General features: G+C 56.4%; 2 protein-coding genes across 2 annotated transcripts in view; one reads left to right on the forward strand and one right to left on the reverse strand.

Moving 5' to 3' along the window:
* Positions 1 to 30,772: 30,772 nt before the first annotated feature.
* MUC4 (mucin 4, cell surface associated) lies at positions 30,773 to 56,112 on the forward strand. The gene is made up of 24 exons (XM_037013208.2): positions 30,773 to 31,214; positions 31,540 to 31,689; positions 32,371 to 32,504; positions 33,359 to 33,523; positions 34,301 to 34,456; positions 35,444 to 35,574; positions 37,075 to 37,163; positions 38,964 to 39,143; positions 39,336 to 39,461; positions 40,088 to 40,207; positions 40,576 to 40,787; positions 41,230 to 41,320; positions 41,725 to 41,892; positions 42,419 to 42,520; positions 42,900 to 43,133; positions 44,212 to 44,349; positions 47,601 to 47,782; positions 49,387 to 49,546; positions 50,402 to 50,581; positions 50,974 to 51,047; positions 52,185 to 52,249; positions 52,327 to 52,565; positions 54,456 to 54,618; positions 55,528 to 56,112. The coding sequence occupies exons 2-24, from the start codon at positions 31,542 to 31,544 to the stop codon at positions 55,721 to 55,723; spliced, it is 3,453 nt and encodes a 1,150-aa protein (XP_036869103.2). The 5' UTR covers positions 30,773 to 31,214; positions 31,540 to 31,541; the 3' UTR covers positions 55,724 to 56,112.
* A 14,174-nt stretch (positions 56,113 to 70,286) lies between these two features.
* Positions 70,287 to 71,343, reverse strand: part of MUC20 (mucin 20, cell surface associated) — a 7,562-nt gene continuing 6,505 nt past the window's right edge. The window contains exon 4 of the mRNA XM_017674822.3: positions 70,287 to 70,678. Within this exon, the coding sequence (XP_017530311.2) occupies positions 70,610 to 70,678 (69 nt within the window). The 3' untranslated portion in view covers positions 70,287 to 70,609. The remainder of the gene's footprint in view (positions 70,679 to 71,343) is intronic.

Raw genomic sequence — 71,343 nt, forward strand, 5'->3', positions numbered from 1 at the left:
TCGGTCGAGTCCAGTCACCTCGCGGGTCGCCGGGACAACCGGACCAGGGGGTGCATCGACAACAGCGTCTCCCAGCACCTCTGCTCCGGAGGCTTCGTCTCCTCAGCACCCCCAGACGCAGGGCCCGGAGACCACCAGGCATCCTGGCACAAGCAGCACCGCGGCGGCCAGCGCGTCCGCTCCTTCGCCTAGCGCCAGCGGACTCACTCCCACGGAGGGCACGTCATCACGGGAGACACCCACCCCCGGGACGGTGAGCGCGCCAGCCCCTTCCCGTGCTGCCCACGCATCTCCAGAGACGTCAGCTGCGCGGACGTCACCCACCTCAACGGGTCGGACTTCAGCCCCTTCACGTGGAAGCACCGCGCCTCCCGTGACCTCTCAGGAGCTCACGACACCGATCTCCACACCCACCACCGGGGAACACACCGGGGACACATCCCTACCCGGAGCCTCTAGTTTCGCGCCGGTCTCCTCACAAGCCTCAAGGACAAGCGTACTCGTTGGCTCCACAGCACCGCCCTCCAGCCCCTCTCCTCGGCACACAGCAACCCCCTCCCAGCACCCGCCGAGTCCGAGCGCGGGGCCCACCGGGCAGAGCCCCGGCAGCGCCACGGCAGCGGTGAGCACGTCAACTCCTTCCTCGTCCCCAGGCGGACCGACTCCGACAGGGGGGGCCTCTTCGCAGGCGTCGCCCACCTCTGGGCAGAGCAGCACTCCGCCCCCGGCCAGCGGGGGCCACACGTCTCCAGGGAGGTCGGAAACGTCCGCGTCGCCAACCCCAACAGAGGCGACGTCAGCCCCCTCACGCGCAAGCAGCACGCCTCCGCCGACCGCAGGCGTGCTCACCACACCAATTTCGACGGGCAGCACCGCAGCACACAGCGGGGACACGTCAACCCCGGTCACGACTCGGTCGAGTCCAGTCACCTCGCGGGTCGCCGGGACAACCGGACCAGGGGGTGCATCGACAACAGCGTCTCCCAGCACCTCTGCTCCGGAGGCTTCGTCTCCTCAGCACCCCCAGACGCAGGGCCCGGAGACCACCAGGCATCCTGGCACAAGCAGCACCGCGGCGGCCAGCGCGTCCGCTCCTTCGCCTAGCGCCAGCGGACTCACTCCCACGGAGGGCACGTCATCACGGGAGACACCCACCCCCGGGACGGTGAGCGCGCCAGCCCCTTCCCGTGCTGCCCACGCATCTCCAGAGACGTCAGCTGCGCGGACGTCACCCACCTCAACGGGTCGGACTTCAGCCCCTTCACGTGGAAGCACCGCGCCTCCCGTGACCTCTCAGGAGCTCACGACACCGATCTCCACACCCACCACCGGGGAACACACCGGGGACACATCCCTACCCGGAGCCTCTAGTTTCGCGCCGGTCTCCTCACAAGCCTCAAGGACAAGCGTACTCGTTGGCTCCACAGCACCGCCCTCCAGCCCCTCTCCTCGGCACACAGCAACCCCCTCCCAGCACCCGCCGAGTCCGAGCGCGGGGCCCACCGGGCAGAGCCCCGGCAGCGCCACGGCAGCGGTGAGCACGTCAACTCCTTCCTCGTCCCCAGGCGGACCGACTCCGACAGGGGGGGCCTCTTCGCAGGCGTCGCCCACCTCTGGGCAGAGCAGCACTCCGCCCCCGGCCAGCGGGGGCCACACGTCTCCAGGGAGGTCGGAAACGTCCGCGTCGCCAACCCCAACAGAGGCGACGTCAGCCCCCTCACGCGCAAGCAGCACGCCTCCGCCGACCGCAGGCGTGCTCACCACACCAATTTCGACGGGCAGCACCGCAGCACACAGCGGGGACACGTCAACCCCGGTCACGACTCGGTCGAGTCCAGTCACCTCGCGGGTCGCCGGGACAACCGGACCAGGGGGTGCATCGACAACAGCGTCTCCCAGCACCTCTGCTCCGGAGGCTTCGTCTCCTCAGCACCCCCAGACGCAGGGCCCGGAGACCACCAGGCATCCTGGCACAAGCAGCACCGCGGCGGCCAGCGCGTCCGCTCCTTCGCCTAGCGCCAGCGGACTCACTCCCACGGAGGGCACGTCATCACGGGAGACACCCACCCCCGGGACGGTGAGCGCGCCAGCCCCTTCCCGTGCTGCCCACGCATCTCCAGAGACGTCAGCTGCGCGGACGTCACCCACCTCAACGGGTCGGACTTCAGCCCCTTCACGTGGAAGCACCGCGCCTCCCGTGACCTCTCAGGAGCTCACGACACCGATCTCCACACCCACCACCGGGGAACACACCGGGGACACATCCCTACCCGGAGCCTCTAGTTTCGCGCCGGTCTCCTCACAAGCCTCAAGGACAAGCGTACTCGTTGGCTCCACAGCACCGCCCTCCAGCCCCTCTCCTCGGCACACAGCAACCCCCTCCCAGCACCCGCCGAGTCCGAGCGCGGGGCCCACCGGGCAGAGCCCCGGCAGCGCCACGGCAGCGGTGAGCACGTCAACTCCTTCCTCGTCCCCAGGCGGACCGACTCCGACAGGGGGGGCCTCTTCGCAGGCGTCGCCCACCTCTGGGCAGAGCAGCACTCCGCCCCCGGCCAGCGGGGGCCACACGTCTCCAGGGAGGTCGGAAACGTCCGCGTCGCCAACCCCAACAGAGGCGACGTCAGCCCCCTCACGCGCAAGCAGCACGCCTCCGCCGACCGCAGGCGTGCTCACCACACCAATTTCGACGGGCAGCACCGCAGCACACAGCGGGGACACGTCAACCCCGGTCACGACTCGGTCGAGTCCAGTCACCTCGCGGGTCGCCGGGACAACCGGACCAGGGGGTGCATCGACAACAGCGTCTCCCAGCACCTCTGCTCCGGAGGCTTCGTCTCCTCAGCACCCCCAGACGCAGGGCCCGGAGACCACCAGGCATCCTGGCACAAGCAGCACCGCGGCGGCCAGCGCGTCCGCTCCTTCGCCTAGCGCCAGCGGACTCACTCCCACGGAGGGCACGTCATCACGGGAGACACCCACCCCCGGGACGGTGAGCGCGCCAGCCCCTTCCCGTGCTGCCCACGCATCTCCAGAGACGTCAGCTGCGCGGACGTCACCCACCTCAACGGGTCGGACTTCAGCCCCTTCACGTGGAAGCACCGCGCCTCCCGTGACCTCTCAGGAGCTCACGACACCGATCTCCACACCCACCACCGGGGAACACACCGGGGACACATCCCTACCCGGAGCCTCTAGTTTCACGCCGGTCTCCTCACAAGCCTCAAGGACAAGCGTACTCGTTGGCTCCACAGCACCGCCCTCCAGCCCCTCTCCTCGGCACACAGCAACCCCCTCCCAGCACCCGCCGAGTCCGAGCGCGGGGCCCACCGGGCAGAGCCCCGGCAGCGCCACGGCAGCGGTGAGCACGTCAACTCCTTCCTCGTCCCCAGGCGGACCGACTCCGACAGGGGGGGCCTCTTCGCAGGCGTCGCCCACCTCTGGGCAGAGCAGCACTCCGCCCCCGGCCAGCGGGGGCCACACGTCTCCAGGGAGGTCGGAAACGTCCGCGTCGCCAACCCCAACAGAGGCGACGTCAGCCCCCTCACGCGCAAGCAGCACGCCTCCGCCGACCGCAGGCGTGCTCACCACACCAATTTCGACGGGCAGCACCGCAGCACACAGCGGGGACACGTCAACCCCGGTCACGACTCGGTCGAGTCCAGTCACCTCGCGGGTCGCCGGGACAACCGGACCAGGGGGTGCATCGACAACAGCGTCTCCCAGCACCTCTGCTCCGGAGGCTTCGTCTCCTCAGCACCCCCAGACGCAGGGCCCGGAGACCACCAGGCATCCTGGCACAAGCAGCACCGCGGCGGCCAGCGCGTCCGCTCCTTCGCCTAGCGCCAGCGGACTCACTCCCACGGAGGGCACGTCATCACGGGAGACACCCACCCCCGGGACGGTGAGCGCGCCAGCCCCTTCCCGTGCTGCCCACGCATCTCCAGAGACGTCAGCTGCGCGGACGTCACCCACCTCAACGGGTCGGACTTCAGCCCCTTCACGTGGAAGCACCGCGCCTCCCGTGACCTCTCAGGAGCTCACGACACCGATCTCCACACCCACCACCGGGGAACACACCGGGGACACATCCCTACCCGGAGCCTCTAGTTTCACGCCGGTCTCCTCACAAGCCTCAAGGACAAGCGTACTCGTTGGCTCCACAGCACCGCCCTCCAGCCCCTCTCCTCGGCACACAGCAACCCCCTCCCAGCACCCGCCGAGTCCGAGCGCGGGGCCCACCGGGCAGAGCCCCGGCAGCGCCACGGCAGCGGTGAGCACGTCAACTCCTTCCTCGTCCCCAGGCGGACCGACTCCGACAGGGGGGGCCTCTTCGCAGGCGTCGCCCACCTCTGGGCAGAGCAGCACTCCGCCCCCGGCCAGCGGGGGCCACACGTCTCCAGGGAGGTCGGAAACGTCCGCGTCGCCAACCCCAACAGAGGCGACGTCAGCCCCCTCACGCGCAAGCAGCACGCCTCCGCCGACCGCAGGCGTGCTCACCACACCAATTTCGACGGGCAGCACCGCAGCACACAGCGGGGACACGTCAACCCCGGTCACGACTCGGTCGAGTCCAGTCACCTCGCGGGTCGCCGGGACAACCGGACCAGGGGGTGCATCGACAACAGCGTCTCCCAGCACCTCTGCTCCGGAGGCTTCGTCTCCTCAGCACCCCCAGACGCAGGGCCCGGAGACCACCAGGCATCCTGGCACAAGCAGCACCGCGGCGGCCAGCGCGTCCGCTCCTTCGCCTAGCGCCAGCGGACTCACTCCCACGGAGGGCACGTCATCACGGGAGACACCCACCCCCGGGACGGTGAGCGCGCCAGCCCCTTCCCGTGCTGCCCACGCATCTCCAGAGACGTCAGCTGCGCGGACGTCACCCACCTCAACGGGTCGGACTTCAGCCCCTTCACGTGGAAGCACCGCGCCTCCCGTGACCTCTCAGGAGCTCACGACACCGATCTCCACACCCACCACCGGGGAACACACCGGGGACACATCCCTACCCGGAGCCTCTAGTTTCACGCCGGTCTCCTCACAAGCCTCAAGGACAAGCGTACTCGTTGGCTCCACAGCACCGCCCTCCAGCCCCTCTCCTCGGCACACAGCAACCCCCTCCCAGCACCCGCCGAGTCCGAGCGCGGGGCCCACCGGGCAGAGCCCCGGCAGCGCCACGGCAGCGGTGAGCACGTCAACTCCTTCCTCGTCCCCAGGCGGACCGACTCCGACAGGGGGGGCCTCTTCGCAGGCGTCGCCCACCTCTGGGCAGAGCAGCACTCCGCCCCCGGCCAGCGGGGGCCACACGTCTCCAGGGAGGTCGGAAACGTCCGCGTCGCCAACCCCAACAGAGGCGACGTCAGCCCCCTCACGCGCAAGCAGCACGCCTCCGCCGACCGCAGGCGTGCTCACCACACCAATTTCGACGGGCAGCACCGCAGCACACAGCGGGGACACGTCAACCCCGGTCACGACTCGGTCGAGTCCAGTCACCTCGCGGGTCGCCGGGACAACCGGACCAGGGGGTGCATCGACAACAGCGTCTCCCAGCACCTCTGCTCCGGAGGCTTCGTCTCCTCAGCACCCCCAGACGCAGGGCCCGGAGACCACCAGGCATCCTGGCACAAGCAGCACCGCGGCGGCCAGCGCGTCCGCTCCTTCGCCTAGCGCCAGCGGACTCACTCCCACGGAGGGCACGTCATCACGGGAGACACCCACCCCCGGGACGGTGAGCGCGCCAGCCCCTTCCCGTGCTGCCCACGCATCTCCAGAGACGTCAGCTGCGCGGACGTCACCCACCTCAACGGGTCGGACTTCAGCCCCTTCACGTGGAAGCACCGCGCCTCCCGTGACCTCTCAGGAGCTCACGACACCGATCTCCACACCCACCACCGGGGAACACACCGGGGACACATCCCTACCCGGAGCCTCTAGTTTCACGCCGGTCTCCTCACAAGCCTCAAGGACAAGCGTACTCGTTGGCTCCACAGCACCGCCCTCCAGCCCCTCTCCTCGGCACACAGCAACCCCCTCCCAGCACCCGCCGAGTCCGAGCGCGGGGCCCACCGGGCAGAGCCCCGGCAGCGCCACGGCAGCGGTGAGCACGTCAACTCCTTCCTCGTCCCCAGGCGGACCGACTCCGACAGGGGGGGCCTCTTCGCAGGCGTCGCCCACCTCTGGGCAGAGCAGCACTCCGCCCCCGGCCAGCGGGGGCCACACGTCTCCAGGGAGGTCGGAAACGTCCGCGTCGCCAACCCCAACAGAGGCGACGTCAGCCCCCTCACGCGCAAGCAGCACGCCTCCGCCGACCGCAGGCGTGCTCACCACACCAATTTCGACGGGCAGCACCGCAGCACACAGCGGGGACACGTCAACCCCGGTCACGACTCGGTCGAGTCCAGTCACCTCGCGGGTCGCCGGGACAACCGGACCAGGGGGTGCATCGACAACAGCGTCTCCCAGCACCTCTGCTCCGGAGGCTTCGTCTCCTCAGCACCCCCAGACGCAGGGCCCGGAGACCACCAGGCATCCTGGCACAAGCAGCACCGCGGCGGCCAGCGCGTCCGCTCCTTCGCCTAGCGCCAGCGGACTCACTCCCACGGAGGGCACGTCATCACGGGAGACACCCACCCCCGGGACGGTGAGCGCGCCAGCCCCTTCCCGTGCTGCCCACGCATCTCCAGAGACGTCAGCTGCGCGGACGTCACCCACCTCAACGGGTCGGACTTCAGCCCCTTCACGTGGAAGCACCGCGCCTCCCGTGACCTCTCAGGAGCTCACGACACCGATCTCCACACCCACCACCGGGGAACACACCGGGGACACATCCCTACCCGGAGCCTCTAGTTTCACGCCGGTCTCCTCACAAGCCTCAAGGACAAGCGTACTCGTTGGCTCCACAGCACCGCCCTCCAGCCCCTCTCCTCGGCACACAGCAACCCCCTCCCAGCACCCGCCGAGTCCGAGCGCGGGGCCCACCGGGCAGAGCCCCGGCAGCGCCACGGCAGCGGTGAGCACGTCAACTCCTTCCTCGTCCCCAGGCGGACCGACTCCGACAGGGGGGGCCTCTTCGCAGGCGTCGCCCACCTCTGGGCAGAGCAGCACTCCGCCCCCGGCCAGCGGGGGCCACACGTCTCCAGGGAGGTCGGAAACGTCCGCGTCGCCAACCCCAACAGAGGCGACGTCAGCCCCCTCACGCGCAAGCAGCACGCCTCCGCCGACCGCAGGCGTGCTCACCACACCAATTTCGACGGGCAGCACCGCAGCACACAGCGGGGACACGTCAACCCCGGTCACGACTCGGTCGAGTCCAGTCACCTCGCGGGTCGCCGGGACAACCGGACCAGGGGGTGCATCGACAACAGCGTCTCCCAGCACCTCTGCTCCGGAGGCTTCGTCTCCTCAGCACCCCCAGACGCAGGGCCCGGAGACCACCAGGCATCCTGGCACAAGCAGCACCGCGGCGGCCAGCGCGTCCGCTCCTTCGCCTAGCGCCAGCGGACTCACTCCCACGGAGGGCACGTCATCACGGGAGACACCCACCCCCGGGACGGTGAGCGCGCCAGCCCCTTCCCGTGCTGCCCACGCATCTCCAGAGACGTCAGCTGCGCGGACGTCACCCACCTCAACGGGTCGGACTTCAGCCCCTTCACGTGGAAGCACCGCGCCTCCCGTGACCTCTCAGGAGCTCACGACACCGATCTCCACACCCACCACCGGGGAACACACCGGGGACACATCCCTACCCGGAGCCTCTAGTTTCACGCCGGTCTCCTCACAAGCCTCAAGGACAAGCGTACTCGTTGGCTCCACAGCACCGCCCTCCAGCCCCTCTCCTCGGCACACAGCAACCCCCTCCCAGCACCCGCCGAGTCCGAGCGCGGGGCCCACCGGGCAGAGCCCCGGCAGCGCCACGGCAGCGGTGAGCACGTCAACTCCTTCCTCGTCCCCAGGCGGACCGACTCCGACAGGGGGGGCCTCTTCGCAGGCGTCGCCCACCTCTGGGCAGAGCAGCACTCCGCCCCCGGCCAGCGGGGGCCACACGTCTCCAGGGAGGTCGGAAACGTCCGCGTCGCCAACCCCAACAGAGGCGACGTCAGCCCCCTCACGCGCAAGCAGCACGCCTCCGCCGACCGCAGGCGTGCTCACCACACCAATTTCGACGGGCAGCACCGCAGCACACAGCGGGGACACGTCAACCCCGGTCACGACTCGGTCGAGTCCAGTCACCTCGCGGGTCGCCGGGACAACCGGACCAGGGGGTGCATCGACAACAGCGTCTCCCAGCACCTCTGCTCCGGAGGCTTCGTCTCCTCAGCACCCCCAGACGCAGGGCCCGGAGACCACCAGGCATCCTGGCACAAGCAGCACCGCGGCGGCCAGCGCGTCCGCTCCTTCGCCTAGCGCCAGCGGACTCACTCCCACGGAGGGCACGTCATCACGGGAGACACCCACCCCCGGGACGGTGAGCGCGCCAGCCCCTTCCCGTGCTGCCCACGCATCTCCAGAGACGTCAGCTGCGCGGACGTCACCCACCTCAACGGGTCGGACTTCAGCCCCTTCACGTGGAAGCACCGCGCCTCCCGTGACCTCTCAGGAGCTCACGACACCGATCTCCACACCCACCACCGGGGAACACACCGGGGACACATCCCTACCCGGAGCCTCTAGTTTCGCGCCGGTCTCCTCACAAGCCTCAAGGACAAGCGTACTCGTTGGCTCCACAGCACCGCCCTCCAGCCCCTCTCCTCGGCACACAGCAACCCCCTCCCAGCACCCGCCGAGTCCGAGCGCGGGGCCCACCGGGCAGAGCCCCGGCAGCGCCACGGCAGCGGTGAGCACGTCAACTCCTTCCTCGTCCCCAGGCGGACCGACTCCGACAGGGGGGGCCTCTTCGCAGGCGTCGCCCACCTCTGGGCAGAGCAGCACTCCGCCCCCGGCCAGCGGGGGCCACACGTCTCCAGGGAGGTCGGAAACGTCCGCGTCGCCAACCCCAACAGAGGCGACGTCAGCCCCCTCACGCGCAAGCAGCACGCCTCCGCCGACCGCAGGCGTGCTCACCACACCAATTTCGACGGGCAGCACCGCAGCACACAGCGGGGACACGTCAACCCCGGTCACGACTCGGTCGAGTCCAGTCACCTCGCGGGTCGCCGGGACAACCGGACCAGGGGGTGCATCGACAACAGCGTCTCCCAGCACCTCTGCTCCGGAGGCTTCGTCTCCTCAGCACCCCCAGACGCAGGGCCCGGAGACCACCAGGCATCCTGGCACAAGCAGCACCGCGGCGGCCAGCGCGTCCGCTCCTTCGCCTAGCGCCAGCGGACTCACTCCCACGGAGGGCACGTCATCACGGGAGACACCCACCCCCGGGACGGTGAGCGCGCCAGCCCCTTCCCGTGCTGCCCACGCATCTCCAGAGACGTCAGCTGCGCGGACGTCACCCACCTCAACGGGTCGGACTTCAGCCCCTTCACGTGGAAGCACCGCGCCTCCCGTGACCTCTCAGGAGCTCACGACACCGATCTCCACACCCACCACCGGGGAACACACCGGGGACACATCCCTACCCGGAGCCTCTAGTTTCGCGCCGGTCTCCTCACAAGCCTCAAGGACAAGCGTACTCGTTGGCTCCACAGCACCGCCCTCCAGCCCCTCTCCTCGGCACACAGCAACCCCCTCCCAGCACCCGCCGAGTCCGAGCGCGGGGCCCACCGGGCAGAGCCCCGGCAGCGCCACGGCAGCGGTGAGCACGTCAACTCCTTCCTCGTCCCCAGGCGGACCGACTCCGACAGGGGGGGCCTCTTCGCAGGCGTCGCCCACCTCTGGGCAGAGCAGCACTCCGCCCCCGGCCAGCGGGGGCCACACGTCTCCAGGGAGGTCGGAAACGTCCGCGTCGCCAACCCCAACAGAGGCGACGTCAGCCCCCTCACGCGCAAGCAGCACGCCTCCGCCGACCGCAGGCGTGCTCACCACACCAATTTCGACGGGCAGCACCGCAGCACACAGCGGGGACACGTCAACCCCGGTCACGACTCGGTCGAGTCCAGTCACCTCGCGGGTCGCCGGGACAACCGGACCAGGGGGTGCATCGACAACAGCGTCTCCCAGCACCTCTGCTCCGGAGGCTTCGTCTCCTCAGCACCCCCAGACGCAGGGCCCGGAGACCACCAGGCATCCTGGCACAAGCAGCACCGCGGCGGCCAGCGCGTCCGCTCCTTCGCCTAGCGCCAGCGGACTCACTCCCACGGAGGGCACGTCATCACGGGAGACACCCACCCCCGGGACGGTGAGCGCGCCAGCCCCTTCCCGTGCTGCCCACGCATCTCCAGAGACGTCAGCTGCGCGGACGTCACCCACCTCAACGGGTCGGACTTCAGCCCCTTCACGTGGAAGCACCGCGCCTCCCGTGACCTCTCAGGAGCTCACGACACCGATCTCCACACCCACCACCGGGGAACACACCGGGGACACATCCCTACCCGGAGCCTCTAGTTTCGCGCCGGTCTCCTCACAAGCCTCAAGGACAAGCGTACTCGTTGGCTCCACAGCACCGCCCTCCAGCCCCTCTCCTCGGCACACAGCAACCCCCTCCCAGCACCCGCCGAGTCCGAGCGCGGGGCCCACCGGGCAGAGCCCCGGCAGCGCCACGGCAGCGGTGAGCACGTCAACTCCTTCCTCGTCCCCAGGCGGACCGACTCCGACAGGGGGGGCCTCTTCGCAGGCGTCGCCCACCTCTGGGCAGAGCAGCACTCCGCCCCCGGCCAGCGGGGGCCACACGTCTCCAGGGAGGTCGGAAACGTCCGCGTCGCCAACCCCAACAGAGGCGACGTCAGCCCCCTCACGCGCAAGCAGCACGCCTCCGCCGACCGCAGGCGTGCTCACCACACCAATTTCGACGGGCAGCACCGCAGCACACAGCGGGGACACGTCAACCCCGGTCACGACTCGGTCGAGTCCAGTCACCTCGCGGGTCGCCGGGACAACCGGACCAGGGGGTGCATCGACAACAGCGTCTCCCAGCACCTCTGCTCCGGAGGCTTCGTCTCCTCAGCACCCCCAGACGCAGGGCCCGGAGACCACCAGGCATCCTGGCACAAGCAGCACCGCGGCGGCCAGCGCGTCCGCTCCTTCGCCTAGCGCCAGCGGACTCACTCCCACGGAGGGCACGTCATCACGGGAGACACCCACCCCCGGGACGGTGAGCGCGCCAGCCCCTTCCCGTGCTGCCCACGCATCTCCAGAGACGTCAGCTGCGCGGACGTCACCCACCTCAACGGGTCGGACTTCAGCCCCTTCACGTGGAAGCACCGCGCCTCCCGTGACCTCTCAGGAGCTCACGACACCGATCTCCACACCCACCACCGGGGAACACACCGGGGACACATCCCTACCCGGAGCCTCTAGTTTCACGCCGGTCTCCTCACAAGCCTCAAGGACAAGCGTACTCGTTGGCTCCACAGCACCGCCCTCCAGCCCCTCTCCTCGGCACACAGCAACCCCCTCCCAGCACCCGCCGAGTCCGAGCGCGGGGCCCACCGGGCAGAGCCCCGGCAGCGCCACGGCAGCGGTGAGCACGTCAACTCCTTCCTCGTCCCCAGGCGGACCGACTCCGACAGGGGGGGCCTCTTCGCAGGCGTCGCCCACCTCTGGGCAGAGCAGCACTCCGCCCCCGGCCAGCGGGGGCCACACGTCTCCAGGGAGGTCGGAAACGTCCGCGTCGCCAACCCCAACAGAGGCGACGTCAGCCCCCTCACGCGCAAGCAGCACGCCTCCGCCGACCGCAGGCGTGCTCACCACACCAATTTCGACGGGCAGCACCGCAGCACACAGCGGGGACACGTCAACCCCGGTCACGACTCGGTCGAGTCCAGTCACCTCGCGGGTCGCCGGGACAACCGGACCAGGGGGTGCATCGACAACAGCGTCTCCCAGCACCTCTGCTCCGGAGGCTTCGTCTCCTCAGCACCCCCAGACGCAGGGCCCGGAGACCACCAGGCATCCTGGCACAAGCAGCACCGCGGCGGCCAGCGCGTCCGCTCCTTCGCCTAGCGCCAGCGGACTCACTCCCACGGAGGGCACGTCATCACGGGAGACACCCACCCCCGGGACGGTGAGCGCGCCAGCCCCTTCCCGTGCTGCCCACGCATCTCCAGAGACGTCAGCTGCGCGGACGTCACCCACCTCAACGGGTCGGACTTCAGCCCCTTCACGTGGAAGCACCGCGCCTCCCGTGACCTCTCAGGAGCTCACGACACCGATCTCCACACCCACCACCGGGGAACACACCGGGGACACATCCCTACCCGGAGCCTCTAGTTTCACGCCGGTCTCCTCACAAGCCTCAAGGACAAGCGTACTCGTTGGCTCCACAGCACCGCCCTCCAGCCCCTCTCCTCGGCACACAGCAACCCCCTCCCAGCACCCGCCGAGTCCGAGCGCGGGGCCCACCGGGCAGAGCCCCGGCAGCGCCACGGCAGCGGTGAGCACGTCAACTCCTTCCTCGTCCCCAGGCGGACCGACTCCGACAGGGGGGGCCTCTTCGCAGGCGTCGCCCACCTCTGGGCAGAGCAGCACTCCGCCCCCGGCCAGCGGGGGCCACACGTCTCCAGGGAGGTCGGAAACGTCCGCGTCGCCAACCCCAACAGAGGCGACGTCAGCCCCCTCACGCGCAAGCAGCACGCCTCCGCCGACCGCAGGCGTGCTCACCACACCAATTTCGACGGGCAGCACCGCAGCACACAGCGGGGACACGTCAACCCCGGTCACGACTCGGTCGAGTCCAGTCACCTCGCGGGTCGCCGGGACAACCGGACCAGGGGGTGCATCGACAACAGCGTCTCCCAGCACCTCTGCTCCGGAGGCTTCGTCTCCTCAGCACCCCCAGACGCAGGGCCCGGAGACCACCAGGCATCCTGGCACAAGCAGCACCGCGGCGGCCAGCGCGTCCGCTCCTTCGCCTAGCGCCAGCGGACTCACTCCCACGGAGGGCACGTCATCACGGGAGACACCCACCCCCGGGACGGTGAGCGCGCCAGCCCCTTCCCGTGCTGCCCACGCATCTCCAGAGACGTCAGCTGCGCGGACGTCACCCACCTCAACGGGTCGGACTTCAGCCCCTTCACGTGGAAGCACCGCGCCTCCCGTGACCTCTCAGGAGCTCACGACACCGATCTCCACACCCACCACCGGGGAACACACCGGGGACACATCCCTACCCGGAGCCTCTAGTTTCACGCCGGTCTCCTCACAAGCCTCAAGGACAAGCGTACTCGTTGGCTCCACAGCACCGCCCTCCAGCCCCTCTCCTCGGCACACAGCAACCCCCTCCCAGCACCCGCCGAGTCCGAGCGCGGGGCCCACCGGGCAGAGCCCCGGCAGCGCCACGGCAGCGGTGAGCACGTCAACTCCTTCCTCGTCCCCAGGCGGACCGACTCCGACAGGGGGGGCCTCTTCGCAGGCGTCGCCCACCTCTGGGCAGAGCAGCACTCCGCCCCCGGCCAGCGGGGGCCACACGTCTCCAGGGAGGTCGGAAACGTCCGCGTCGCCAACCCCAACAGAGGCGACGTCAGCCCCCTCACGCGCAAGCAGCACGCCTCCGCCGACCGCAGGCGTGCTCACCACACCAATTTCGACGGGCAGCACCGCAGCACACAGCGGGGACACGTCAACCCCGGTCACGACTCGGTCGAGTCCAGTCACCTCGCGGGTCGCCGGGACAACCGGACCAGGGGGTGCATCGACAACAGCGTCTCCCAGCACCTCTGCTCCGGAGGCTTCGTCTCCTCAGCACCCCCAGACGCAGGGCCCGGAGACCACCAGGCATCCTGGCACAAGCAGCACCGCGGCGGCCAGCGCGTCCGCTCCTTCGCCTAGCGCCAGCGGACTCACTCCCACGGAGGGCACGTCATCACGGGAGACACCCACCCCCGGGACGGTGAGCGCGCCAGCCCCTTCCCGTGCTGCCCACGCATCTCCAGAGACGTCAGCTGCGCGGACGTCACCCACCTCAACGGGTCGGACTTCAGCCCCTTCACGTGGAAGCACCGCGCCTCCCGTGACCTCTCAGGAGCTCACGACACCGATCTCCACACCCACCACCGGGGAACACACCGGGGACACATCCCTACCCGGAGCCTCTAGTTTCACGCCGGTCTCCTCACAAGCCTCAAGGACAAGCGTACTCGTTGGCTCCACAGCACCGCCCTCCAGCCCCTCTCCTCGGCACACAGCAACCCCCTCCCAGCACCCGCCGAGTCCGAGCGCGGGGCCCACCGGGCAGAGCCCCGGCAGCGCCACGGCAGCGGTGAGCACGTCAACTCCTTCCTCGTCCCCAGGCGGACCGACTCCGACAGGGGGGGCCTCTTCGCAGGCGTCGCCCACCTCTGGGCAGAGCAGCACTCCGCCCCCGGCCAGCGGGGGCCACACGTCTCCAGGGAGGTCGGAAACGTCCGCGTCGCCAACCCCAACAGAGGCGACGTCAGCCCCCTCACGCGCAAGCAGCACGCCTCCGCCGACCGCAGGCGTGCTCACCACACCAATTTCGACGGGCAGCACCGCAGCACACAGCGGGGACACGTCAACCCCGGTCACGACTCGGTCGAGTCCAGTCACCTCGCGGGTCGCCGGGACAACCGGACCAGGGGGTGCATCGACAACAGCGTCTCCCAGCACCTCTGCTCCGGAGGCTTCGTCTCCTCAGCACCCCCAGACGCAGGGCCCGGAGACCACCAGGCATCCTGGCACAAGCAGCACCGCGGCGGCCAGCGCGTCCGCTCCTTCGCCTAGCGCCAGCGGACTCACTCCCACGGAGGGCACGTCATCACGGGAGACACCCACCCCCGGGACGGTGAGCGCGCCAGCCCCTTCCCGTGCTGCCCACGCATCTCCAGAGACGTCAGCTGCGCGGACGTCACCCACCTCAACGGGTCGGACTTCAGCCCCTTCACGTGGAAGCACCGCGCCTCCCGTGACCTCTCAGGAGCTCACGACACCGATCTCCACACCCACCACCGGGGAACACACCGGGGACACATCCCTACCCGGAGCCTCTAGTTTCACGCCGGTCTCCTCACAAGCCTCAAGGACAAGCGTACTCGTTGGCTCCACAGCACCGCCCTCCAGCCCCTCTCCTCGGCACACAGCAACCCCCTCCCAGCACCCGCCGAGTCCGAGCGCGGGGCCCACCGGGCAGAGCCCCGGCAGCGCCACGGCAGCGGTGAGCACGTCAACTCCTTCCTCGTCCCCAGGCGGACCGACTCCGACAGGGGGGGCCTCTTCGCAGGCGTCGCCCACCTCTGGGCAGAGCAGCACTCCGCCCCCGGCCAGCGGGGGCCACACGTCTCCAGGGAGGTCGGAAACGTCCGCGTCGCCAACCCCAACAGAGGCGACGTCAGCCCCCTCACGCGCAAGCAGCACGCCTCCGCCGACCGCAGGCGTGCTCACCACACCAATTTCGACGGGCAGCACCGCAGCACACAGCGGGGACACGTCAACCCCGGTCACGACTCGGTCGAGTCCAGTCACCTCGCGGGTCGCCGGGACAACCGGACCAGGGGGTGCATCGACAACAGCGTCTCCCAGCACCTCTGCTCCGGAGGCTTCGTCTCCTCAGCACCCCCAGACGCAGGGCCCGGAGACCACCAGGCATCCTGGCACAAGCAGCACCGCGGCGGCCAGCGCGTCCGCTCCTTCGCCTAGCGCCAGCGGACTCACTCCCACGGAGGGCACGTCATCACGGGAGACACCCACCCCCGGGACGGTGAGCGCGCCAGCCCCTTCCCGTGCTGCCCACGCATCTCCAGAGACGTCAGCTGCGCGGACGTCACCCACCTCAACGGGTCGGACTTCAGCCCCTTCACGTGGAAGCACCGCGCCTCCCGTGACCTCTCAGGAGCTCACGACACCGATCTCCACACCCACCACCGGGGAACACACCGGGGACACATCCCTACCCGGAGCCTCTAGTTTCACGCCGGTCTCCTCACAAGCCTCAAGGACAAGCGTACTCGTTGGCTCCACAGCACCGCCCTCCAGCCCCTCTCCTCGGCACACAGCAACCCCCTCCCAGCACCCGCCGAGTCCGAGCGCGGGGCCCACCGGGCAGAGCCCCGGCAGCGCCACGGCAGCGGTGAGCACGTCAACTCCTTCCTCGTCCCCAGGCGGACCGACTCCGACAGGGGGGGCCTCTTCGCAGGCGTCGCCCACCTCTGGGCAGAGCAGCACTCCGCCCCCGGCCAGCGGGGGCCACACGTCTCCAGGGAGGTCGGAAACGTCCGCGTCGCCAACCCCAACAGAGGCGACGTCAGCCCCCTCACGCGCAAGCAGCACGCCTCCGCCGACCGCAGGCGTGCTCACCACACCAATTTCGACGGGCAGCACCGCAGCACACAGCGGGGACACGTCAACCCCGGTCACGACTCGGTCGAGTCCAGTCACCTCGCGGGTCGCCGGGACAACCGGACCAGGGGGTGCATCGACAACAGCGTCTCCCAGCACCTCTGCTCCGGAGGCTTCGTCTCCTCAGCACCCCCAGACGCAGGGCCCGGAGACCACCAGGCATCCTGGCACAAGCAGCACCGCGGCGGCCAGCGCGTCCGCTCCTTCGCCTAGCGCCAGCGGACTCACTCCCACGGAGGGCACGTCATCACGGGAGACACCCACCCCCGGGACGGTGAGCGCGCCAGCCCCTTCCCGTGCTGCCCACGCATCTCCAGAGACGTCAGCTGCGCGGACGTCACCCACCTCAACGGGTCGGACTTCAGCCCCTTCACGTGGAAGCACCGCGCCTCCCGTGACCTCTCAGGAGCTCACGACACCGATCTCCACACCCACCACCGGGGAACACACCGGGGACACATCCCTACCCGGAGCCTCTAGTTTCACGCCGGTCTCCTCACAAGCCTCAAGGACAAGCGTACTCGTTGGCTCCACAGCACCGCCCTCCAGCCCCTCTCCTCGGCACACAGCAACCCCCTCCCAGCACCCGCCGAGTCCGAGCGCGGGGCCCACCGGGCAGAGCCCCGGCAGCGCCACGGCAGCGGTGAGCACGTCAACTCCTTCCTCGTCCCCAGGCGGACCGACTCCGACAGGGGGGGCCTCTTCGCAGGCGTCGCCCACCTCTGGGCAGAGCAGCACTCCGCCCCCGGCCAGCGGGGGCCACACGTCTCCAGGGAGGTCGGAAACGTCCGCGTCGCCAACCCCAACAGAGGCGACGTCAGCCCCCTCACGCGCAAGCAGCACGCCTCCGCCGACCGCAGGCGTGCTCACCACACCAATTTCGACGGGCAGCACCGCAGCACACAGCGGGGACACGTCAACCCCGGTCACGACTCGGTCGAGTCCAGTCACCTCGCGGGTCGCCGGGACAACCGGACCAGGGGGTGCATCGACAACAGCGTCTCCCAGCACCTCTGCTCCGGAGGCTTCGTCTCCTCAGCACCCCCAGACGCAGGGCCCGGAGACCACCAGGCATCCTGGCACAAGCAGCACCGCGGCGGCCAGCGCGTCCGCTCCTTCGCCTAGCGCCAGCGGACTCACTCCCACGGAGGGCACGTCATCACGGGAGACACCCACCCCCGGGACGGTGAGCGCGCCAGCCCCTTCCCGTGCTGCCCACGCATCTCCAGAGACGTCAGCTGCGCGGACGTCACCCACCTCAACGGGTCGGACTTCAGCCCCTTCACGTGGAAGCACCGCGCCTCCCGTGACCTCTCAGGAGCTCACGACACCGATCTCCACACCCACCACCGGGGAACACACCGGGGACACATCCCTACCCGGAGCCTCTAGTTTCACGCCGGTCTCCTCACAAGCCTCAAGGACAAGCGTACTCGTTGGCTCCACAGCACCGCCCTCCAGCCCCTCTCCTCGGCACACAGCAACCCCCTCCCAGCACCCGCCGAGTCCGAGCGCGGGGCCCACCGGGCAGAGCCCCGGCAGCGCCACGGCAGCGGTGAGCACGTCAACTCCTTCCTCGTCCCCAGGCGGACCGACTCCGACAGGGGGGGCCTCTTCGCAGGCGTCGCCCACCTCTGGGCAGAGCAGCACTCCGCCCCCGGCCAGCGGGGGCCACACGTCTCCAGGGAGGTCGGAAACGTCCGCGTCGCCAACCCCAACAGAGGCGACGTCAGCCCCCTCACGCGCAAGCAGCACGCCTCCGCCGACCGCAGGCGTGCTCACCACACCAATTTCGACGGGCAGCACCGCAGCACACAGCGGGGACACGTCAACCCCGGTCACGACTCGGTCGAGTCCAGTCACCTCGCGGGTCGCCGGGACAACCGGACCAGGGGGTGCATCGACAACAGCGTCTCCCAGCACCTCTGCTCCGGAGGCTTCGTCTCCTCAGCACCCCCAGACGCAGGGCCCGGAGACCACCAGGCATCCTGGCACAAGCAGCACCGCGGCGGCCAGCGCGTCCGCTCCTTCGCCTAGCGCCAGCGGACTCACTCCCACGGAGGGCACGTCATCACGGGAGACACCCACCCCCGGGACGGTGAGCGCGCCAGCCCCTTCCCGTGCTGCCCACGCATCTCCAGAGACGTCAGCTGCGCGGACGTCACCCACCTCAACGGGTCGGACTTCAGCCCCTTCACGTGGAAGCACCGCGCCTCCCGTGACCTCTCAGGAGCTCACGACACCGATCTCCACACCCACCACCGGGGAACACACCGGGGACACATCCCTACCCGGAGCCTCTAGTTTCACGCCGGTCTCCTCACAAGCCTCAAGGACAAGCGTACTCGTTGGCTCCACAGCACCGCCCTCCAGCCCCTCTCCTCGGCACACAGCAACCCCCTCCCAGCACCCGCCGAGTCCGAGCGCGGGGCCCACCGGGCAGAGCCCCGGCAGCGCCACGGCAGCGGTGAGCACGTCAACTCCTTCCTCGTCCCCAGGCGGACCGACTCCGACAGGGGGGGCCTCTTCGCAGGCGTCGCCCACCTCTGGGCAGAGCAGCACTCCGCCCCCGGCCAGCGGGGGCCACACGTCTCCAGGGAGGTCGGAAACGTCCGCGTCGCCAACCCCAACAGAGGCGACGTCAGCCCCCTCACGCGCAAGCAGCACGCCTCCGCCGACCGCAGGCGTGCTCACCACACCAATTTCGACGGGCAGCACCGCAGCACACAGCGGGGACACGTCAACCCCGGTCACGACTCGGTCGAGTCCAGTCACCTCGCGGGTCGCCGGGACAACCGGACCAGGGGGTGCATCGACAACAGCGTCTCCCAGCACCTCTGCTCCGGAGGCTTCGTCTCCTCAGCACCCCCAGACGCAGGGCCCGGAGACCACCAGGCATCCTGGCACAAGCAGCACCGCGGCGGCCAGCGCGTCCGCTCCTTCGCCTAGCGCCAGCGGACTCACTCCCACGGAGGGCACGTCATCACGGGAGACACCCACCCCCGGGACGGTGAGCGCGCCAGCCCCTTCCCGTGCTGCCCACGCATCTCCAGAGACGTCAGCTGCGCGGACGTCACCCACCTCAACGGGTCGGACTTCAGCCCCTTCACGTGGAAGCACCGCGCCTCCCGTGACCTCTCAGGAGCTCACGACACCGATCTCCACACCCACCACCGGGGAACACACCGGGGACACATCCCTACCCGGAGCCTCTAGTTTCACGCCGGTCTCCTCACAAGCCTCAAGGACAAGCGTACTCGTTGGCTCCACAGCACCGCCCTCCAGCCCCTCTCCTCGGCACACAGCAACCCCCTCCCAGCACCCGCCGAGTCCGAGCGCGGGGCCCACCGGGCAGAGCCCCGGCAGCGCCACGGCAGCGGTGAGCACGTCAACTCCTTCCTCGTCCCCAGGCGGACCGACTCCGACAGGGGGGGCCTCTTCGCAGGCGTCGCCCACCTCTGGGCAGAGCAGCACTCCGCCCCCGGCCAGCGGGGGCCACACGTCTCCAGGGAGGTCGGAAACGTCCGCGTCGCCAACCCCAACAGAGGCGACGTCAGCCCCCTCACGCGCAAGCAGCACGCCTCCGCCGACCGCAGGCGTGCTCACCACACCAATTTCGACGGGCAGCACCGCAGCACACAGCGGGGACACGTCAACCCCGGTCACGACTCGGTCGAGTCCAGTCACCTCGCGGGTCGCCGGGACAACCGGACCAGGGGGTGCATCGACAACAGCGTCTCCCAGCACCTCTGCTCCGGAGGCTTCGTCTCCTCAGCACCCCCAGACGCAGGGCCCGGAGACCACCAGGCATCCTGGCACAAGCAGCACCGCGGCGGCCAGCGCGTCCGCTCCTTCGCCTAGCGCCAGCGGACTCACTCCCACGGAGGGCACGTCATCACGGGAGACACCCACCCCCGGGACGGTGAGCGCGCCAGCCCCTTCCCGTGCTGCCCACGCATCTCCAGAGACGTCAGCTGCGCGGACGTCACCCACCTCAACGGGTCGGACTTCAGCCCCTTCACGTGGAAGCACCGCGCCTCCCGTGACCTCTCAGGAGCTCACGACACCGATCTCCACACCCACCACCGGGGAACACACCGGGGACACATCCCTACCCGGAGCCTCTAGTTTCACGCCGGTCTCCTCACAAGCCTCAAGGACAAGCGTACTCGTTGGCTCCACAGCACCGCCCTCCAGCCCCTCTCCTCGGCACACAGCAACCCCCTCCCAGCACCCGCCGAGTCCGAGCGCGGGGCCCACCGGGCAGAGCCCCGGCAGCGCCACGGCAGCGGTGAGCACGTCAACTCCTTCCTCGTCCCCAGGCGGACCGACTCCGACAGGGGGGGCCTCTTCGCAGGCGTCGCCCACCTCTGGGCAGAGCAGCACTCCGCCCCCGGCCAGCGGGGGCCACACGTCTCCAGGGAGGTCGGAAACGTCCGCGTCGCCAACCCCAACAGAGGCGACGTCAGCCCCCTCACGCGCAAGCAGCACGCCTCCGCCGACCGCAGGCGTGCTCACCACACCAATTTCGACGGGCAGCACCGCAGCACACAGCGGGGACACGTCAACCCCGGTCACGACTCGGTCGAGTCCAGTCACCTCGCGGGTCGCCGGGACAACCGGACCAGGGGGTGCATCGACAACAGCGTCTCCCAGCACCTCTGCTCCGGAGGCTTCGTCTCCTCAGCACCCCCAGACGCAGGGCCCGGAGACCACCAGGCATCCTGGCACAAGCAGCACCGCGGCGGCCAGCGCGTCCGCTCCTTCGCCTAGCGCCAGCGGACTCACTCCCACGGAGGGCACGTCATCACGGGAGACACCCACCCCCGGGACGGTGAGCGCGCCAGCCCCTTCCCGTGCTGCCCACGCATCTCCAGAGACGTCAGCTGCGCGGACGTCACCCACCTCAACGGGTCGGACTTCAGCCCCTTCACGTGGAAGCACCGCGCCTCCCGTGACCTCTCAGGAGCTCACGACACCGATCTCCACACCCACCACCGGGGAACACACCGGGGACACATCCCTACCCGGAGCCTCTAGTTTCACGCCGGTCTCCTCACAAGCCTCAAGGACAAGCGTACTCGTTGGCTCCACAGCACCGCCCTCCAGCCCCTCTCCTCGGCACACAGCAACCCCCTCCCAGCACCCGCCGAGTCCGAGCGCGGGGCCCACCGGGCAGAGCCCCGGCAGCGCCACGGCAGCGGTGAGCACGTCAACTCCTTCCTCGTCCCCAGGCGGACCGACTCCGACAGGGGGGGCCTCTTCGCAGGCGTCGCCCACCTCTGGGCAGAGCAGCACTCCGCCCCCGGCCAGCGGGGGCCACACGTCTCCAGGGAGGTCGGAAACGTCCGCGTCGCCAACCCCAACAGAGGCGACGTCAGCCCCCTCACGCGCAAGCAGCACGCCTCCGCCGACCGCAGGCGTGCTCACCACACCAATTTCGACGGGCAGCACCGCAGCACACAGCGGGGACACGTCAACCCCGGTCACGACTCGGTCGAGTCCAGTCACCTCGCGGGTCGCCGGGACAACCGGACCAGGGGGTGCATCGACAACAGCGTCTCCCAGCACCTCTGCTCCGGAGGCTTCGTCTCCTCAGCACCCCCAGACGCAGGGCCCGGAGACCACCAGGCATCCTGGCACAAGCAGCACCGCGGCGGCCAGCGCGTCCGCTCCTTCGCCTAGCGCCAGCGGACTCACTCCCACGGAGGGCACGTCATCACGGGAGACACCCACCCCCGGGACGGTGAGCGCGCCAGCCCCTTCCCGTGCTGCCCACGCATCTCCAGAGACGTCAGCTGCGCGGACGTCACCCACCTCAACGGGTCGGACTTCAGCCCCTTCACGTGGAAGCACCGCGCCTCCCGTGACCTCTCAGGAGCTCACGACACCGATCTCCACACCCACCACCGGGGAACACACCGGGGACACATCCCTACCCGGAGCCTCTAGTTTCACGCCGGTCTCCTCACAAGCCTCAAGGACAAGCGTACTCGTTGGCTCCACAGCACCGCCCTCCAGCCCCTCTCCTCGGCACACAGCAACCCCCTCCCAGCACCCGCCGAGTCCGAGCGCGGGGCCCACCGGGCAGAGCCCCGGCAGCGCCACGGCAGCGGTGAGCACGTCAACTCCTTCCTCGTCCCCAGGCGGACCGACTCCGACAGGGGGGGCCTCTTCGCAGGCGTCGCCCACCTCTGGGCAGAGCAGCACTCCGCCCCCGGCCAGCGGGGGCCACACGTCTCCAGGGAGGTCGGAAACGTCCGCGTCGCCAACCCCAACAGAGGCGACGTCAGCCCCCTCACGCGCAAGCAGCACGCCTCCGCCGACCGCAGGCGTGCTCACCACACCAATTTCGACGGGCAGCACCGCAGCACACAGCGGGGACACGTCAACCCCGGTCACGACTCGGTCGAGTCCAGTCACCTCGCGGGTCGCCGGGACAACCGGACCAGGGGGTGCATCGACAACAGCGTCTCCCAGCACCTCTGCTCCGGAGGCTTCGTCTCCTCAGCACCCCCAGACGCAGGGCCCGGAGACCACCAGGCATCCTGGCACAAGCAGCACCGCGGCGGCCAGCGCGTCCGCTCCTTCGCCTAGCGCCAGCGGACTCACTCCCACGGAGGGCACGTCATCACGGGAGACACCCACCCCCGGGACGGTGAGCGCGCCAGCCCCTTCCCGTGCTGCCCACGCATCTCCAGAGACGTCAGCTGCGCGGACGTCACCCACCTCAACGGGTCGGACTTCAGCCCCTTCACGTGGAAGCACCGCGCCTCCCGTGACCTCTCAGGAGCTCACGACACCGATCTCCACACCCACCACCGGGGAACACACCGGGGACACATCCCTACCCGGAGCCTCTAGTTTCACGCCGGTCTCCTCACAAGCCTCAAGGACAAGCGTACTCGTTGGCTCCACAGCACCGCCCTCCAGCCCCTCTCCTCGGCACACAGCAACCCCCTCCCAGCACCCGCCGAGTCCGAGCGCGGGGCCCACCGGGCAGAGCCCCGGCAGCGCCACGGCAGCGGTGAGCACGTCAACTCCTTCCTCGTCCCCAGGCGGACCGACTCCGACAGGGGGGGCCTCTTCGCAGGCGTCGCCCACCTCTGGGCAGAGCAGCACTCCGCCCCCGGCCAGCGGGGGCCACACGTCTCCAGGGAGGTCGGAAACGTCCGCGTCGCCAACCCCAACAGAGGCGACGTCAGCCCCCTCACGCGCAAGCAGCACGCCTCCGCCGACCGCAGGCGTGCTCACCACACCAATTTCGACGGGCAGCACCGCAGCACACAGCGGGGACACGTCAACCCCGGTCACGACTCGGTCGAGTCCAGTCACCTCGCGGGTCGCCGGGACAACCGGACCAGGGGGTGCATCGACAACAGCGTCTCCCAGCACCTCTGCTCCGGAGGCTTCGTCTCCTCAGCACCCCCAGACGCAGGGCCCGGAGACCACCAGGCATCCTGGCACAAGCAGCACCGCGGCGGCCAGCGCGTCCGCTCCTTCGCCTAGCGCCAGCGGACTCACTCCCACGGAGGGCACGTCATCACGGGAGACACCCACCCCCGGGACGGTGAGCGCGCCAGCCCCTTCCCGTGCTGCCCACGCATCTCCAGAGACGTCAGCTGCGCGGACGTCACCCACCTCAACGGGTCGGACTTCAGCCCCTTCACGTGGAAGCACCGCGCCTCCCGTGACCTCTCAGGAGCTCACGACACCGATCTCCACACCCACCACCGGGGAACACACCGGGGACACATCCCTACCCGGAGCCTCTAGTTTCACGCCGGTCTCCTCACAAGCCTCAAGGACAAGCGTACTCGTTGGCTCCACAGCACCGCCCTCCAGCCCCTCTCCTCGGCACACAGCAACCCCCTCCCAGCACCCGCCGAGTCCGAGCGCGGGGCCCACCGGGCAGAGCCCCGGCAGCGCCACGGCAGCGGTGAGCACGTCAACTCCTTCCTCGTCCCCAGGCGGACCGACTCCGACAGGGGGGGCCTCTTCGCAGGCGTCGCCCACCTCTGGGCAGAGCAGCACTCCGCCCCCGGCCAGCGGGGGCCACACGTCTCCAGGGAGGTCGGAAACGTCCGCGTCGCCAACCCCAACAGAGGCGACGTCAGCCCCCTCACGCGCAAGCAGCACGCCTCCGCCGACCGCAGGCGTGCTCACCACACCAATTTCGACGGGCAGCACCGCAGCACACAGCGGGGACACGTCAACCCCGGTCACGACTCGGTCGAGTCCAGTCACCTCGCGGGTCGCCGGGACAACCGGACCAGGGGGTGCATCGACAACAGCGTCTCCCAGCACCTCTGCTCCGGAGGCTTCGTCTCCTCAGCACCCCCAGACGCAGGGCCCGGAGACCACCAGGCATCCTGGCACAAGCAGCACCGCGGCGGCCAGCGCGTCCGCTCCTTCGCCTAGCGCCAGCGGACTCACTCCCACGGAGGGCACGTCATCACGGGAGACACCCACCCCCGGGACGGTGAGCGCGCCAGCCCCTTCCCGTGCTGCCCACGCATCTCCAGAGACGTCAGCTGCGCGGACGTCACCCACCTCAACGGGTCGGACTTCAGCCCCTTCACGTGGAAGCACCGCGCCTCCCGTGACCTCTCAGGAGCTCACGACACCGATCTCCACACCCACCACCGGGGAACACACCGGGGACACATCCCTACCCGGAGCCTCTAGTTTCACGCCGGTCTCCTCACAAGCCTCAAGGACAAGCGTACTCGTTGGCTCCACAGCACCGCCCTCCAGCCCCTCTCCTCGGCACACAGCAACCCCCTCCCAGCACCCGCCGAGTCCGAGCGCGGGGCCCACCGGGCAGAGCCCCGGCAGCGCCACGGCAGCGGTGAGCACGTCAACTCCTTCCTCGTCCCCAGGCGGACCGACTCCGACAGGGGGGGCCTCTTCGCAGGCGTCGCCCACCTCTGGGCAGAGCAGCACTCCGCCCCCGGCCAGCGGGGGCCACACGTCTCCAGGGAGGTCGGAAACGTCCGCGTCGCCAACCCCAACAGAGGCGACGTCAGCCCCCTCACGCGCAAGCAGCACGCCTCCGCCGACCGCAGGCGTGCTCACCACACCAATTTCGACGGGCAGCACCGCAGCACACAGCGGGGACACGTCAACCCCGGTCACGACTCGGTCGAGTCCAGTCACCTCGCGGGTCGCCGGGACAACCGGACCAGGGGGTGCATCGACAACAGCGTCTCCCAGCACCTCTGCTCCGGAGGCTTCGTCTCCTCAGCACCCCCAGACGCAGGGCCCGGAGACCACCAGGCATCCTGGCACAAGCAGCACCGCGGCGGCCAGCGCGTCCGCTCCTTCGCCTAGCGCCAGCGGACTCACTCCCACGGAGGGCACGTCATCACGGGAGACACCCACCCCCGGGACGGTGAGCGCGCCAGCCCCTTCCCGTGCTGCCCACGCATCTCCAGAGACGTCAGCTGCGCGGACGTCACCCACCTCAACGGGTCGGACTTCAGCCCCTTCACGTGGAAGCACCGCGCCTCCCGTGACCTCTCAGGAGCTCACGACACCGATCTCCACACCCACCACCGGGGAACACACCGGGGACACATCCCTACCCGGAGCCTCTAGTTTCACGCCGGTCTCCTCACAAGCCTCAAGGACAAGCGTACTCGTTGGCTCCACAGCACCGCCCTCCAGCCCCTCTCCTCGGCACACAGCAACCCCCTCCCAGCACCCGCCGAGTCCGAGCGCGGGGCCCACCGGGCAGAGCCCCGGCAGCGCCACGGCAGCGGTGAGCACGTCAACTCCTTCCTCGTCCCCAGGCGGACCGACTCCGACAGGGGGGGCCTCTTCGCAGGCGTCGCCCACCTCTGGGCAGAGCAGCACTCCGCCCCCGGCCAGCGGGGGCCACACGTCTCCAGGGAGGTCGGAAACGTCCGCGTCGCCAACCCCAACAGAGGCGACGTCAGCCCCCTCACGCGCAAGCAGCACGCCTCCGCCGACCGCAGGCGTGCTCACCACACCAATTTCGACGGGCAGCACCGCAGCACACAGCGGGGACACGTCAACCCCGGTCACGACTCGGTCGAGTCCAGTCACCTCGCGGGTCGCCGGGACAACCGGACCAGGGGGTGCATCGACAACAGCGTCTCCCAGCACCTCTGCTCCGGAGGCTTCGTCTCCTCAGCACCCCCAGACGCAGGGCCCGGAGACCACCAGGCATCCTGGCACAAGCAGCACCGCGGCGGCCAGCGCGTCCGCTCCTTCGCCTAGCGCCAGCGGACTCACTCCCACGGAGGGCACGTCATCACGGGAGACACCCACCCCCGGGACGGTGAGCGCGCCAGCCCCTTCCCGTGCTGCCCACGCATCTCCAGAGACGTCAGCTGCGCGGACGTCACCCACCTCAACGGGTCGGACTTCAGCCCCTTCACGTGGAAGCACCGCGCCTCCCGTGACCTCTCAGGAGCTCACGACACCGATCTCCACACCCACCACCGGGGAACACACCGGGGACACATCCCTACCCGGAGCCTCTAGTTTCACGCCGGTCTCCTCACAAGCCTCAAGGACAAGCGTACTCGTTGGCTCCACAGCACCGCCCTCCAGCCCCTCTCCTCGGCACACAGCAACCCCCTCCCAGCACCCGCCGAGTCCGAGCGCGGGGCCCACCGGGCAGAGCCCCGGCAGCGCCACGGCAGCGGTGAGCACGTCAACTCCTTCCTCGTCCCCAGGCGGACCGACTCCGACAGGGGGGGCCTCTTCGCAGGCGTCGCCCACCTCTGGGCAGAGCAGCACTCCGCCCCCGGCCAGCGGGGGCCACACGTCTCCAGGGAGGTCGGAAACGTCCGCGTCGCCAACCCCAACAGAGGCGACGTCAGCCCCCTCACGCGCAAGCAGCACGCCTCCGCCGACCGCAGGCGTGCTCACCACACCAATTTCGACGGGCAGCACCGCAGCACACAGCGGGGACACGTCAACCCCGGTCACGACTCGGTCGAGTCCAGTCACCTCGCGGGTCGCCGGGACAACCGGACCAGGGGGTGCATCGACAACAGCGTCTCCCAGCACCTCTGCTCCGGAGGCTTCGTCTCCTCAGCACCCCCAGACGCAGGGCCCGGAGACCACCAGGCATCCTGGCACAAGCAGCACCGCGGCGGCCAGCGCGTCCGCTCCTTCGCCTAGCGCCAGCGGACTCACTCCCACGGAGGGCACGTCATCACGGGAGACACCCACCCCCGGGACGGTGAGCGCGCCAGCCCCTTCCCGTGCTGCCCACGCATCTCCAGAGACGTCAGCTGCGCGGACGTCACCCACCTCAACGGGTCGGACTTCAGCCCCTTCACGTGGAAGCACCGCGCCTCCCGTGACCTCTCAGGAGCTCACGACACCGATCTCCACACCCACCACCGGGGAACACACCGGGGACACATCCCTACCCGGAGCCTCTAGTTTCACGCCGGTCTCCTCACAAGCCTCAAGGACAAGCGTACTCGTTGGCTCCACAGCACCGCCCTCCAGCCCCTCTCCTCGGCACACAGCAACCCCCTCCCAGCACCCGCCGAGTCCGAGCGCGGGGCCCACCGGGCAGAGCCCCGGCAGCGCCACGGCAGCGGTGAGCACGTCAACTCCTTCCTCGTCCCCAGGCGGACCGACTCCGACAGGGGGGGCCTCTTCGCAGGCGTCGCCCACCTCTGGGCAGAGCAGCACTCCGCCCCCGGCCAGCGGGGGCCACACGTCTCCAGGGAGGTCGGAAACGTCCGCGTCGCCAACCCCAACAGAGGCGACGTCAGCCCCCTCACGCGCAAGCAGCACGCCTCCGCCGACCGCAGGCGTGCTCACCACACCAATTTCGACGGGCAGCACCGCAGCACACAGCGGGGACACGTCAACCCCGGTCACGACTCGGTCGAGTCCAGTCACCTCGCGGGTCGCCGGGACAACCGGACCAGGGGGTGCATCGACAACAGCGTCTCCCAGCACCTCTGCTCCGGAGGCTTCGTCTCCTCAGCACCCCCAGACGCAGGGCCCGGAGACCACCAGGCATCCTGGCACAAGCAGCACCGCGGCGGCCAGCGCGTCCGCTCCTTCGCCTAGCGCCAGCGGACTCACTCCCACGGAGGGCACGTCATCACGGGAGACACCCACCCCCGGGACGGTGAGCGCGCCAGCCCCTTCCCGTGCTGCCCACGCATCTCCAGAGACGTCAGCTGCGCGGACGTCACCCACCTCAACGGGTCGGACTTCAGCCCCTTCACGTGGAAGCACCGCGCCTCCCGTGACCTCTCAGGAGCTCACGACACCGATCTCCACACCCACCACCGGGGAACACACCGGGGACACATCCCTACCCGGAGCCTCTAGTTTCACGCCGGTCTCCTCACAAGCCTCAAGGACAAGCGTACTCGTTGGCTCCACAGCACCGCCCTCCAGCCCCTCTCCTCGGCACACAGCAACCCCCTCCCAGCACCCGCCGAGTCCGAGCGCGGGGCCCACCGGGCAGAGCCCCGGCAGCGCCACGGCAGCGGTGAGCACGTCAACTCCTTCCTCGTCCCCAGGCGGACCGACTCCGACAGGGGGGGCCTCTTCGCAGGCGTCGCCCACCTCTGGGCAGAGCAGCACTCCGTCCCCGGCCAGCGGGGGCCACACGTCTCCAGGGAGGTCGGAAACGTCCGCGTCGCCAACCCCAACAGAGGCGACGTCAGCCCCCTCACGCGCAAGCAGCACGCCTCCGCCGACCGCAGGCGTGCTCACCACACCAATTTCGACGGGCAGCACCGCAGCACACAGCGGGGACACGTCAACCCCGGTCACGACTCGGTCGAGTCCAGTCACCTCGCGGGTCGCCGGGACAACCGGACCAGGGGGTGCATCGACAACAGCGTCTCCCAGCACCTCTGCTCCGGAGGCTTCGTCTCCTCAGCACCCCCAGACGCAGGGCCCGGAGACCACCAGGCATCCTGGCACAAGCAGCACCGCGGCGGCCAGCGCATCCGCTCCTTCGCCTAGCGCCAGCGGACTCACTCCCACGGAGGGCACGTCGTCACGGGAGACACCCACCCCCGGGACGGTGAGCGCGCCAGCCCCTTCCCGTGCTGCCCACGCATCTCCAGAGACGTCAGCTGCGCGGACGTCACCCACCTCAACGGGTCGGACTTCAGCCCCTTCACGTGGAAGCACCGCGCCTCCCGTGACCTCTCAGGAGCTCACGACACCGATCTCCACACCCACCACCGGGGAACACACCGGGGACACATCCCTACCCGGAGCCTCTAGTTTCACGCCGGTCTCCTCACAAGCCTCAAGGACAAGCGTACTCGTTGGCTCCACAGCACCGCCCTCCAGCCCCTCTCCTCGGCACACAGCAACCCCCTCCCAGCACCCGCCGAGTCCGAGCGCGGGGCCCACCGGGCAGAGCCCCGGCAGCGCCACGGCAGCGGTGAGCACGTCAACTCCTTCCTCGTCCCCAGGCGGACCGACTCCGACAGGGGGGGCCTCTTCGCAGGCGTCGCCCACCTCTGGGCAGAGCAGCACTCCGCCCCCGGCCAGCGGGGGCCACACGTCTCCAGGGAGGTCGGAAACGTCCGCGTCGCCAACCCCAACAGAGGCGACGTCAGCCCCCTCACGCGCAAGCAGCACGCCTCCGCCGACCGCAGGCGTGCTCACCACACCAATTTCGACGGGCAGCACCGCAGCACACAGCGGGGACACGTCAACCCCGGTCACGACTCGGTCGAGTCCAGTCACCTCGCGGGTCGCCGGGACAACCGGACCAGGGGGTGCATCGACAACAGCGTCTCCCAGCACCTCTGCTCCGGAGGCTTCGTCTCCTCAGCACCCCCAGACGCAGGGCCCGGAGACCACCAGGCATCCTGGCACAAGCAGCACCGCGGCGGCCAGCGCATCCGCTCCTTCGCCTAGCGCCAGCGGACTCACTCCCACGGAGGGCACGTCGTCACGGGAGACACCCACCCCCGGGACGGTGAGCGCGCCAGCCCCTTCCCGTGCTGCCCACGCATCTCCAGAGACGTCAGCTGCGCGGACGTCACCCACCTCAACGGGTCGGACTTCAGCCCCTTCACGTGGAAGCACCGCGCCTCCCGTGACCTCTCAGGAGCTCACGACACCGATCTCCACACCCACCACCGGGGAACACACCGGGGACACATCCCTACCCGGAGCCTCTAGTTTCACGCCGGTCTCCTCACAAGCCTCACGGACAAGCGTACTCGTTGGCTCCACAGCACCGCCCTCCAGCCCCTCTCCTCGGCACACAGCAACCCCCTCCCAGCACCCGCCGAGTCCGAGCGCGGGGCCCACCGGGCAGAGCCCCGGCAGCGCCACGGCAGCGGTGAGCACGTCAACTCCTTCCTCGTCCCCAGGCGGACCGACTCCGACAGGGGGGGCCTCTTCGCAGGCGTCGCCCACCTCTGGGCAGAGCAGCACTCCGTCCCCGGCCAGCGGGGGCCACACGTCTCCAGGGAGGTCGGAAACGTCCGCGTCGCCAACCCCAACAGAGGCGACGTCCGCCCCCTCACGCGCAAGCAGCACGCCTCCGCCGACCGCAGGCGTGCTCACCACACCAATTTCGACGGGCAGCTCCGCAGCTACAACTTCTTCATTCCAACCAAGTGGACAGGTTCCCTCAGTGAGTTCTCCTCAGTATACATCCACAACTGGTGAAGCTGTACCCTCCACCCCCTCACCTTCCTGTGTCAGCCACACAACTCAAACTATTGTAGTCTCCACATCAGGAACCCCAGGAGGAAAGTCCACATCCCTTGTTACCAGCACTTTCACAGCACCTAGAACCTCTTTGAGCTCCACTTGGACTACTGGGCCATCAGGTAGGTGGTGCCTCTAGCATCTCAGTCTGTAATAGTGGCCCTTTTGGCTCCATTGAACCTATAGGAGATGACAGTGAGTTACCATTACCAGGCTAGTCTTGAGATCAGGCCAAGAGAATGAAGTGAGTAGGGCAGTGGTGTGTAACATATTTTCCATTCCCTCTTCCACAGCAGACAACTGCTTATCTGTAGGGAATGGTCTGGGTATAACTAGAAGATGGAGAGGAGGGTTTCCAGCTCTCTCTCCATATCCTAAAATCTGTGACTCTCTTTAACTGCCACTGCCTACGAGACTCACTTCAGTCTTCTCTCCCGGAATGCCCAGGAATGATTACAACCTCAGGGAGAGCCAGTCAGAGAAGCACAGCAACATTTCTACCCTCAACACCCTCCCAGACCCTTAAACCATCTGCTCCCAGCACAGCCGAGGGCTCCCACTCCACAGTTGCCCCAGTCCTGACCACATCTGAGAAAGGTAAGTAATGCCATAGAGCTGGGGCCTATCCAGTCCTGAATGGGGGGGATTGGGATCTGAGGTCATCATTTTGGCAGTTAAATTGGATCTACCCATGAGGGGCCTCCTGTTAGGGGCACCAGTTCTGTGCATGTCTCCATTTCCCAGTATGGGCCATTGGAAGTGCAGCTGCTCCCCATACGCCCACCCTGAGGTTGATGTATCCAAATGCCTTGTCAGCCTGCTTGTTTATGGTCTATGCTCTCCGGGGTCAGAAGGGCCTTACAGGCCTCATCTCCAATGAGATGGCATCAGAGTTGGATGCTAATGGCTGGCTTTTTACCTGACACTGGGCTAGGTGGTAGAGACGGAAGCAATGATTAAGGTGCTGTTTAGCAAGAGACAGATCTGCTGCCTCAGCAAGCACAATTGGAGGAATCAGCCCAGGGTATTAGGTATACACAGTAGAAGTCTGCTAGGTACTTTAACAGCAGGGCCTGTTTCTCTTCAAACTGGGGAAGGATGAAAGTATGAGTTTAAGAGGTAAAATGAGGAGATGGGTTAAATGCAGGTGGAGATGGGGAGAAAGGAGTCCTTGATGGCTGGTGGAGGTGAGCCTGGGGAAGCTCTCTGGGGATCCTTGTCAGTCCTAATCGTGTCAGGGCCTGTGAGAACCTCCTGCTTGTCTTTGTATTGGCACAGGTATTTCCCTCTTCCCCTATGGACCGAGTGCTGGAGACCAGGAGTTTGTCAGAAGGACTGTAGACTTCACCTCACCACTCTTCAAGCCCCAGATTGGCTTCCCTTTCGGCTCCTCTCTCCGGGATTTCCTCTATGTGAGTCCCTGGCTACAACCCAAAGGGCAGGACCCGTGACCTGCATTCCCTGGGCCCTGTTTCTCTCTCCAGGGCTTAGAGATGCCCTGTGACCATGACCGTGACCAAGAGGAAAGGGAAATGGAAGCAACATTTGTTAGGCACCTAATGTGCCCCACCGCAGGCTCAGCATGCATTCACAGTCCTTGATATCAGGGCACTGGCCAGGGAAGAAAGGCGCCAGGCAAGACCCCCCACCATGTGAACAAAAGCATCTCTGCCTTAGGAAGGAGGTTCCACTGCCCAGGAAAATCTCTGCTGTTCCCACAGGTCCTTTTTATGAGCAGGAAGCTCTACTTAGGAAATCTGTTTAAGGCTGATTACAGTTTCTATAATTACTTCCTGGTTCCCTGGTCCAAGCACCCCATGTCTCCTGGAAGACAGCTGGAATGGCAGTTATTGCCCCTGTGGCTCGGTGAGGGGGGGCTGAGTCAGGACACATTATGAAATGGCAACACAGAGATGGGGTGAGGGTATGAGTCCTTCTAGCCTCACCTGGTGTGGTGCAGGCTTCAGGATGCGGCCAAGGGGATTGGTCTATAGACAAGTCTGCCACGGAAGCAGGACAACATCTATTGCCTTAGGAAGGACTTGGGGCATGAGGAATGTCCCAAGGGTGAAGAGTATTTGTGTGAGAACTTTGTCAAGAGGGCTCTCCCAGCGGGCAGGGGGATGGATGAGATGACCTTCCAGAGGTTGTTGATATTATAAAGTTCTACTCAAAGAATACCTTGGGGGACACACTTCTGAGGAGCTGGCCTGAGGCCAGGACATTCCCTCCTTGAATGATAACCTGAAGAACCTTTGTGCTTAAGTTCACAGATAATGGCCAGATCATTTTCCCGGAGTCAGAGTACCAGATTTTTGCCTACCCCAACCCTTTCCTTAGAGGCTTCACAGGCTGGGACGCTGTGGCCCTGGTGGCTCCATTCTGGGATGACGCCGATTTCTCCAGCTGCCGGGGAACCGTATTTTACCAGGTGGGCCCTTTGAAGCCCCGTGTTCAGGATCCCCTAACAGCCAGCCAGGAGAGACAAAGGACTGTGTGGAGGCATAGCAAATGTTTCTCCTGTCAGGGCCTGGGATCAGTCTGAGCAGGGATTGATGCTTCAAGATGAGGGCAGGAAGGAAGCAGATCAGGACAAGTACACAGACTCAGCAGTATCCTGACACTACAGGAGAAGACCTGCAGGTGACAGGAATAGTGCTGGCAGTCCACCACTTGATTTGAGAACAAGGTTGGAGGAGGGTCTATCCTAACAAGCTAGGGACAAGCAGGGCCTCTGTGTGTGCTCCTGGATTGGGTTAATGATTCTAGTCAGCGACATTACGTAATGAAAACTACTCCAGGCAAATGTACATTTTGCCCCTGCCCTGGGCAATGCACTGTAGAAGGTCCAAAGATGGAGAAACACACACTTGTGCTTCAGGAGCCCCAGACACAAGGAGGTACAAATGGGCACTGGTGATCACACTGTCCTAGTCAGTTTGTGCTCAGAGATACATGAGTTCAAGTCTAGAAGACTCAGATTTCTGGGCCTTGACTCTCCAATCCACATACCTCTAGCTTCCCTGCAACCTGAATTTGAATTGATCTTAAGGTTCAAAGAGCTGTGAAAATAAAGGCCTGGGAGTGGGAAGGACGGGAGACCTGGTAGACTACAGTGAGCAGGACCACCAGGCAGGAAGTGGGGCTCCTGCAGGAGTGCAGGGCTGGGACCCTCATTTCCTTGTACTTATTTGCCTTCTGTTCCTAGGAATATGAGACACTCTTTGGTGAATACAACCCACTAATCTGGCAGGTGGAGTCTTGGATTAAAAAGTTAACAAACACCTGGAACTACAAAGCAAGGTGGACCCTAAAGGTCACATGGGTCAATGCCACTGCCTATCCTGCCCAGTGGACCTTAGGGGTGAGTGTACCAGTGGATAGCTCCCTGAAAACCATCTGGAAGTTAGACATCCTGGAACCTTAGACAGAGGTCACCCACCTAAAATCCTCTCTTAGTCAAGGACAGATTGGTGATGATAGCATTCCTGGCCCCTCTTTCCTGGGCACTCACCTTGTTCCAGCCTCAGCCCTTTACTTACACAGCCTCAGAGCAGCCCAGATCACTGGGTATGAAGAAGCTAAAATATAGGAAACAGAATTTTTATATGTCAAAAATGGCTGGTTATTTGCAATTTTATAGGGCTCAACCTGACATTAAAATCCATATTTTAGACATGAGGAAGATGATGGTCACAGAGGTTAAGCAACGTGTTCAAGGTCATCCAGATGACAAATGACAAAGCCAGGCCTGGAACCGAGGTTGTCCTGACTTTAACTCAGGCTCTCAACCGTGGCCACGTGGTGGGAGTGGGCACACTACACCATCTCACAGCTCGGACCAGCACAGAGTCCTTCCTGTGTCTGGGCTGAAGTCACTCATTTCTTCACTGGTTCAACAAGCTCAGTGATTACCTGCTTTGTACAAGCACAGAGCTTGGCTGCTGCTTTCAGAGAACCTCCAGTCTCAGTTTCGTGGTCCTTCACACTACTCAGGTTAGGGGACATTTGGACAATGTCCTTAAATACCCCCTCAGGAAGCTAGTTAGGCCTCTCCTAGCTCTCCGGCAAGCTTCCTCATACAAACTCTTCTAAGTGGGTCTCACGCAGAACTCCTTGTTGTCCATCAAAGGAAAGAAGTCACAAAGAAGGCAAATCTGCCATGCTTGGTGCTTTGACACACAGGGTGAAAACTGCCTTTCGCAATCCTAAACTTGTCGGCATTTTAAGCCCGTGCCTTTGTTCTGGGTAGGCCAGGAAAGGGGAGCGTGTGGTGCAGCAAGGGTGTGGGGCAGGGACGAGACCCCAAAGCTCTCACAGGTATCCCTGTTTGTCTCCAACCAACCCCTAGACCAACACCTACCAAGCCATTCTCTCCACGGACGGGAGCAGGTCGTACACCATGTTTCTCTATGAAAGCGGCGGTATGCGATGGGATGTGACCCAGCACCCATACAACTCAGCCCTCATGGGTTTCTCCAGGTAGGATGAGGAGGGGCTGGCAGCACCAGCAGACAGGAGGATGTGGGGCAGAGCAGGGTTTTCTCTGCACACCTGCTCCCTCCCCCAGGACCCGGCACAAGTCCTTGTTGATGCTTCTGACTCACACTGACTGCTGACGCCAGTTTCCACTTCTTGCTGTTTCAGATGAAAAGATGCCTATTCACGCTGCCATTCTTTTTCCTATGCCAGCAGTGCCTATGCACTGGAATAATTCCCAGAGCCATGGCTTCTCAGATTTCTACTGACAGTGACTGACCTCACCTGACCTCTCAAATAGCACCTTCATAACAGCCAACATTTATCACACCAAGTACTTAATATGTATTATTTCACTTGATTACGAAGGAGATATATTTATTAGCTGTTTGACAGATATGGAAACTGAGGTACAAATAGATAATCAATTGCCCAAAGTCACAGAGCTGGGAAGTGGTAAAATAGGAATTTGAGCCCAGACATCTGAGGCTGAAATCTGCCTTCCTGACTTCTGATGAGCTGAGGACTAACCCCTCACCTGGGGGCACCAATAGCTTGTGTGGGGTCTGTGGGAAAATAGTGAATGTGGGGCAGGGCTATGGATGGGGAGGTGGGTCCCTGTGGGTGGAGGTGACTCAGACTGACACAACAGTTCTCAGCCCCTGTTTTTCAGCTGCTGGTTGTGAAGGCCACATGCAATTTATTACTGGTAATTGTTGCAAATGGTTTTCTCTTAGAGTGTACTCAGGAGTGCCCCTATAATTACACGGCTTTCACTTGCTTTTTGAAGTGCTGTGAAGGAGAAAGGAGTGGAATTATCCAAGTAACTAGGAATTTCCCACCACCCTGAATGTGCCCAGGGCAGGTGCCCCACCTGTGCCATCACAGCAGTGCTCTGAACCCCACCACCCAGGGGTTGCTGCAGGTCCTCGCTCAGTCCTGAGGGGCTTACAGATGTACTGCGTTTCATCCTCATGATACTGTGAGGTAGATGCTCCTGTTGTCTCTTTTACACAGAGGTGAAAACTGAGAATCCGAGGTTAAATTTCCTGTGGTTACCAAGCTACTGAGTGCTGGGATCAGGAGCTGACTCCCTGACTATTTAACTCCAGAGATGGGCTCTTAACCATCACACATACTGTCCCCTACACAGCCCCATCTCCAGTTTCTAGGAAGCCAGCCAGAAGTGGGCTGGAACTCTGTTGTTTTTACACCTCTGTCTCATGACCAGTTTCTTGCAGTTAATGGTCAGATCTGGAATGAATTAGAGTCCCCCACCCCCACCCTGTCCATCTCTTCCTCTCTCTGCTTAGTGCTGGGAGACAGTGATTCTGGCTGGCTGACTGGCCAACTGACTGAGTAATTGACCAGCTAACAACTAACGACTAGCTGCACTGAGTGAGTGACTTGCTGCCCCACGGACTAAAAGAACAGATAGCTTGCCAACCGAGAGGAAAGACCCCATGTGTGACACTGGCCCACGATTCTTTCTGTTGTCTGCAGTGGAGATGGGTATTCGGAAAACAGCCCACTGACATCGCAGCCAGTGTGGAAGAAGTATCGTCCAGACCAGTTCCTGGAACCCAACTCAGGTAAAAGTGCCCCCTGATCACACTTGAGCTGGGCTCTTCTGGCCTCCCATGTGTGTGCCATGACAGGTCAGAGGGGCAGCTCCACAGCCTCTCCACCATCCAGGTAAACCCAGCACAACCCAACCTCCCAGGGGTGTAATGGGGACTCGGCCCTGCCCAGGGAGCTGCTGGCACCTTCTGAGCCCTGACGTAGTGCAGCCTCAGCTGGGGCCACATCTCCTCCCTGGCATGAGCCAAACCCAAGAGGTCTCTCACTGGGGGCCCAGGTCCTAAACACGAGGGCAGGGGTGTGGCAGGAGGTGGGATATGAATGGGCATTTAGAATAATACTCCTAGTGTCCTGTGCCAGAGCTGGAAGGAGGACCCGGGTGAGCTCCCATAAGGGAATCTGCCAAGAGGAAGCCCTGAGGTCTGACTGCCACTGAGTCATCAATCACTGAGCACCTGCTGTGTGCTGGGCACTGTGCAGAAGGCAGAAATATGAAAGAAGTAAAAAGACTGTGTTTGCCCTCAGAATGCTCTCACTCTGGTAAGAAGGCTGGTCCTTTAGTATCACCAGTACTCCAGTACACCAGTACACGAGTACTGTCCAGAGGCCCCAGAAGGAAAGGAATTATAGTTTCCAAAATGTGAATAGAACAAAGGACATTTTAGAAAAGACATCAGCCATGTAAATTTTGAAGCATAAATCCAGTTCTGTCTGTGTGGTAAGAACTTTTGGTAATCAGGAGCTAAGTCAAACCATGGGTGCCATCTAGTGGACAGAGCTCCCCTGTCCGACAGGGGCCCTTCTGTCAGGATGCATCCATCACTTGTGACCTGGGGGCACAATGCACAATGCGTGTGTGTGTGTGTGTGTGTGTGTGTGTGTGTGTGTGTGTGTTGGGGTGAGAATCTGATATGTTTCCCCCGATATAGGCCATTGTGGAGAAGATACATGAATAATCATAAACAATGATTCTTTCTAAAGCCTTAATGGCTTATAGTTATCTTGATAGTTTCTTCTTTTATGTGGGGACAGAGTCAAAATCTAATACATCTGTCCCCTTGTTTCTTGCTCGCTGGACTCTGGAGCCCCCTCTCACTGCCAGCTGCTGGGCTGGGCAGTACCTAACTTACAATCAAGTAAGGGTCTATTCAAAGTTCATAAGCCCTATCAAAGTTTCTTCTCCCCGTTACTTCTCCCTTCCAAGGATGGCGTCTGGGCAGAGTGGAAGCTTCCTTAGTCTTGTGGGGTTGGAGCGAGCCCCTGCTTCTCATGCCACCTTCTCTGTGGCTCCCCAGCTGGCCTCTGGGCATCGGTCTCTGTCCTGGCCATTCTGGCCACTGACATATCTGTACTTGGGGAGAGACAGGGTCAAGGATGAAAGTCCCACGTTGGAGCAGTGGCTGGTGGCTGGTGACATTACTCACTGAGGTGCAGCGTACATGAGGAGGAACTGGTTTGGGAGGATTGTAAAGTTCTGGAGCTTAGAGTAATAGGAGGGTCGTGAATGGGGTGGACCAAAGACCAGGGCCAATGTTTGGCTCTGAGTTGCATGTAGGTGAGGCCTCCATGCCCAGCGCTTGTGCCAGGGTTTCACTTTCAGCTCCAAGCTTTGAGGGCACTGGGAGGTCACATCAAAGGGGCCTCTGAAAAGGAATCACTGCCAATCTGAACTGGGTCCCAACCTGGAAGAGTGGTCCAGGGTGGGAGAAGTGGCAAACAAAGGGTCCATTTTTGAGTTTGGTTGCTGCTAAAGCTAAAGCAGAGCCTGTGGCCGGACCCTGGGATAACCCTTCCTTTCTTTGCTCCCACAGGTCTCAGGGGGTTGCAGGTTTATAGGATGCACAGGGAAGAAAGACCCAACTACCGCCTCAGGTGCCTGCAGTGGTTAAAAACACAGCCTGAGTGGCCCGCCTGGGGCTGGCCCCGGGTCTCCTGCCCTTGCTCCTGGCAGCAGGGACTGCGGGACTTACGGTTCCAGCCCACCAGCACAGGTAACACCTCCTTCCTGTCTCTTAGGACATCCCTGCTGTCCCCCACAAGCTCACCTACCATCCCTGTGCTCACACCTGACCTGTCCCTTCTGGGGCATCCTCAGCCCCTCCCAGAAACATCGCACTCTGTTCCTGCCACCACCCCCCACCCCCGCAGGCACATGGACCTGAGTTTGTCTGGCCTTGTTGCAGGCTGGTGGGGCCTCGGCAGCAGGCAGCTCTGCAGCTTCTCCTCCTGGCGTGGGGGCTTGTGCTGCAGCTACGGGCCTTGGGGAGAGCTGCTCACAGGCTGGCCAGTGCGGACTCCTTGGCAGTTTGGTATGTGCGTCCACAGAGATCTCAACCCCACCTTCCCTGGAGCTCTCCACTCTTCCCTGTCAGAGATCAGCCCTGGGCTCCAAGCTAAGCAGTGGGACTGGCAGATTGAAACCTCCCATTCTCTCCCAGCAACTGCCCTTCTCTGACCCTGGCCCTCTGGACGCAGATTAGCAGGCTGTCTGGGGGAAGATACCGACTCATTTCCCTGATGACCCCCTGACGGCACAGACCCTCCAACGGAGCTAGAGAGCATGGGGTTGGAGGGCTGGATACTATGTATCCTTCCAGACTTCCTGGGATCGCTGCAGCCCCCGTGATCCCCTGACCATCAGCCATGCCTTCCCACCCCCAGCGCTTTGACAGCAGTGGACTCAGCACCCCACCCTTCAAGAAAGGAAGTTCTTTAGCTCTGAACGTGTGCCCGGCCCACCTGGCACTTTGCTGCACATGGTCCAGCAGGACTGCAGGGGGCAGGAACTCTGTCCTTGAGCACGGTGGGATCTGAGCGAAGCTGTGCCTGATTCCCAAGCCATATCCTTGCAGCCCATAGAGTCCTGCCCTACCGAACCTTCCAGCTGGGGTCTGCAGGTTCTCCACCTGCTCCAACATGCCACCTTTCTCCACAGACCAAGAACTGGAGCCACAGAACTGGTGCTGCTGCTGGAATGACAGGCCCTCCTTCTGTGCCCTGTACCAGCAAAGGCGGCTGCACATCGGCTGTGCTGGGTACCGGCCCCCATGGCCTGGTGAGCTGCTGCCCCCACCCACCTCCCAGGGCAGGGCCCAGGCAGAGGACCTGGGGGGGCGGTCTCTTGGGGTCTGGGCCCGGGCAGCATTGGCTTTCTGGGGCAGGGCGGTGGCCACAAGGAAAGATGAGGATGCTTACAGTGTGTGGCCCGTGGCAAATAGAGGAACTTTGAGCATGGCATTGGGGAAGGGGAGGGGAGAAAATGAGCAGCCATGGCTGGGGTGAGACACAGAAGTGGGACGCAGAGGGCTTCTGGGAGGATTCTGTTCTCCATGAACACCTCCCAGGCACCCTGCCTGGGGACAGTGTGAAATCCCAGACCCTTCCCTGGACTGCCATGCCAATGTAGTTTCTCGTTTCTTCCAGCTTGGATGTTCGGGGACCCCCACATCACCACCTATGATGGTGTCAACTACACTTTCAGTGGGCTGGGGGACTTTGTGCTGGTCCAGGCCCAGGATGGAAACTCGTCCTTCCTGATGCAGGGCCGCACCGCCCAGACTGGCTCAGCTCAGGCCTCCAACTTCGTGGCTTTTGCTGCCCAGTACCACTCCAGCAGCCTGGTGGACCCCTTCACGGTGAGGGAGGTGGGGCTCCAGCCATCCCTGCTCCCTGGAGGGGAAAGAGAAGGAAGACTGGAAGGGGCAGGTGGGAGGGGGATGCATCCTGCCAGGGTCACCCAGAGTCAGAAGGGTTAGGATCTGGGCTCCACCAGCTGTGGCTGAATCAGCGACTTAATTTCCAGCACCTCTGTTTTCTTACAGTAAAGTGGGGTTAACAGTATTGCCTACCTCACAGGGCTGTTGTGGGATTTAAATGGATAAGCTAAGGAATGTGCCTTGCTCAAAGCCTGGCCCACGCTAAGCACTCAGTAGACATTAGCTGTCTTCACCTCCTTGACACACTCCCCATCGCCTGTCCCTCTGTCAGGGCTCAGGTGCCCAGCTTTCTGCAGCTTCCTTTCTTGCCCTCTGAGCCCTGCTGCCAGCCAGGCTTAGACCTCCTCCAATTCACTTCCAGGTTCAGTGGATTCTTAAGCCCAGTGACACAATCCATGTGCAACTCAATAACCAGACTGTGACATTTGACACTAACCATGAAGATGCAGAAGGTAGGCTGGGGGTGGCCACCAGGTGCCCTCTCCTGCTGCCCGGGGTCAGGGTCAGCAGGGCGCCAGAGGAAAGAGGCTGCCACCCCTGCTGTCCCAAGAGTTGTGCCTGTGCAGCACCTTCACCCTGGAACTGCCATTAAACTTTCCTCCCCACTCCTGACTTCCTCCAGAGCTGTGCTGGCCTCTGGGCAGCAGCCGGTCTTCAGTGCCCTGGTAGAAGGAAGAGGCATGGGCCTTGAGGGTGTCCTATGGACTTAGTTTGGGGCCCCTGGGGAAGGCACCCTCAGGACACCACAAGAGCTGCTCTCAGTCTCTTCTCTGCATCCTGAACTTCACTACTGCCAAGTCTCAGGTCTGCAGGCTTCCAATGCTGGTTTTTCCTCATCCGTCTCCCAATGTTCCAGGCCAAGAGATATTCAATGACACTGGAGTTGTAATAACCCGCAATGGCTCCCTGGTGTCAGCCTGCTTCGATGGGACGGTGACTGTGTCAGTGATCGCTCTCTCCAACATCCTGCATGCCTCCTGCAGCCTCCCAGAGGAGTATAGAGACCGCACAGGGGGCCTCCTGGGTAAGAAGCAGGTAGCCCCTCCGATGGCCTGCAGACGTCCAGGCTCACTGCCCCTCTCTCAGCCTCCTTGGACAGAGCCCTGAGGGCCCAGATGGCAGGGAGGACAGAGACCTGCTTGGCTGCATTTGAGGTTCACATCCTGTCCTAAAGCTCGGCTCCAGGGATGCCCAGGAAGCTCTGGGGATGGGCCCTGGGGAGGGTGGACCCCACAGCCCCCTGACTGTCCCCTCCCTCAGGCCTCCCACCCTGCCTCTCCTCTCTCCTTCCCCAGTGTTCCCTCCCTGCTTCCTCTCTTTCCTCCTTCATTTTCTCCTCCCATTCCTAAACGGAGGGCTGGGCCGTGCTGTTATGGTCCTCTTCCCTGCTCTCCCCTCCTGGGCAAGACAAACGACAACCAAGGTGCAAGAGAAAGACGCTTTCCAGGTGCCCCTCTCCTCCGAGCCTAAGAGTGTGACCCACTGGCTGCTCCCGAGGGAAGGGTTCAGCCACAGCTCCAGGGTGGCTGACCTCCTGCTCTGTCCCCCAGGGGTCTGGAATGATGATCCTGGTGATGACTTCAGGATGCCCGATGGCTCCACACTTCCCCCAGGGAGCTCTGAGGAAACCCTTTTTCACTATGGAATGACCTGTGAGTCTGGGCCCCAGAGTCCTCAGGGCAGATGGTGGGGGGCCAGGATAAAGGAAGCTGTGCACACTGTCTCTTAGGCCTGTGGGAACCAGACCTATGTCCCTTATGAAAGAGGGTGGAAAGGCCAGGGGGGGAACTCTGAAGATATGTCCCATCCACCCCATCCCATCTGCGTCTCTACCTAGAAGAGAGGACGAGGAGAGTGGGTGGCCCTCACTCACTACAGTGGGGATTTCCAACCTCAGAAGCCAGAAGTCACTCTGTCCCTCCACGCCCCCTGCCCCAAACCATATGAAGTGAGGGTGAGGGGTGGACCCTGCAGAGTTATAGCTGGGGTCCCATCCCTGGTACCATCGTCATCGTGCCTCATGTGTTACAGGGAAAGTCAACGAAACAAGCCTCTTTGGCAAGAGGGACGACCATCTGCCTTCCAATTTCACCCCTGTCTTCCTTTCCCAACTGTTGGGAAACAAATCCTTGGATGGAAATCTGACCTCCGAGTGCAATGGAGAAGAGCAATGCATCTATGACACCCTGGCTACACAAAACACAACCATTGGACTGTACACTCAGATGCTCTTCAGAAGATACCAGACAATAAATATCACCCTCAGTAAGTGGCATGAGGCCCAGGGAGGTGTCTGCAGACTTAGGGGGCAGATGAGGAGCCCCCTTGACATGACATTCCTTTAAGCTATGCATTTTTGGATATCTAATATTCTTTTGCTCATGTTCTTCGACTGCTCAAACCTTCCATGACAACCAGTTCATCCTGTCCTTATGATGACCTTCAAAGCCCTGCCATCATCTCTCAAAACTCTTCTCCTAGTTTTTCCTGCTCCAGCCCCTCCACTCTAGCCCCACTGGCTTCTCTGTGTCCTCCAGATATACCAGGTTCACTCCTAAATCTGAAACTCTGCACATGCTATTCCCTTTGTCTAGAATACCTTTCCCCCAGACAGCCACAGACCCTTCAAGTCTCTATACAAGTGGAGTCACCTTCTCTCTCTGCAGTGCCCTTCTTGGCTATCCCGTCTAAGATTTCACATTCACCCACACTTTCTACTCACCTTCCCTGCTTTATTTTTTCTCCTTAGCATTTATAACTAACCTATCTCCCAGTTTTCATAGGTATCTTTCATTTTTTCTTCACTGCTGTGTCCTCATTACTTAGAACAGTGCCTGCCATATAGCAGGTGCTCAATTACTATTTGTTAAGTAGCTGAATGAATAAACAAACAATGAAATAGAAGTTGCAGGGCTCCAAAAAACAGAGACCAATGAAAAATTTTACTCCCTTTCTATTTCCTGACAAATGCAATGCCCACCTGGATATTATCCTCATGGTTTCCAGCCCTCTTCCAAAGGTAAATTTCTGTGATGGTTTGAACAACCCTGTTCTCTAATTCACTTTGTACCATGCCCAGCATAGCACTCTGATCATGAAAGAATTTGAATCCTGTTTGGAAAGAAGATAAAGAAAAAGCAGAGATTTGGCCAGGTGGGCAGTACGACTCCTATCTGCTCTACACAGGGTCTGAGAGCAGAAACCCCGAATAATTCCTCTTTCCAGAGGTGGGTCACAGCTCTGAGAATGCCTCACATAAGCCAGAGGACCAGAGAAAGAGAAAAGAGATCCATAGGCAAGAAAGGGTCCTGCCTCAGACCCCAATTCCCTCTCTGTATTTCAGATCAGTACCCACCTTCTATCATGGGCAATCATGTGGTGGAAGCCTACATAGGGCAGACCAGGAAACTTCAGTACACCAGCAGCTCTGAGGATGTCACATTCACTCTCAGAAGCAGCAACCCCAATTTCAAGCTCCTTGGTAAGAACTCTTGGCTGGGGGTCTAGGGATTGAGGTCAGAGTCAAGCTTTGGGTAATTTTGTATTATTATATCCTTCGCAACTTCATGTCATTTTTCCACTGGAATATCCAGAACCAGCATTTTTTATGAGTGACCCCTAAAATTCAAAGAGATCCCCCATGAGTAGTAGTGATGGGCTTATGGAGGTCTGGCCAGCTAGCCAGACTACCTCTGGGCAGGTAAATGGATTCGAAGATCATTTCATCTCAACCTAATAATAAGCAATCATCTCTAATCATCTTTATATAATCACCAAATTATTGAAGTGCAACAATTAAAAAATATTACAAAATATTAGCAATCTGAATTCAAAAATGCATCAAAAAGATCATCTATATCATGATCAAGTGGGAATCATTGCAGGGATGCAAGGATGGTACAACATTCGAAAATCCATTAATATCATCCACCACATCAACAAAAAGGACACAAAACCACATGATCATCTCCATAGATGCTAAAAAAGCATTCGACAAAATTCGACATCCATTCATGATAAAAACTCTCAACAAAATTGATATAGAGGGCAGGTACCTCAACAGAATAAAGGCCATATATGACAAACCCACAGCCAACATCATAACAACAAGAAGCTGAAAGCTTTTCCTTTACGATTGGAAAAAAGACAAGGATGCCCACTCTCCCCACTTTCATTCAACATAGTTCTTGAGGTCCTAGCTATGGCAAACAACACAAAGAAATAAAAGGCATCCAGATTGGTAAGGAAGAAGTCAAACTGTCACTGTTTTCAGATGACATGATATTGTACATTAAAAACCCTAAAGAATCAACTCCAAAACTACTAGATCTAATATCTGAATTCAGCAAAGTTGTGGGATACAAAATTAATACTCAAAAATATGTTGCATTCCTATACATTAATGATGAACTAGCAGAAAGAGAAATCAGGAAAACAATTCCATTCACAGTTGCATCAAAAAGAATAAAATACCTAGGAATAAACCTAACCAAGGAAGTGAAAGAACTATACTCTGAAAACTACAAGACACACATGAGAGAAATTAAAGATACCAATAAATGGAAACACATCCCGTGTTCATGGATAGGAAGAATTAATATTGTCAAAATGGTCATCCTGCCTAAAGCAATCTACAGATTCAATGCAATGCCTTTCAAAACGCCAACAGCATTCTTCAACGAACTAGAGCAAATAGTCCCACAATTCATATGGAACCACAAGAGATCCTATATAGCCAAAGCAATCCTGAGAAGGAAGAATAAAGCTGGGGGGATTGTGCTACCTGACTTCAAGCTCTACTACAAAGCCACAGTAATTAAGACAATTTGCTACTGGCACAAGAACAGACCCATAGACCAATGGAACAGACTAGAGAGATGAGATATAAACCCAAGCATATATGGTCAATTAATATACGATAAAGGAGCCATGGATATACAATGGGGAAATGACAACCTCTTCAACAGTTTGTGTTGGCAAAACTGGACAGCTACATGCAAAAGAATGAAACTGGATTATTGTCTAACCCTATATACAAAAGTAAACTCAAAATGGATCAAAGACCTGAATGTAAGTCATGAAACCATAAAACTCTTAGAAGAAAACATAGGCAAAAATCTCTTGAATATAAACATGAGCAACGTTTTCCTGAAGGCATCTCCTCGGACAAGGGAAACAAAATAAAAAATTAACAAATGGGACTACATCATGCTAAAAAGCTTCTGTACAGCAAAGGATACCATCAGTAGAACAAAAAGACATCCTACAGTATGGGAGAATATATTTGTAAATGACATATCCAAGAAGGGGTTAACGTCCAAAATATATGAAGAACTCACATGCCTCAACACCCAAAAAGCAAATAACCTTATTAAAAAATGGGTGGAGGATATGAACAGATACTTCTCCAAAGAAGAAATTCATATGGCCAACAGGCACATGTAAAGATGCTCCACATCACTAATTACCTAGGAAATGCAACTTAAAACCACAATGAGATATCACCTCACATGGCCAAGATAGAAAAGACTAGGAACAAGAAATGTTGGCAAGGATGTGGAGAAAGGGGAACCCTCCTACACTGCTGGTGGGAATGTAAGCTAGTTCAGCCACTGTGGAAAGCTATATAGAAGTTCCTCAGAAAACTAAAAATAGAAATACCATTTGACCCAGGAATTCTACTCCTAGGAATTTACCCTAAGAATGTAGGATCCCAGTTTCAAAAAGACAGATGCACCCCTATGTTTATCGCAGCACTATTTACAATAGCCAAGAAATGGAAGCAACCTAAGTGTCCATCAGTAGATGAATGGATAAAGAAGATGTGGTACATATACACAATGGAATATTATTTGGCCATAAGAAGAAAACAGATCCTACCATTTGCAACAATTTGGATGGAGCTAGAGGGTATTATGCTCAGTGAAACAAGCCAGGTGGAGAAAGAAAAATCTCAAATGATTTCACTCATCTGCGGAGTTAAAGCAAAAACTGAAGGAACAAAACAGCAGCAGACTCACAGAACCCAAGAATGGACTAACAGTTGCTAAAGGGAAAGGGACTGGGGAGGATGGGTGGGAAGGGAGGGAGAAGGGGAATAAGGGGCATTATGATTATAACACATAATGTAGGGGGGGCACAGGGAGGGCTGTATAACACCGAGAAGACAACTAGTGACTCTGTAGCATCTTACTACACTGATAGACAGTGACTGTAATGGGGTATGTGGTGGGAACTTGATAATGGGGGGTATATAGTAACTACAATGTTGCCCATGTTATTTTATATTAATGATACCAGAATAAAGTTTAAAAATAAATATAAAAATTAATTTAAAACACTTTTACATCTATTAAAAGAAGGATGTAATGTAGAACAAGATCTGAATAAATACAAATAACTTCATTTGGTATACTTCTCCCTATTTTTATGTCTGCCAACCATGTTTACCTACCTGTTTCTCTCCTTGTCTGTTTTTCTGTGCTGGGGCCAAGTCAAGCTCCACCTCTCCCTTTCAGTAAAGATGTGGGACCTCCAGGACTGTAACCATGATCTGGATCAAAGGGTCAAACTCAGCCTTGTCAAGGAAATGCCTGATGAGATTTGAGGGGTGGTCTGAGAAGGGTAGGGGGTGTCTAGCATTAGCACTCAGGTTGCCACATGCCAGGATGTGCCAGACAGCACAGCAGGTCAGGCTCCCAGCCCTCAACAATCTCGTCTTCCCCGGGGCAGAAAATGGGACATTTCTATGGACACCAAAGTCCCTGGAACCATTCACTCTGGAGATTCTAGCAAGGAATGTCAAGGACAACTTATCATCTGTCCTCCAGCCGAAGACAGTGGTCTGCGCTTGCAGGGAAGACAGCCAGTGTCTGTACAACCAGACAAGCCGGATGGGCATCTCCTCCCTGGAGGTAAGTGTTGGGAGGAGGGTGAGAGAAAAGCAGTGGGGTAATGCCAGCCAAACACTTTTCCTTTCTGGCTCCTGCTTTACAACAGCAACAACGGAAAATTAAAATAAAAAAAAGCAGGTGGCTATTGTAAATAGTGCCGTATTGAGGGGAGAGATAGTGGGAATTGAAGGGATGTCATAATACAGCCCTTCTGTGTTGGGAGGTAAGTGGTATTGTGGTAGATGAGTAGAGCAGATACTAATCTCAGACCACAAACTTAAGTTTGTAAGAAATAGAACTTTCTTTACTGCTTATAGCTCAACTGAATGTTTATCTCCCACCTCCCATTCTGCCAGGCTGGTAGGAAATTTCCACCTTGGCCTTTTTCAGAGTTCCCCAGTGGTCCCCAGCTCCATGGTTCTGGAACAAGGCACGGAGGTGTGGGGTAGCATGTCCGTGTGGTCCCTGGGCATGAGTTTACATAGATCATAAGCTCCATGCTCCCTCCTTTTCAGACCCAGGAGGTGCCTGGCTGCTGGGCCTTGCTCATATACAGGATGCCTTTTATAAGGTGACTTAAGAGCCCATCTACTTGGAAGCTTTGCCCAGCTATTTCTGGGTTCTCATCGTCCTAGCAACAGAGATGCAGTTCCCCTCTGACCTTGGCACCCCCAAACTCCATTAGTTTCTCTTTTACTCTCTCTCTCCAACTAAAAGAAGGATCTCTGTTTCAGTTTGGAGAAAATCTTTCTCCATTCAAAGTTCTAAACAAGATACACAGCCTAAGTCCATGAATCTTGCCCCACCTGCTTTTTATTTTATTTTAATTTTTCGTTGCTGCTGTTGTAAAGCAGGAGCCAGAAAAGTGTTTGGCTGGCACTACCCCACTGCCCCCTTCACCCTTACACACACACATCCCCTTCTCCTTGAAAGGGGTAGAGGTGGTGAAGCCCAGGAGGTGGAAAAGGAAACAAAATACAGAGTAGGAAAAAGATTTAAAATATATATATAATAATTCTAGATGGCCTAAAATATCCAGTCTTGGAGGTGGGAAGTGTTGGAGGGTTCCATTTTAGGGAGATTTCCAGTCATCTCAGCAGGGGAGTCAGAAAAGAGAGGCCAGGAGCTCGATGAGCTTGGCTTCTGGAATTGTTACCTCCCGGTGCCACTGCTCTGGTTACTGTGTGTCCTGGCTGTGCTTAGCAGTGAGATTCTGTCTTCTTGATCTGAGAGTTAACAAGGGAGGTAGACTAGGAAAGCGCGGTTTGCATGGGATCCTGTTTACAAGGGATAGTAGAATATTTACTTATTTAGCCCGTCTTACTCTAGAAAGGATTTCAGGCAAGGAGATATGGTGTGAGAGGGAAAAGGCTGAGATCCTGGGGAAGGGCCAGGCAGAGAGGGCAGGGGATAGACTGGCCCAGGGAGGCCGAGTGGGCTGGGGGACAGTTTGTCTTTGGGCAAGGATGTGCAGGCCACGGCCCGGTAGGAAGGTGGTCAGTAGATTCTGGCAGAATGAAGACAAGGTTTCAGAAGGGTTCATGGGTTCTCAGGCCAGGGGGACAACACAGAAGCCCTTCATAGTCCAGCCTCCTGGCGACCCGGTGACCAGCAACCCGTTCCAGGTGGCCGGCTGCAAGTGTGATGCGAACACCTTCGGCCGCTTCTGTGAACGGCCCAAGGACCTGTGTGAGGAGCAGTGTTTCCAGAATGTGAAGTGCATTCCTGGGAAGGGCTGTGAGGACTGCCCCCTGAACATGACTGGGGATGGACGTCACTGTGCAGGTCAGCCTGGAACAGGGCCCTGGCAGGAGGTGGTTCTGGGGACAGATGACACTTTGAGGGCCCAGCACAGCCAAGAGCAAACTATTTCATTCCCTTTTCCTGCTGTCCTTGGAGTGCTTGTTATAGGTGGTATTGTAAAGCATGAGGCCAAAGGAGAAGAGATGGTACAGGTGTAGGGAAGAGGCCAGGGCAGAGATGCTCTGAGGCACTGATGAAGAAAACCCAGAACCTGGAGAAAGGAAGAGACTTCCAGCAGCAGCCAGGGAACCAGAGGCAAGCATCTGCCAGTTGGCCAGGGTCTCCGCACCTCCCCAGCCAGCACATTTGGAGGGGCTGCCCTGGGCTTCTGGCTGCAGCAGAGCCTCATTTGTCCTGAGTGCTCCTTCTGCTGGCTGTTCCTCAACCTCAGGGTCACCGGAGTCGTGATGAGGAAGGTCATAGTTAGGGCTCCACTCAGTCCCCTAAAATTCCCAAATGAAATCTAGAGACCACTGTGCCTTCTGAGCAGAGGCCAGAGTGGGTAGAACCACAGTCTTATAAACATAGAAAAGGGGGTGGATATGAAGAAAGCAGGCCCTTCTTCCACCAGCCTCTGGTTCCTTTCCCGAGGCAGAGGGTCTGATGAACTCCTTTCTCTCAGCATAAGTGGGAAGAGACCTATTTGGAAGAGGAAAAGGGCTACCCAGGAGAGTAATGTCTGGAAAAGGGAGAAGGATAGTTTGGGGTTCAGAGTGGCTCACAAGCAGGAGGCTCTTGGGGAAAAGAACCCAAGCCCGTCCTGACAGCAGCTTTCCTTGGGCCGGGGGATCCTCCAGCTGCCCGGCGGAGTGTTGCCAACCTCTGCTCCCTCTGCAGCTCTGCAGAATTCTTCCCTCTGCTGGAACAAGTCCTGCCCTGTGGATTACTGCTACAACCGTGGCCACTGCTTCATCTCCCAGGCTCCGGACTGCCAGCCCACCTGCAGCTGCCCCCCGGCCTTCACTGACAACCGCTGCTTCCTGGCTGGGAACAACTTCATCCCGACCATCCCTCTAGGTACCACCAGATGCCTGTCGTGCCCACCTCCTCACTTCTCTTGCCTTGGGAGGAAGACGGGAGGCTCCGGAGGCCAGGGTCAAGTTCCTTGAACTCCCAGAGAACTCCCAGTTTCTCTCAGCTGTGGGGGCGAGTAGGGGGGTGGGCAGCTGTCACAGCATGAGCCATGGCCTGAGTGGTCTGCTGAGGAGGGACTGAAGTGACCTCATGGTCTGGTTAGAAGAGAGTCAGGAAGTCCTGATCATAATCAAATGAACACTAAGGTGAGGGTCAGCCACCTCAGCCGCTTCTGATTCCTCCAGGGACTTTCTGTCACTGTAGAATGGGGAGCCTCTTTGGGTAAGTCTGGATGAGCCTGAGAGGTGATATGAATCTGCTTCTCCCATCTCCAGAGCTTCCCGAAAGAATCATCCAGCTCTCACTCAGTGAAGAAGAAAATGCCTCCATGGCAGAGGTCAATGCCTCGGTCAGTACTGCAGGCCAGCTCTGGGTGGGGAGGGGGCTCTGGGCAGGCTCAGAGGGAGGTCTTAGCCATCATTTGTGTTCTGCTTCCCATTGTACATCTAGATTCAATGGCTAGGGGAGGCTGGAGCCTCCTGCCCTAGGTAAGGCAGGGAGTGAGGAAGGCAGGAAGCCCCTGGACGGAGACCTTCAACAGGGCTGGAAGGACCAGCTCTCAGAAAACAGGAGTCTAGGGTGGCCAAGTCACCCAATCTCTCTTTCTGAGTCCCTCAAGACCTGCACTTGGATATTCTAGGGAAGAAACATGAGAAGGCATTTCACCTCCAGGAAGCCTTCCCTGACTTCTCAGAGGGAACTAGGGGCTCCTATGTCCTTGTCTATTCCTCAATCATAGGCAAAGTAGCCCATAGTTGAATTATTGAAGCTCTAGAAGCCTAACCTACCTGGGTTCAAATCCTGGCTCTACCACTCATTAGAGCAGGTAATAATAATAGACAAATTATGTGCTGTCTCATCTGTAAAAATAGAAATAATAGTATCATGTCAATGGGTTGTGTCAAGGTGTTAATTAAATGATAATACATGTAGCATGGTGCCTGAAACACAGTAAGTGTTCAAAAATTATTATTATTGCTACTACTGTTAGAACAGCACCTCATACTTTGTATGGTAAATCTGCTGACATTTGTCTACTGCACCAGACTATGGGTCTTTGAGTACTGACTGTTCCTTAGTCCCCTTGACATCCCAGCACCTGATCCCCTAGGTCTGCATAAACATAACTGATGTTCAGTCTGCACAAGGGGAGAGAATGAGTGGGTGAGTCAGGGATCAGAGGCAAGGTAGGGGCTATTCATTTCCGATTCTCCACTTGTAACAGGAGGCAGGAGCCACGGGTGAGGGAGAGGTATGTAAAGTCCTTCATTCACCAACAAGCTGTCATTAAGCGGGGACCCATACCAAGCCCTGAGCGAGGCTGTGGTGTGTGGGTGCAGAGACGGGTGACAAACATTCTGGGCATCCTGGGGCTCACAAAGAAGGAAACAGAGATGCATAAACGTATTAAAGTGGGAGAGGTATCCTCTCTGGACTGGGCCTCACCCTCCTCCCTCATGTCCCCTACCCCCATCTGCTGCCCCAGGTGGCCTACAGACTGGGGAACTTGGACACGGGGGCCTTTCTCTGGAACAGCGATGTGCAACAAATGTAAGTGGGAATGCCCCCACCTGGTCCCTGGATCCTGTGCTTCCTTCTCAACCCCTCACAGTACCCCTTCCACACAGCAATCCCCCTATGGCACTGGCCTCTGGACGCTGCCTTCAACACTGGAGGGTCACCTCCAAGTTCCAGTACCTCCCTCAGGGCCCGGTCATCCACTTCCTGAACACCCAGCTGCTGGATGCAGTGGTGCAGGCATTCTTACTCCAGACCTCGGGCATGAGGCAGAAGAGCAGTGAGGGGCCCAGGAACAACGTGGTCTTCTACCCCATCTCCAGGGAGGATGTGTACAGCGTGATGGCTTGTGAGTCACTATCTTGGGGACAGTTACAGGGATAGCTGAGGCAGGAGACAAAGAGAGGAACCTGTCACAGATCTTCAGCCCAATGACTGTCTTGTCAATGGGTTTTAGCTCTAGGCAAGTTCACTATGGATTCAGTGTGACCAAAGAAATAACAGTAGAACGTTCTTGGGGTGAAAGGGTTTATTATCTGGCTTGTTCTTCAGGTGGTAGGTCGAACACTAGCGTCTCTGCCTCCACCCAGAGCACCGGACCGAACTCTCTATATAGCGCAGTAATAGTTATTGCCTAAAGGTGTGGAAGTGGTAGCCTAGCAACAGGCCAGTTACATTCAACAAGTGGTTTAAGTTCAGTGAGGATCCTGGCTATAGGAATCCCAGCTTTCCCACACAACGCATGATGGAAACGTATTCTACTGAGGGCCGCAGACCAGCAGGAAGCAAGTTAATTTAGGTTTTTTGTTTTTAATTTTTGAGAGAAATTGCAAACATTTTATTCACAAGCTTTCTAGATTCAAGACAAACACAAAATACTGTTTGATGAATCCCCATGTATACAGTTTCACCGAACAATTACTGTAACTGCCACCTTCCTAACCATCGCTGCTAATGTTTTTCTTTTTTTTAACGATTAATCATTTTGTTAAAATACCACTGAGCTTCATAAACATAAGCAATGACATCCCTTTTGCCTTTGCCCTCCAGGTGGAGGATATTAAGCTGAAGGCTGGAGACATGGCCCAGGGGCAGAGAAATCCCCTCCCTGAAAGGGTGGGACCCTGTTAATTTGTCCTGATTATCCTGTCATTGGAAGGAGACAGGTTGGCAAATCTGCCAGAGTGGAAAGGAATAGCCCACCGTACTTGGGGAGGGAGGCAGAGAACAGGGCAGTGAGCATGCCAAACCCAACAGAAGCCGCTGTGGTTATTTGGGTCCCAGACCACGCAAGAGCTTCTTCTAGAATCCAGGCTGAGCCTCCTCCCTCCTAGAGGCAACAATGTGAAGTCCTCCAAACTGCTATGTGTATGTGTGGCAGGGGTAGGGGTGGGAATAAGGGAACAGCCACCCCGGATCTGGCTCTGCCTTTTGTTAAAGAAAACAGAATCGCCCCACAGTTTTTATTATACAAGTAGAAACTTTAGGAAACACAAATTAGCAAAAAGAAAAGAAAAAGATCATCTGTAATCCCATCCCCAGAGACAAGTGCACTTGTACATATCCTTCTGAATATTCTTTTATGCATAGAAACCTTCACACATATATTTTTTACAATAAAGGATCAAATCACACCTAATGTTTGATAACCTCATTAAACAATTATAAACATATTACCTTGTATATTGTGTATATATTCCCACATATATTATTTTATAATGTCTTAATAGAGTAGGTTATATTTTAAATAGAATGTTATACTAACAGTAACAGTTTATTAGGCACATACTGTGTCAGACAAAGTACTGAATATTCTGCATAGTATTATCTTATTTAAACTTCACAGTGAGGTAGATACTATTATCATCCTTTCCTTTAAAGAAAGTAAACTGAGGCTGAAAAAAATAAAGTTCCCCAAAATCACACAACTAGTTAGTAGGAGAGTTTGAATTTCACCTCAGTTCTGGCTGATTTCAAAGCATATCCTCTTAACCAATGCATTTTCCCTACTGCTATATATTGCTTATTGTGTAATATTCTTTATTTGATAAAACCCCACCTGCCAAATATTGTTGCTATTATACACCATGCTGCTCTGGACTTCCATGAACATATGTATTTGTGTGCTTTTCTAATAATTTTCCAGGATAAATGGTTGAAAATGGCATTCTTGATTGAAAAGGTATGAATGTGGTGTTAATAGATTACTCTCTGTGTTCATCTGTGTCCTACGTGACAGTGAACGTGAGCACACTGAAGACTTACTTCCAGTGCAATGGCTACAAGGGCTACCACATGGTCTACAACCCCCAGAGAGGCCTCACCTGCGTGTCCCCGTGTCGTGAGGGCTACTGTGAGCACGGAGGCCAGTGCCAGCACCTGCCCAATGGGCCCTGCTGCAGGTGAGTGAGGCAGGGGGCAAGATCAAGGGTAATCCAAGCTGGGCAAAGATTCTGCTAGGGCTCCAGAAATGCCATGGTAGCTCATGGTGTCTTAAAATTAGGACGGTTCCCTTTGCAGTGGAGGGAACAGGAATCAGAGAAAAGGGGACAATAGAAAAGATATGTGTCTACTCGGTGTAGAGAATAAATATGCTGTACTTCCTCTAAAACTCAAACCAGCCACTAGGTAGGTATTATAACCATTTTAAGGATGAGAAAATTAGAGCTTAGAGATGATAGGCAACCTGCCCACGGTACCCAGTAAGTTAGGTAGCAGGATATGGATTCCAAAGCCAAACTCTTCCACTTGACTTTACTCCTTGTGAAAAGCTACCAACTGGTGTCTAGGCCTGGCCCCTCCTTAAGAGTACCCGTCAGAAGAGACCCCGAAACCTGGCGCCCTGTTTCCTTCGCTCAGGAACAGTCTGAGAGGCTCTCCATGAGGGGACAGGGAAGCGCCACCCAGGCCCTCTTGTTACACTAGTACCTTCCGTCCACCCTCGTCAGCAGTGCAGCTCGACATTCGCCAGCCCCCTCAGCTCCGGGTCCTAGGGCAGAGCGTTGGTGCAGGGTTTGGGTGTGCCAGGCAGCCCTTTGGGGCGGGGCGGGGTCTGGGACTGCGCATGCTCGCCTGCGGCGAGCCCCACCCCCTTCCGGTCAGGATGACCCGGTGAATTCGCTAGCCGGTCAGCCTCTGGAGCGGTGGCCTCGCTTCAGCGCCGCCCCAGGGCTGACTTCGCCTCTTTCCCTGGCGTCGGGGGAGCCCAGCGTGGGGTTGAAAACCTCTCTGGCCCTGCCTGGGAAAAGAGGGCGGAGAGGCTGAGCGCTAGCACCCGCCCTGCTGACCGCGGCCCCTCGCTCTGATCCTAGCTGTGTGCCTTTCTCCATCTACACGCCCTGGGGTGTGCGCTGTGAGTACCTGAGCGTGAAACTCGGCGCCTTCTTCGGGATCCTCTTTGGAGCTCTGGGCGTCCTCTTGCTGCTGGGGATCGTGACGTTTGTGGTTCTGCGCTTCTGGGGTTGCCCCCGAAAACGGTACTCCTACTCGGTGGAGTCAAAAAGCTGAGGCCTCACCCCAACTCGGCAGCCGTGGCCTAGGATACCTCAGGACCCACCCCAGCCTCACCTGCACTCTTCCCAGTGACGTGGCTTTGGGGAGCCTGCATAAAGGAAGGTGACTGTAGGCGATTCAGGATTCTTCAAGCAGAATGAATAATGACAGTTAATAATAATAAAGACAAGACCACACCTTCTCAGTAGACACACAAGGGGACAAAAATATGCACAGAGAGGGCTGTGACCTATACACACACACACACACACACACACACACACACGCACACACGCAGGCACACCTGAGTTAACAATGGGATGAAGTCTCTTGGTTAAAAACCAAAATGTATTTGCACTCAAAGCTCTCCAGTTTACTTCTAATTAAAGTTTATTTAAATAAGATCCCTCTGACTTTTTGTGTTTCCAAGGCCATAGATTTTATTTGTGGTTTTCCTCTGGTGACTGAAGGGCTAGGTATGGGCGGGTGGAGAAGTAGAGGTGGGTTGGACCCAGTCCTGCTTAAGTCCTCAGTTACTCCATTTTGGGAAGCTTCATTACTCTAGCCCAGACTTGGATTCTTGCTTCAGCTTCCACATCCCTTTCTTCCCCTCCCAACAGAAGTCAAGGCCTGGCCCTCTGCAGCAGACTATAGAGATACCACATACGGAATATCCTGGACTTTTTTCCCAGGACCCTTCTGTCCTGGTCTCTGTCCATCAGTTTCAAAAGAATAAACACACAGTACCTTTTCCTGTTTAATTCCTATCCCCACTGCTTGTGTTCCCTCTGGGGACTACATCATTTCACTTCCCTCTACAGGAACCAACCAAAGAAGCATGCCACCCACCCCATCCTTAGACCTGAGATATGCAATCCATGATACACTTTCTCTGTCCTTTCTTGAGCCCAGGGCAGAGTCTTCTGAGGTTCTCCACCCCACAGCCCCTCAACCCTGCTCTGCTTGTTCCCAGCAACCTCTCATTCTTCTCTTTCATCAGGCAGAACTTTACACCTGTCTGGTATAACAATTCTAACATCTGGTTCACAACTCCTGTGTCTAGAATACCGCAGTTCCTCTATGGAGAACCTGAGTAACTGCTTCTTAGTCCTAAATCCCAAATCCCTGGGAAAATAATCTGATTGGTCCAGCTTTTTATATCAGATGTTCATCCCTGGTCCAATCAAGAGTAGGGGTAGGTAAGAAAGGAAGTCACCTGATACAAACCTGGTGCTCTTATAGATCAGTAAGTTGTATTGCAGGGAGTTCCAGAGCAACATGATCTTTGAGCAGAGACTCCATACTGCCTGCTTTTCATAGTGAATGACTTCTCCCGGCAGATGAAGCCCCTCCCATACGTACAAGGCTGTGGCTTTACTCTCAAATGCCCCAAAGTAATCAAGTCTCCTGTAAAACCACATAAATTTATCCCAGCATTCATTTTTCAAGAATTAAGCACATAGCCCAAATGGATTCACTGGTGAATTCTACCAAACATTTCAGGAAGAAATTCTACCAGTTCTCTATAATCTCTTTCAGAAGATTATAGAGCAGAGGGAATACTTCCTAACTTATTCTATAAGGCCAGCATTACCCCAATTCCAAAATCAGAAAAAGACATCACAAGGAAACTACACACCAATATCTCTCATGAACCACAGATGCAAAAATCCTCAATAAAATATTACCAAATCAAATTCAACAATGAATAAAAAGAATTATATGCCATGTCCAAGTGGGATTTATCCCAAGTATGCAAAGCTGGTTCAACATTCAAAAATCAATTAGTGTTATCTTTCATATCAATAGACTATAGAAGAAAAATCATGATTATATCAATAAATACAGAAAAAAGCATTTGACAATCACCCACTTATGATTAAAAATCCTCAGCAAACTAGGAATACAGGGAAACTTCCTCAGCTTGACTTCTCAAAAACATCTACAAAAAACCTATAGCTGATATATGATGTGGAAGAAGCCAAAATGGCAGCGTGAGTAGGGCAGCAGAAATCTCCTTCCAAAAACCATATATATTTTTGAAAATACAACAAATACAACTATTCCTAAAAGAGAGACCAGTGGATACAGTACAACAGTCAGGCTACATCTACATCTGTGAGAACTCAGCTTCTCATGAAGGGGGTAAGATACAAGCCATGGCCTGGCAGGACCCAAGCACTCCCCCAACCCCAGCTCCCCAGCAGGAGGAAAGGAGTCATCGGAGAGGGGAGGGAGTGAAAGCCCAGGACTGCTGAACAACCAGCTCTAGTAATCTGCACGGGGAGTGCAGACACACATTGCATGGTGTGCTGGATCTTAGAGAAAAGGAAAAGCAAAATCTGCAAGTGGTTCCCCCGCAACCAGCTCCTCTGGGACAAAAGAAAAGCGAGTGCTTTTTGAAAGTCTTAAAGGGACAGGGGCCTTACAGCTGGACGGAAGTGTCCCAGCACACTCAGCCCAGCAGCTGGGAATCCCAGGGAACTCCAGGCACCCTAATACCCTGGGCAGCAGTGCAGTTCTGAAGCCCCTCACAGTGATAAGCAGCCTGCCAGTCATTCCCCCGGCTGGAGCAGCCCCCAACACAGCAGGCCAGTAGCCAGAGAGCAGCTGCATGTGCCCAAGGCGGCAGCAGCAGAGCAGCCGGAAGTGGTCGCGCGCACCTGCGGCAGCAGTCAAGCAGCTGAAGAGCAGCTGCACATGCCCGTGGTGATGGCAGAGCAGCCCAGGAGCAGCCACGCCCCAAGGAGCCACCCAGAATCTCCTCCCAGTGCACAGCTGCCTGGGCCAGACCCAAAGGCTGCTGCCAGTGCACAACTGCCAGGCACAGGCAGAAGAAACTGGGGCAAGGCATGAAGGGGCGGCATTCTCACAGGAGAGCACACCTGGCGTGCCTGCCACTCCCTGCAGGGCTCTGCCCTACCCTGATGGAGACCCTGCCCACAGCAGCTTAGGGGATTAATCCAGAGGCTGCTCCAGGAGTGCGGGTAACTGACACAGGCAGTGGAGAAGGGCAAGGCAACCAGAAAACAGGAAAGGATTTTGCTCTCCCAGCTGACACATGCACTACCTGCATACAGCTACCTCTATCACCATGAAAAGGTGGAAGAATTTGGTTCAGTCCAGAATTACCCAGACAACCCCCGAGAGAGGGCCTGGGGTGATAGATTTAACCAATCTTCCTGAAAAAGAATTCAAAATAAAGGTCATAACCATGCTGATGAACCTACAGAGAAATATGCAAGAGCTAAAGGAGCAAGTAGGGAGGGAGAATACAGAATAAAACAATCTCTGGAAGGACTTCAGAGCAAACTGGATGGAGTGCGAGAGGCCATTAATGGAATAGAAATCAGAGAACAGGAATACAGAGAAGCTGAGGCAGAGAGAGATAAAAAGGATGTCCAGGAATGAAAGAATATTAAGAGAACTGTGTGACCAATCCAAATGGAACAATATTCATATTATAGGAGTACCAGACGAAGAAGAGAGAGAAAAAGGGATAGAAAGTGTCTTTGAAGAAATAGTTGCTGAAAACTTCCCCAAACTGGGTGAGGAAATAGTCTCTCAGACCATGGAGACCCACAGAACTCCCAACACAATGGACCCAGGGTGGAAAACACCAAGACATATAATAATTAAAATGGCAAAGATCAAAGACAAGGACAGAGTATTAAAGGCAGCCAGAGAGAGAAAAAATGTCACCTACAAAGGAAAACCCATCAGGCTATCAACAGACGTCTCAACAGAAATCTTAAAGGCCAGAAGAGAATGGAATGATATATTTAATGCAATGAAACAGAAAGGCCTTGAACCAAGAATACTGTATCTAGCATGATTATCATTTACATATGAAGGAGGGATTAAACAATTCCCAGACAAACAAAAGTTGAGGGAATTTACCTGCCACAAACCACTTCTACAGGATATTTTAAAGGGACTGCTCTAGATGGAAGCACTCCTAAGGCTAAATAGATGCCAACAGAGAAAATAAAATCACACCAAAGAAAGCAGACCAACCAAATACTAACTAAAGGCAAAAAATAAAATCAACTACTCACAAAAGCAGTCAAAGGAAACACAAAAGAGCACAGAATAAAACACCTAACATATAAAGAATGGAGGAGGAGGAATAAGAAGGGAGAGAAATAAAGAATCATCAGACTGTGTTTATAATAGCTTAATAAGAGAGTTAAGTTAGATGGCTAGATAGTAAAGAAGCTACCCTAGAACCTTTGGTAACCATGAATCTAAAGCCTGCAATGGCAATAAGTACATATCTTTCAATAATCACCCTAAATATAAATGGACTGAATGCACCAATCAAAAGACACAGAGTAACAGAATGGATAAAAAAAGCAAGACCCATCTGTATGCTACTTACAAAAGACTCACCTCAAACCCAAAAATATGCACAGACTAAAAGTCAAGGGATAGAAAAAGATATTTCATGCAAACAACCGGGAGAAAAAAGCAGGTGTTGCAGTACTAGTATCAGACAAAATAGACTTCAAAACAAAGAAAGTAACAAGAGATAAGGACATTACATCATGATAAAGGGGTCTGTCCAACAAGAGGATATAACCACTATAAATATATATGCACCCAATCAACATATGTGAAACAAATACTAGCAGAATTAAAGGAGGAAATAGAATGCAATGTATTCGTTCTAGGAGACTTCAACACACCACTCACTCCAAAGGACAGATCAACAAGACAGAAAATAAGTAAGGAGACAGAGGCACTGAACAACACACTAGAACAGATGGACCTAACAGACATCTACAGAACTCTACACCCAAAAGCAGCAGGATACACATTCTTCTCAAGTGCACATGGAACATTCTCCAGAATAGACCACATACTAGGCCACAAAAAGAGCCTCAGTAAATTCAAAAACATTGAAATTCTTCTAATCAACTTCTCAGACCACAAAGGCATAAAACTAGAAATAAATTGTACAAAGAAAACAAAAAGGCTCACAAACACATGGAGGTTTAACAACATGCTCCTAAATAATCAATGAATCAATGACCAAATTAAAAGACATCAAGCAATATATGGAGACAAATGACAATGACAGCATAAAGCCCCAACTTCTGTGGGACACAGCAAAGGCAGTTCTTAGAGGAAAGTATATATCAATCCAGGCCTATTTAAAGAAGGAAGAACAATCCCAAATGAATAGTCTAAAGTCACAATTATTGAAATTGGAAAATAAGAACAAATGAGGCCCAAAGTCAGCAGAAGGAGGGACATAATAAAGATCAGAGAAGAAATAAATAAAATTGAGAATAATAAAACAGTAGAAAAAAATCAATGAAACCAAGAGCTGGTTCTTTGAAAAAATAAACAAAATAGATAAGCCTTTAGCCAAACTTATTAAGAGAAAAAGAGAATCTACACACATCAACAGAATCAGAAATGAAAAAGGAAAAATCACAACAGAACCCACAGAAATACAAAAAATTATTAGAGAATACTATGAAAATCTATATACTAACAAGCTGGAAAACCTACAAGAAATGGACAATTTCCTAGAAAAATACAACCTTCCAAGACTGACCAAGGAAGAAACACAAAATCTAAACAGACCAATTATCAGCAAAGAGATTGAATTGGTAATCAAAAAGCTACCCAGGAGCAAAACCCTTGCGCCAGATGGACTCACTGCTGAATTTTATCAGACATATAGAGAAGACCTAATACCCATTCTCCTTAAAGTTTTCCAAAAAATAGAAGAGGAGGGAATACTTCCAAACTCATTCTATGAAGCAAACATCACTCTAATACCAAAACCAGGCAAAGACCCAACCACAAAAGAAAATTACAGACCAATATCCCTAATGAACATTGATGCAAAAATACTCAACAAAATATTAGCAAACCGAATTCAAAAGTACATCAAGAGGATCAAACACAATGACCAAGTGGGATTCATCTCAGGGATGCAAGGATGGTACAACATTTGAAAATCTATCAACATCATCTACCACATCAACAAAAAGAAGGACAAAAACCACATGATCATCTCCATAGATGCTGAAAAGGCATTCACAAAATTTAACATCCACTCATGATAAAAACTCTCAACAAAATGGGTATAGAGGGAAAGTACCTCAACATAATAAAGGCCATATATGATAAACCCACAGCCAACATCATACTGAGCAGTGAGAAGCTGAAAGCTTTTCCTCTAAGAACGGGAACAAGACAGGGATGCCCACTCTCCCCACTGTTATTCAACATAGTACTGGAGGTCCTAGCCATGGCAATCAGAGAAAACAAAGAAATACAAGGAATCCAGATTGGTAAAGAAGAAGTCAAATTGTCACTATTTGCAGATGACATGATATTGTACATAAAAAACCCTAAAGACTCCACTCCAAATCTACTAGAACTAATATCAGAATTCAGCAAAGTTGCAGGATACAAAATTAATACACAGAAATTTGTGGCTTTCCTATACACTAGTGATGAACTAACAGAAAGAGAAATCAGGAAAACAATTCTATTCACAATGGTATCAAAAAGAATAAAATACCTAGGAAGAAACCTAACCAAGGAAGTGAAAGATGCATACCCTGAAAAGTACAAGACACTCTTAAGAGAAATTAAAGAGGTCACTAAAAAATGGAATCTCATTCCATGCTCTTGACTAGGAAGAATTAATATTGTCAAAATGGCCATCCTGCCTAATGCAAGCTACAGATTCAATGCAATGCCTATCAAAATACCAACAGCATTCTTCAACAAACTGGAACAAATAGTTTTAAAATTCATATGGAACCACAAAAGACCCCAAAAAAACAAGCAATCCTGAGAAGGAAGAATAAAGCAGGAGGCATCTCAGTTCCCAACTTCAAGCTCTACTACAAAGCCACAGTAATCAAGACAATTTGGTACTGGCACAAGAAGAGACCCACTGACTGATGAAACAGTACTGAGAGTCCAGAAATTAACCCAAACATATATGGTCAATTAATATATGATAAAGGAGCCTTGGACATACAATGGGGAAAATGGCAGCCTCTTCAACAGCTGGTGTTGGCAAAACTGGACAGCTACATATAAGAGAATGAAACTGGATCATTGTCTAACCCCATACACAAAAGTAAATTTGAAATGGGTCAAAGACCTGAATGTAAGCCATGAAACCATAAAACTCTTAGAAAAAAATATAGGCAAAAATCTCTTGGACATAAACATGAGTGACTTCTTCATGAACATATCTTCCCGGGCAAGGGAAACAAAAGCAAAAATGAACAAGTGGGACTATATCAAACTGAAAAGCTTCTGTACAGCAAAGGACACCACCAAAAAGGCATCCTACAGTATGGGAGAATATATTCATAAATGACAGATCCAATAAAGGGTTGACATCCAAAATATATAAAGAGCTCATGCACCTCAATGAACAAAAAGCAAATAGTCCAATCAAAAAATGGCCAGAGCCCCGAAGAGGACTGGTTAGCCAGAGACGGGTAAGATTCCTCAAGGGAGGAACAACCTAAGACAGGCACAGTCGCAGGGGGGCCATCAGGTGAGAATTTGGGGATCAACAGAGGTGAGGCTCAGAACCTCACTCCCCCTGCTTTGAGAGAAATCTTCTGTATCCATGGATGTTTTGCTGCCCTTGTCTAGCCTGGATTAATACTTAGTCCATAGGCACACACCTGATCATCTGATCATATACATTTACCCTCTTACAGCACTAAACTATGTTTTCTACCTTTATCTTGCATCTACCTACCACTTCAGCATTTTATTAAAAATAAAAAAAATAATAATAATAAAGGGAGAAATGTGGGATCAACATATAAATCAAGTACAAAAATCAAACGAATATTCATATTTGACCTGATTGTTTATAGGTCATAATGCGTGATCAAAACTGAAAGTTTCTGTGATGAATGCCCTTGTACTGTTCACCATGTAAGAACTTATTCACTATATAAGAATTCGTTCACCATGTAAGAACTTGTTCGTTATGCTTCAGAAGATTGGAGACTGACGAGAATTAGACTTGAGATGGATTAATGATTGTACATTGAGCATTGACCCCCCTATACTGAATTTTATTGTTGTTAACAACCATTTGATCAATAAATATGAGAGATGCCCTCTCAAAAAAAAAAAAATGGCCAGAGGAACTGAACAGACAGTTCTCCAAAGAAGAAATTCAGATGGCCAACAGACACATGAAAAGATGCTGCACTTCACTAGTCATCAGAGAAATGCACATTAAAACCACAATGAGATATCACCTCACACCAGTAAGGATGGCCACCATCCAAAAGACAAACAACAACAACAAATGTTGACGAGGATGTGGAGAAAGGGGAACCCTCCTATACTGCTGGTGGGAATGTAAATTAGTTCAACCATTGTGTAAAGCAATATGGAGATTCCTCAAAAACTCAAAATAGAAATACCATTTGACCCAGGAATTTCTGTCCTAGGAATTTACCCCAGTTTGAAAAAGACATATGCACCCCTATGTTTATCACAGCACTATTTACAATAGCCAGGAAATGAAAGCAACCTAAGTGTCCATCAGTAGATGAATGGATAAAGATGATGTGGTACATATACACAATGGAATATTATTCAGCCATAAGAAGAAAACAAATTCTACAATTTGCAACAACATGGATGGAACTAGAGGGTATTATGCTCAGTGAAATAAGCCAGACAGAGAAAGACAAGTACCAAATGATTTCACTCATCTGTGGAGCATAAGACCAAAGGAAAAACTGAAGGAGTGAAACAGCAGCAGACTCACAGAACCCAAGAATGGACTAATAGTTACCAAAGGGAAAGGGACCGGGGAGGATGGGTGGGAAGGGAGGGATAAGTGGGGGGTGGGGGAAGAATGGGGGCATTACAATTAGCATGCATAGTGTGGTGGTGGGGGGCACGGGGAAGGCTGTACAGCACGGAGAGGGCAGGTAATGATTCTACAGGAACTTACTATGCTGATGGACAGTGACTGCAATGGGGTATGTGGTGGGGAACTTGATGATGGGGAGAGTCTAGTAAACATATTGTTCCTTATGTAATTGTAGATTAATGATACCAAAATTTTTAAAAAACTGTAGCTAATATTATAATTAAAGTTGAGAAACTCAAAGCTTTCTAAATATTAGAAAGAAGGCAAGGATGTCTCCCCATCACTACTGCTTTTCAACATTGTACTGGAAATCCTAAGTAATTCAATAAGACAAAAAAAGGAAATAAAAGGTATACAAATTGGGAAGGAAGGAATAAAACTGTCATTGTTCACAGATGGCATGATTGTCTATGTAGAAAATCCAAAAGAATTGGTTTTAAAAAAGCCTCCTAGAACTAATAAATGATTATAGCAAGGTTGTAGGACATATGCTTAATGTTCAAAAGTCAATTGCTTTCCTATATACCAGCAATGAACCAGTGGAATTTGAAATTAAAAGTACATTACTATATACATTAGCAATGTGAAGAATTACATACTTACATATAAATTTAACAATATATGTATAAGATTTATATAAGGAAAACTACAAAACTCTGATGAAAGATATCAAAGAACTAAATAAATGAGATATTCCATGTTCATGGATAGGAAGATTGAATTTGTCAAGATATTGTTCTTCCCAACTGAGCTATAAATTTAGTGCAGTCCCAAATTCCCAGCAAGACTTTTTGTAGATATTGACAAACTGATTCTAAAGTTTATATGGAGAAGCAAAAGACCCAGAATAGCCAACTCAATATTAAAGGAGAAGAACAAAGTCAGAGGACCTACACTACCCACTTTCAAGTCTTATTTTTAAGCTACATTAATCAAGACAGAGTGGTATTGGCAAAAGAATAGACAAATAGATCAATGGAACAGAATAGAGAGCCCAGAAATAGACCCACATAAATACAGTCAACTGATCTTTGACAAAGGAGCAAAGGCAGTACAATGAGAAGGTAGTCTTCTCAGAATGGTACTAGAACAACTGAACATCCACATGCAAGACAGTGAATCTAGATACAGACCTTGCAGCCTTCAAAAAACTAACTTGAAATGGATCATAGACCTAAATGTAAAACACAAAACTATAAAAGTCCTAAAAGGTAACATAGGAGAAAACCTAGATGACCTTGGTATAGCAATTACTTTATGGATACAACACTTTTAAGGCATGATCCATGAAAGAAAGAATTGATAAACTGGACTTCATTAAAATAAAAAACTTTTGTTCAGTGACAGATAATACCAAGAGAATGAGAAGACAAAACACAGACTGGGAGAAAATGTTGCAAAATACACATCTGATAAAGGACTAAACTCTTAGAACTCAACAATAAGAAAACAAATGGGATTACATCAAACTAAAAAGCTATTGCACAGCAAAGGAACAAAACAAAAAGGCAACCTGCTTACTGGGAGAGAAATATTTGCAGAGCATATATCTGACAAGGGGCTAATATCTAAAATATAAAGAATTCATAAAACTCAATTCATAAAACAAAACAAAAACCCAATCTGATTAAAAATGGCAAAAGATCTGAGGAGATGTTTTTCCAAAGAAGACATACAGTGGCCAACAGGCATATGAAAATATTCTCAACATCACTAATCATCAGGGAAATGCAAATCAAGACCATAGTGAGATATCACCTCACACCTGTCAGAATGGCTATTATCAAAAAAACAGTAAATAAAAGTTGGTGAGCATGTGGAGAAGGAAAACTCTCATGAACTGTTGATGGGAATGTAAATTGGTACAGCCATTATGGAAAATAGTATGGAGGTGCCTCAAAAAATTAAAAATAGAACTACCATACAATCCAGTAATTCTACTTCTGTAAGTTATCCAAAGAAATTAAAAATACTAATTTGAAAAGATATACACATCCCCATGTTCATTGCAGCACTATTTAGCATAAGCAAGATATGAAAGCAATGTAAGTGTCCATAGCTAGATGAATGGATAAAGAAATGTGGTACTTATTAATAGTGAAATAGTAATCAGCCATAAAAAAATGAAATCGTGCCATTTGCAACAACATGGATGGACTTAGAGGGGATCATGCTAAGTGAAATAAGTCAGACAGAGAAAGACAAATACCATATGATTTCACTTATACGTGGAATCTAAAAAACAAACTAAACAAAACAAAGTCAGACTGATAGATACAGAAAACAGACTGATGTTTGCCAGGGGAGAAGTGGATAGGAGTTGGGCAAAATGAGTGAAGGAGATCAAGAGGTATAAGCTTCCAGTTACAAAAAAAAATAAGGTACAGGGGTGTAATGTACAATGGGAGAAATATAGACAATAATATTGTATTAACTTTGTATGGTGACAGGTGGTAATTAGACTTATTATGGTGACCATTTCATAATGTATATAAATGTCAAATCACTATGTTGCACACCTGAAACTAATATAATATTGTATGTCAATTATACAATTTAAAAAATGCACCCTACTGTAAACTATGGACTGATAAATATGGGTGATAATGATGTATCAATCCAGGTTCATCAGTTGTAACAAATGCACTCAGTCGGGGATGTTGATATTAGGGTGGGTTGTAAGTTTGTGGGGGGGAACAAGATATATGGGAACTCTGTACTTTTTGCTCAACTTTGCTGTGAACTTAAAACTACTCTTTAAAAATAAAGTTTTTATTTATTAAAAAAATTTACATAAAAAGAATCAAGCACGTATGGCACTGGAGATGCAGGGCATGTGAGGGGAGGAACTGTCCAGCAGTTAGGAAAAAGAGAATGTAAAGCAAGGGATGAAGTGGACATGGTGACTGGTGAGACTGCCCTGACATTGCAACGCCAAGTCTGATATGCAATGAAGACTTCAGAGTATGACTCTGGGTCAGAGAGGAGAAGGCTCCTTCTTAGCACAAGGTCCGAAAATTACATCTCATTGTAAACCCAGTGAGGACTCTTGGTAAGGCATTGACCCATGCTGTGCAAGACAGGATTGTTACAGGTACGTTGTGTCATCACACGTGGGGAAGGGAAACCAGAAAGAACAAATGCCAGGTGGGTATTTGGCTTTGGGAAGGACCTCCCAAAGCCAGAGTCCGTCCTCCCATCTCCTCTCCTTGTTCATCTTCCGACACTGGGGTTCCCCTGCTGCTGAGCCATAGTGGGGGAGCAGGACAGAATACGTACGACTGACAATCCTGCCAGAGGCAATGGAGATGTCCAAAGCCTAAGAGAAGGTTGCTACAGTGGAAGGAAACCACAGATCAGGGAAAGAGAGGAGGTAGGGACGTTAAAAGCAGCATTGTCAGATTTACAAATACAAATACAGGTAGCCCTATTAAATTTGAATTCCAAATAAACCACAAATAATTTTTTTGTATCAGAATGTCCCATGAAATATTAGGTACATCCACTTAAAAAGTATTCATTGTTTTTCTGAAATTCTAATTTAACTGCATGTTCTATATTTTATCTGGGGACCTGGTCAAAACAGCTGCAGCACTGGGCATGTAGAAAAGGGCGTCCTGAGAAAGAAAGAAGGTGTCTGTGGGGCACACTCTCTCCTGGCTGGGAAGGAAAGGTCTCTTGGTGAATGGTGCAGTTAGATCAAGGGAACAGCTGCAAAAAAGGGCCCTTTTCCTCACCCCACATCAATACTGATATAATTTTTATAAATCTTTACCTATTGACACGATAATATCACATTGCATTAATTTATGTGGGTATTTTTGCTAGTGAAGTCAAAGTTTATTTTTCATAGAAAAGAATCACTTAATATTTTTTCTTTTGTGAATTGCCTGTCCATGCTATTTGTTCACTTTTCTACTGATATGTTTGCCTTTTTACTGCTTTGTTAAGAGTTCTTTGTGTATTAAGCACATTCTGGTTTTGCCATATATGGTGTTAAGGTCTTTCAGTTTGTTATTTGTGTACCTGTCTAACTTCCCCTACTAACTTCAGTCCCTGTGGGGAGAGACATCTCTGGATCCCCTGCACTCAGTGGTCTCTCTTCTGTTGTAGGGGCCCAACAAATATGCTGGGATAAATGCTTGAATTACTTTTGTGCAACCTACTTTGTAAAAATCATTCTGCCACACCCTGCAAGAGGAAGGGGGTCAACTGAATACACATACTCCCCTTACTCAGAGCACTGTCCAAGTTTTCTTGTTGTTTCCTTCATTCATTTGACAAGTACTTACTGAGCACCTTTTTATGTGCCAGTGAACTGTCCCAGCTGCTAGGGATACTGCCATGAGCAAGCTCTTTCATTGTAGTGAGGGACACAGATAATAAACAAATAAAATAAAGTGTAAAAAAAAAAAAATAAAGTGTATATTATGTTGGGTTGTGATCAAAATCAAAGCAGAGGCGGGTGTTCGGGAGACTCACTGAGAAGGTGAAGGAGGCAGAGGAGTTAGCCGAGTGGATATCCGCAAGAGAAGCATTCTAAGCAGACTGAGCAACGTGTGCAAAAGTCAGGAGCATGCATCCAAGAAACAGCAGTTGGTGTGGCTAGAGTGCAGGCCGCACATTATAATGAAGCTGGCAGAGGGGTGTATGTAGGTCATGTACAGCTTCATAGGCCATTGTAGGAACTTTGCTTTTTCTCTGACTGAAATGGGAGGGAGCAAAGGAGTGGCACGGTCTGCCTTATGTTATAAAAAGACAGCTCTGGCTAATGTCCCGGGACTGGACTGGGGATTGGAGGCAAAGGTAGAAACAGGGAGACTTGTTAGGAGGCTATTAGTAATCCAGGTGAGGTGATGGCAGCTTGCACCAGGGTGAGAACAGTGCAGATGGTGAGGAGAGGTCAGATTCTAGGCATATTTTGATGACAGAAGTGCCAACAGAATTTTCTGATGAATTAGATATAAAATGTGAAAGAAATAGAGGAACAAAGAGTGGTCCCAAGGATTTTTCCCTGAGCAGCTCAAAGACGCACTTGACATTAACTGAGCTGAGGAAGATACAGGCAGAGCAGGTTTAGAGGAAAAGGTTAAGACTCTGATTTTGGAAGTGTTGAATATGAAGTATCTCTTAAATCAAGTGGAGAAGGCAGATATATACATTAATGATAATTATATATGACAGGTGGGATTTTAGAAATTTTTTCTTCCTCTCCTCCTCTTCCCATTTCTTTCTATCCTTCTTTCTTCCTTCCTTTCTTTTTTTGCCCCTTGTTCCTTTGAATTTTTAAATATTTAAAGATCATAAGCAACTTTTACTCTTACAAAAGAAAAATTAACCACATTAATTAAAAACAGTAAAAAGAAGACTTATGAGCTGGGCAGGGAGGAATAATTGTATTATAGATTTTCTTATGAAACTGCTTATGTCCAGAATTTGAAATTCAAGTCAATTCAGCAAACATTCTCTGTGATTCCACTACAGGCTGGTAGGTTCAGGGAACACTGAGATAAACAAATACGGCATGTGCTCTGAAGGAGCGCATGGTTCAACAGGTTCTGGGGCCGGCCCCAGTGGATGCTGTAATTAAAGTCCAGCAAGAACCGGGCAAGCATGAGGCAGGGAGGTAGCAGTGAGGACGCACAAAATCCCTGTATCATAGAAATGTCAAAAAACATACAGGCCACACAGGTAACCTCTGTGCCACATGGAGTGTGATTTTAATGTAGGATGGAAGTGCACAGAAGGTGATGGATAGGCAATCAGGCCACTCTTCCTGAAACGCGGTACATGTGCTGAGGGAAGTCCTGCCACTCCCCCCTCCCCCCCCCCACACGCACACTCAGGCATATGTGAGCCAGGGTACTGCTGCCATGGCTGGGTAAGGGCTTAGACTAGCTGACCTCCATGGGAACCTTCCAGGTACATCTCAGCACAGGAAAGTGGCTCCAGCCTGTGGTGGGCCCAGGCCATAGGCATTAGGCATTAGGGCCCAGACCTAATGTTCTTTAGCCCCTCCTGACGCACAGCAGGAAGACTTGGGTGGAAGGCATGTGGGCGTGCAGTTCGTGGTGGAGCTGGAGGGCAAAAGGAGCAGGTGATACTTCCAGCCTGTCTGGCCCACAGGCTCACCAGGCCATGAAGAGGAAGAGACAGCAGGAGGGAATTTAGGAGGAGGCCAGCAACACTTTCTGAGCTTTGCATAGGCTGCGAATGGGCTAGGTGCTTCGTGCACATTATGTCATTTAAACCTCACAGTAACCTTATAAAGCCAGTAGTATTAGCCTCATTTTATAAGGGAGGAAAGCAATATGGAGTAACTTACCCAAGATAACAGTTAGAAACTGGAATTCATACCCAGATCTATCTGGCTCCAAAGCTAGTTGATTGACTCCTGAGCATTACACAGTGGCCAGTGCCTAACAAGAACTGATGCCCAACACCCACAAGGCCTGATTCCTGCACCTCAGTTCCTGACCTCCTATCTCCCTGACTTCTTTCTGACCTCTGGAATAGTTTCCAGTCTGCAGAGCTTGGATCTGACAACCCTAGCTTCCCTGAATTCACAGTTGCTACTTAAATGATCATGTGCACTGAGTACTTGTTATTTACGTGGCTCTCCCACTTCAAAACCTCCATGTCATGTTCGTGGAACTTCTTACTAAGGGAGTCCTGATGGGTCCCCTTCCACTAGGAGAAAACATCAAGGGCACAGATATTCTCTCTTCCCATCTTCTGTCAG

Source organism: Manis javanica, chromosome 3 (assembly GCF_040802235.1).
Source record: "Manis javanica isolate MJ-LG chromosome 3, MJ_LKY, whole genome shotgun sequence".
Classification (NCBI taxonomy): domain Eukaryota; kingdom Metazoa; phylum Chordata; class Mammalia; order Pholidota; family Manidae; genus Manis; species Manis javanica.

Excerpts from the sequence above, each read along its gene's own strand:
- MUC4 (XM_037013208.2), top strand. The coding sequence starts at position 31,542 with ATGATTACAACCTCAGGGAGAGCCAGTCAGAGAAGCACAGCAACATTT. Across the intron at positions 37,164-38,963 it reads GTTCCTGGAACCCAACTCAG|GTCTCAGGGGGTTGCAGGTT; the intron begins GTAAAAGTGCCC and ends TTGCTCCCACAG. Across the intron at positions 52,566-54,455 it reads TGTGTACAGCGTGATGGCTT|TGAACGTGAGCACACTGAAG; the intron begins GTGAGTCACTAT and ends CCTACGTGACAG.